General features: G+C 45.1%; 1 long non-coding RNA gene across 4 annotated transcripts; it reads left to right on the top strand.

The window, feature by feature from the left end:
* Window positions 1-16,478: 16,478 nt before the first annotated feature.
* LOC105732125 (uncharacterized) lies at window positions 16,479-70,535 on the top strand. 4 transcript variants are annotated; one of them, XR_001110904.3, is made up of 5 exons: window positions 16,479-18,139; window positions 36,537-36,844; window positions 48,303-48,443; window positions 49,272-49,337; window positions 70,199-70,535. It is a non-coding gene; the product is annotated as an uncharacterized LOC105732125 (long non-coding RNA). The 4 variants fall into 4 exon arrangements; XR_001110905.3 differs by having other exon boundaries at window positions 69,067-70,535; XR_010337129.1 differs by lacking the exons at window positions 48,303-48,443; window positions 49,272-49,337 and having other exon boundaries at window positions 69,067-70,535.
* Window positions 70,536-72,089: the final 1,554 nt, after the last annotated feature.

Raw genomic sequence — 72,089 nt, 5'->3', positions numbered from 1 at the left:
GGGAGCCTGAGGCAGGAGAACCGCTTTAACCCTTGAGGTGGAGGTTGCGGTGAGCTGAGATCGTGCCATTGTACTCCAACCTAGATGACAGAGTGAGACTCTGTCTCAAAAAAAAAATAAAAAAGGTGTCAAGGTCATGAAAGTCAAGGAAAGACTGAGGAAAAAGTCACAGACTACAGGAGACTAAATAGACATGACAGCTGAAGGCAACGTGCAAGTTCCTGAATAGGACCCTGGAACTGAAAAGAGACATCAGTGGAAAGCTGGTGTCTTCAGTTTGGTTGATAGTATCATACTGACATTGATTTCCTGATTATGACAATTGTACTATGGTTATAAAAGTTGTTAATAGTAGGGGAAGCTGGATGAGGGATATATAAACATTTCTTGCACTATTGTTGCAACTTTTCTGCAAGTCTAAAATTAGTTCAAAATAAAAAATGTATTTTTGTAAGTGTGAATGACAGGGGGCTCATGATGTAGAATATGATTCTTATAATGAGCGGTGGTGGAAGATGTTCACAAGCCACCTCCCTTGGGTGTAGAAGGTGTCCGGAGATACCAGCCTGGGCCAGGCGGCAAGGGGAGCTCCTGGAGCTGAGGTTCCTGGAGGGTTTAGGGGTGTAACGGGGCTGAGTGAGAAGCTGCTGGTAACAGATCATGGGGGTGAGTGAGAAGCTGCTGGTAAAAGATCATGGTGGTAGCTGGAATTATCACGGTGCCTCTAGGCATTTCAATCCAAGCCACCTATCTGCTTTTTGACAGCGGCTGTAGATTCCAGAAGGGAGGGGAACTCTGACCGCATGAAGTCTGAGAGGTGGGCATCCCGGATACTGAAGCCGTCACCGTGCTATTCTGTTATAATCTCAAGCAGCTACTTTGCAGGAAGTGATATGCCAGGAAGAGAGACTTTTAGAGAACTGGTGGTGTTTGATAGTCTAGGGTTGTGTTATTGCTTTGATTTTTTTTTTTTTTGTGAAGGAGGAGCTAATTTCAGCCCTAAACCATAATTTCTCTGACTCCCCAAGGCTATTGGCAGATAAATGTCTCTCTTTCACCAGGAATCTTTCGAGCAACTTAGAGAAATAAAGGGTTTGGTGAGGCAGCTGCTTCTAACATCTATACCACTGCCTTGAAAACATATGGAATTAGAACAGCAGTTTTTGACTGGGGGTGACTTTGTCTCCCAGGAGACATTTTCAGTTGTCACACTGGGAGAGGGTGTATGTGTGTGTATGTTACTGGCATCTAGTGGGTAGAGGCCAGGGATGCTGTAAACATCCTGTCATGCACAGGACAGCACCCCCCCCATCCCACCACCATCAGCACAGTGTAAAATCACTCAGCCCAAGATGTCATTAGTACTGAGAATGAAAAACTCTGAGTTAGAGGGGATGAAAAACTGACGTCTGTTTACAGTCCAGAAAGTTGCCTGGGTGCTTTTCACAAAAGAAAGGGTTTTAAGCTTCATTTCTTGGCTTGATTTCAAGTGGATAATTATAAGCTGCCTACCTAAAATTTACACTTTAATTTTCAGTGGGTATCTTTCTTCAGTTCATGCTTAAACAAGCTAAATGTGGCTGTGTTCTTGACAACAGGGCAATACTCCATGGCTGAGTCGGTTACAGGTCAACAGTGGGTGAAACAATTGGTCTGCAAAGTGATTGAAGCCTTTGGGGGCTAAAAAGCATTAAAACAAGAAACCTGGGACATTATCATCATTATTAATTATTAGTGATATTACAGCACTTATTCAGCCACTCTCAGGATTCCCACAGGATTCCCATTAGTGCTAAGGTCAAAATCCGATTTCTGACCTTCAGTCCAACACCGGCTAGAATTAATATGTTAGCTGTTAGAAGCTGGGAGCTGTCACGCTGCACGTCCCTGCTGCTCCAGTGTTTGGGAGAGGCTTTGCACTGGCAACACTGAGCTTCAAAGGAAATCTTCAATCTTCTATCTGTACTCACTGTTCCCATATATAGAACAGAGCAGCACATACTCGTCTATTGCTTCAAGGCAAAAGCAAATTCTGCAGGTATTAAATAGAGTCTTACTTCAAGCAAACAAGAGAGCCCAGAGAAAGTTAAGGGTAAGGTTCTGTCCCTTTCCTTACATGTTAACAATTATAATAACATGTTTACTTTATTTTGTATTTATTTATTTAGAGACAAGAGTTTTGCTCTGTTGCCCAGGCTGAAATGCAGTGGCGTAATCTTGGCTCACTGCAACCTGTGCCTCCTGGATTCAAGCAATTCTCCTGCCTCAGCCTCCCGAGTAGCTGGGATTATAGGTGTGCGCCGTCAAGCCCAGCTAATTTTTGTAATTTTAGTAGAGACGGGGTTTCACCATGTTGGTCAGGCTGGTCTCAAACTCCTGCCTCTCAAAGTCCTGGGATTATAGGCATGAGCCACCACACCTGGCCTAGATTATAATAATTTAGAGTGGCAGAATTTAAGATCAGAATCCAAGCTGCAAACTCGTAGACTGAAGGGTTATCATTTTATAAGCCACACAGATCAGTTTATGAAACCTGATTTGTCCTTTTTTTTTTTTTTTTTTTAACTGCATTTAAATGTTAAATAAGCCTGAACAGCTACAGACAGGCAAAAGGCATAAAAGAAGCAGGCTTAAAAAATTTTTTTTTAAATTAAAAAAAAAATTTTTGGTGTGTTTGTTCATTTTCTCTAGGATTTCTGTCTTTAGAAAGATAGTATCAATTTCATCTTTAGTAACCTGGAATTTTGGCAAAGTGTGACTTCTGGAATTTTGAATGGTGATAGCTGTCGTTTCTCTGCTTGACACAGCTTTATTTAAATAGCTTTAAAATGGAGACTCCTCTGGAATGACTCTTCCTTTAAAATCCATATAATTTCATAGTACAAATGCTACCTTTCATATATGGACAAGGTGCCACTGACTTTCTTGATTTTTTAGTAGTTGATTTGTCTACACCCTCTCACAATGGCCCTTAAAAACATGATTTTCGAAGGTGTTAGCCAAGGTGAGGGGTAGAAAGTTTAGCCAAGGGACAGAGTGTGTCTTTGCAAAGCAAACTGTCACGTTCTAGACAGAGTCTGAAACCCTGGCTCTCCATGGGAATCATCATGACTGAGTTAATATTTATTGGCTATTGAATATGTGCCAATGAGTCCCAAATTTTTTGTGGAATGACTTATTTCGGCCTTGCCACAACTCCTCTATTTTACAGCCAGTGAAACTGAGGCTCTGAGAGGTCAGATATTTTATTTATCTAAGGTCAGGAAGCAGAAAAGACTCTGCGGGAATCTGAAACAAGCCATCTGTCTCTAGAGCCCTTGCTTTTGACCTTTTTCCCAACTAAAAAACCATTAATCATATTAGCATGTGATTATTACATAGTTTGATTTTTAAATGTTTCACACTATTTTCACAACTGTTACCTCTTTTGCTCCAGAGGCATGATGGTAACTAAAATCCTGGAATGTGTCTTTTCATAAAGATTAGATGTGGAAAAGACACAATCGCAAGAAACACCCTTTTCCAATGCAACGTTAACGGAAGCCCTACTCGAACGAATTTGGTGCCCCAGGAGATCACTTCAGTTTATTTTCCTTCTCCCCAAGATAAATGTAGGTGGTGGGGTGTTTTAGGGTTTCTTTCAGTACTGCTTTTCTTTTTCTACACTTTTCTTGAACATGATGCAATTGATATTTTGAAGCTGAATTAGACCTCTGGCATCACATTGCATGAAGCATTTTACTCATGGCTGTGTTTTTGGAAGCTAAGTGCATGGCAGTAACAGCATGTTTATCTTGGAGTTGAGACTTGAGAAGCATGTTCCTCCCTTGAACGTGACCTGAGAGATATCACCTCCCCATCCGAGATTCCAACCTTAGGTACATAAGGGAACCAATGTGTAATTATAAGAGACGATGGGAATGAGAAGCCATTTTCCATTAATTTAGATGAAAGCTGATGAGGTGAAGGGCAGCCATCTATCATTTCTAGGGGGTTTTAGTACTAGTGTCATCCTGTCATCCCCCAACTGCCTCCCTATTCACTATTCTACAAGTATGGGGGTCAAGAATGGTTGGCAAATCACCATTTTCAACAATGTCGATTTAGGCTTAAACGTGGCCATTCAGCATCAAGTTGATAACAAGTTGCTAAACAGACCCATCCGGGTTTAGGAGAGTGGTGGCAACTTGCCGGCATGGCCTAGGGGGCCCTTTGAAATGGGTCCTCAGCCCTCCTTTCTCACCCTAGCACTGGCCACTCCCTACTCCGTGGCTATACCAGGCAGCTCCTGCATCTCTACTCCAGATGGGGTCAAAGGCAAGTCGTGGCCACATTTTGGAATTCCAAGGACTGGTTTCCTACTCCCTCTAGGCTGCAACTTTGAGATTTAGTGGTTCTAGGATGGATGATGTGGTCCTGGGATGATAACCAATTCATGCAGCCAAACCTTCAAGACACAGAGGAAATTCAATGTCATCATTTAAAGCAGGAGACATTTTATTTTTGCTTCACCTCTTCATATGGATCCCTTGTCCTGGGAAGCCTTCTTTCATTTCATGTCCTGAATTACAATATTAATATATTCTTTCTTCAATATTCAATCATCTCCCAGGAGCAGCTTTCCTCGCCCACCTTCTGGACGGGATGTCTGCGCCATACCCCATCACACCCTGGGCTTCCTTCAAATGCAGACGCACCACACGGAGCTCTCCCAGCATGGCTTTGTCTGCCCTTCCCACTAAACTATATTCAGTCATTCTGGCTGATAGTAGGGGATCAATATATTTGTTCAACGAATGAACCATTCTTTCTGGTAGAGGAGCCTATTTGGGAAACACCTCAAGTCAGACTTCTTGGTGAATACTGAGGGCCTGGAACAAGCTGATCTGGGAATGCCTCGAATCCCCAAATCTATGTGTGAAGCCAGCTACCCCGTCCTGTGACCGTTATCGCTTGGCCGGTTTGCTCTACGTTCTTCAGACTCTCCATATTTCGATGCTGTGAGCATCTCCGTCAGCTCTGGTGTGTCAAAAGGGCCCCCAACTAGCTCCTAACTCATCAGTTAAACTTGGCCATGATTGCAGTGGAGAAAGGTGCTAGTCTCTTACGTTGAAGAAGTGGGATCGTGAGTAGGGCTAGGCCAGCTGTGTGGGGTCTTTCATTTGTAGATTCTCTCATGGCTACCTCAGTGCCCCAACAACATGGTAGGCCTGACTTTTTTTTTTTTTTTTTTGAGACAAGGGTCTCACTGTATTGCCCAGGCAGTTCTCAAACTCCTGCAGTCAAGTGATTCTCCTGTCTCAGCCTCTTGCAGGCACCAGCCACTGTGCCTGGCTTGCCTGCTTTTTAAAGGGGTGGAGCAATGCTTTTATGCTAGTAGCTGCATAGGACCCAGCCATGCTGGGGAGAATTTTCCTCTCAGAGACAGCTCTGCATGCAAGCAAAGGAGATGGCCTCCTTCTTATGAGATGAGAACAGAAACTGCTTAAAACAATTCCCTCATCACTCGGTGCATTGAAATTCTACCATCAAATCCAAGTATCTGCCTCGAGGGGCTTTCGGGCCTGCAATCTATTAACCTCTCCTAACACATTAGCATTAATTAGTTTGTTCAAGGACAGGTCTGTTTGCAGTGTGGAGGAAGGCCCCTGAAAGGTCTGTAATTGCAGAGATGAATAGACACCTGGGCAGCGTGGGCAGCGTGCGGACCTGAGCTCAGGCCACGATCCTTCTCTTGCCTGGGTTTTGGCCCGTCTCTTTGAGACTTCGGCCAAGCTCTCCGGCTGTGGAGTTTTATCCTTCAGTTTTGGTTAGAGAGCACTCATTTTCTTTCTGGGCCCAAATGAAGTGCAAATACTTTAAACTGCCATCAAAAGCCAGGTGGGTCAGGTGCTATCAGTGACTAATCATGAAGCTGATCTCCTCCAGTCCCTGCACTCAGCATGAGGGCAGCCCTTCCCATCGCCTCCCCTACCCGTTGCAGGAATTAATCTCTCAGACCATCACACTCCTAGTGCATTTTCTTTTTATACCTCAATGTGTCACTTGGGGCTGTCTGCCTTGAATTAGAGTTGTCTGTGTACCTGTGCCTGGCAGCCTCCCTACGACTTGATGATTTGAGCGTCTGAGTGACAGAGCCATCTCTTTTACCTTTTTCTATTCCTCACAGCACACTGCTCAGTAGTTTACATTTAGCTACTCAATGTGTGTTTTGAATTGAATGGAATGCAACAACTGGGATTTGGAGTTGCTGGATGAACCACTACCCTTGTGTACCCTTAAAAATATAAGAACTTGGGTAAGTTTCACAATTAGGCTAGAGCGATTGTTAACAGTGAGCCCATGAAAAGGGCTACACATAACCTGAAATTTTCTAGACAGTCTTGGATCAAAGTAACCTATCTTGTTCTCTGAGTATATGCACAATTTTTTTTTAAGGTGGAATCTTGCTCTGTCACCCAGGCTAGAGTGCAGTGGCATGATCTTGGCTCACTGCAACCTCCGCCTCCCGGGTTCAAGCGATTCTCCTGCCTCAGACTCCTGAGTAGCTGGGACTACAGGCACCTGCCACCACGCCCGGCTAATTTTTCTGTTTTTAGTAGAGACGGGGTTTCACCATCTTGGCCAGGATGGTCTTGATTTCTTGACCTCGAGATCCGGTGCAGCCTCGGCCTTCCAAGTGTTGGGATTACAGGCGTGAGCTACTGCGCCCAACAAATTTTACACCAGAAGTTCCTAATTTGGGAACTGGAAAGTGTAATGGCTATACTTGTGGCACATCAGTATAATGCTAATGACAATAAGGATGGTAGCCAATAAACACGTGTCAAGTGCCAAGCGCAGAGTTAAGTAAGCACTCTTTCCTGTAGTGTGACGATCACACGAGGCACTAGGTAGAGAAGTTAGGTGGCATCTTTCTTTGTGGCTTTGCCATTCACATGTTTTTCCTAATGACTCTTTGGACTCTGACCTGAGGCTATTCATTGCAGGCTCAGCCCGGGTCTGACTTGGTAAAAGGGGAAGCAGGAGACAGGTTTGCTGGAAAGCTGAAGGCGAACTCTCCCACATCTGATCTGATTTTGGGTTTATGGGTTGATCAGTGTGTTACTCACAGCAACTGTCAGCTGTTAATATAGTCAACAACTTGATGCCATCTGAACCACCAGCTTAAATTCTTCCAAGGAGGCCTGAGGGTTTTATTTTCTAGCAACTCAAAAGACCCTGTTTATTTATTTTATTTTATTTGTTTATATTTTATTTTTACCCTGCATTCAAGCTAACAAGTTATGAACCCTGTACTTAGAGTTATTAAGTATGTACTTTGTATAGTGTGGAATATTCTTGGCTGGGCACAGTGGCTCACACCTGTAATCACAGCACTTTGGGAGGCTGAGGCGGGCAGATCACCTGAGGTCAGGAGTTGGAGACCAGCCTGGCCAACATGGTGAAACCCTGTCTCTACTAAAAATACAAAAAAATTAGCTAGGGGTGGTGATTCGTGCCTGTAATCCCAGCTACTCCGGAGGCTAAGGCAGGAGAATTGCCTAAACCCGGGAGGCAGAGGTTGCAGTGAGCCGAGACCACATCACTGCACTCCAGCCTAGGAACAAGAGCAAAAATTCCATCTCAAAAAAAAAGAAAAAAGTGTGGAATCTTCTTTGTCTTCTTGTAACATGCCCTGTTCTATTGCATGTTGTCATAAAGCCAAGGCAGAGAACATCTGAATCTTGCTGTCTCAATTTCTCCTATCATACTTCCTGGGAACTTCTTCCTTCATATCCCATCAAGCCCAGCTCCTGTGCCAATAGTCATCTAGAATTTCCCATAACCTACTGAGAAATCTGTTTCTTAATAGGTGAGAAGGCCAGGCATGGTGGCTCACGCCTGTAATCCCAACACTTTGGGAGGCCAACGTGGGAGGGTCACTTAAACCCAGGAGTTTGAGACCAGCCTGGGCCACATAGACAGAATCTGTCTCTTTTCCATTGAGGCCATCAATTCCTCTCCTCTAAAGAGAAAGCCTATTCTCCAGCCCAGTACAGAAGATTGCAGTGATGGATTTACTCATTTCACAAACATTGGTTGAATGTCTTCTCCACAGGGCACAATTGCAGATGTCAGGGATGCAAGAGTGAGTAAGAGAGAGGGGGCCCTGCCCTCATGGGGCCTCACTCCAGAGGGGGTAACTAACTTCCAAGAGGCCAAGCCCTGGGGCCTGGTGGGGCTGGGAGAGTGGGGACAGTGGGATTACCCACACAGCTGCAATGACCAAGGGCCCTTCTCTCCTGGCTACTAAGGACTAATTAATTTAGCAGCAGATGCTTCGGGAACAAGAGTTGAACTTTTGCTGGGAGATACAGGTGTGATCTTGTTTCTTAGAGACCTCATAAGTCAGCATGAAGGAGTTCTCCCCCTCCAGCCTTGTTTCTGATCCTGCACCAACAAGAGCCTTTGTGCAGAGGCTACTTCGCTGCTGTCAGCATGACTGAAAACACAGCAGAACTACTCTGGAGTGATCACTCTGTGAACTTTGATCAAAACGGCGCACAGTTCCAGCCTGAGTGCCAACACCTTCCCCTTCCCTGTTTCTCCACAGCCAGCCTCGGAGGACACTCCAGAAACTCTGGCAGGTGCTGCCCAAAAGGCCAGCCTGTCCAAAGTGCCAGAGGGCCAAGGAACAGTTGCAGGCAACCTTCCAAAGGAGAGCATGCCAATACTGCTTGTGTGTCTCGTGAGAGAGAGGTGTGAGGCCTCCCCTGCTTTGACAGGGCCTAACGTGGGTCTGTGAATGAACAGAGAGCAAAAGTGGGCCCTGAAATTGGCAGAGCCTCTGATATCCTGAGTCAGCGCTGGCTAGGAGGTCGGGAAGGGGGAGACTGACAGAAAGGATGCAGTTAGCACATTCTTAGTGAAATCTTGGCTGGATTTTGACAGACGTTCAATGACCCTTCTTCCCTCCAGACCTGTAGCTCACACCGAAGGAAAAGGAAGATGGTGAGCTGAAACAGAAGTCAGAAATGCAGGCAAGATGTGTCTGTTGGCTAAGGATGGTCTTTTATAAAAGCAGCATTGCCTCAGAGAAGGTCCTTGACATTTATGTCTCATGAGCAATGCAGATATCAGATCTTAGCCACCAAAAAGTGGCCCCATGGCCATCTCTAACCCTGACCTATGCATTGGAAGGAGAAGCAGTTCATGCTGGAGGAAGGGACAGCACAGTCTCTGACCCCAACACTTAGGATGAGGGTATACTGTACTTCTTTTTTTTGAGATGGAGTCTCACTCTGTCGCCCAGGCTGGAGTGCAGTGGCACGATCTCGGCTCACTGCAACCTCCGCCTCCCAGGTTCGAGTGATTCTCCTGCCTCAGCTTTCTGAGTAGCTGGGATTACAGGTGTGTGCCACCATGCCCGGTTCTTACTTTATTTATTTATTTTTGTATTTTTAGTAGAGATGTGGTTTCACCATATTAGCCATGCTGGTCTCGAACTCCTGACCTCAGGTGATCCATCCGCCTCAGCCTCCCAAAGTGCTGGGATTACAGGCATGAGCCATGGCACCCGGACATATACCGTATTTTGAATTAAATTTCTCCCAGCCTATCTGAACAACACTTGCCATAGTTCCTTGTTTTCCTGAGAGAGACAGTAACTGTCATCTTTCCTCTGTAGAAGGAGAGCCTAAGGCAGAAATGAGGTACCATGTCCAGCATCAGTAAGTCTTTAGAAAATCAAAGAATAAAATTTATATCTTCTTCGGGGTCACCTCTTACAAAGACCAGAGCCACCAAGAGTGTCAGAATGGCACAGCCTCAGCCAGACATGGTGGCTCAGGCCTATAATCCCAGCACTTTGGGAGGCCAAGGTGGGAAGACTGCCTGAGGTCAAGAGTTTGAGATCAGACTGGCCATCAAGGAGAAATCTCATCTCTACTAAAAATACAAAAAAATTAGCCGAGCGTGGTGGAGTGCGCCTGTAATCCCAGCTACTGGGGAGGCTGAGGCAGGGGAATTGCTTGAACCATGGAGGTGGAGGTTGCAGTGAGCTGAGATCACACCACTGTACTCCAGCCTGGGCGACAGAGCAAGACTCCATCTCTAAATAAATAAATAAATAAACTATTAGTGTTGTAGAAATCTATGGGGAAAAAATCACAAAATGAACATACCATTTACATTTTAAATTTAAACATGTCATTTTTTGTGTAATTCTTTATAGGTAGATAAGAGCATATCTTGAAGACTGTTTCAGGGAGGGAGAAGGGGAAATAGTAAAAGGTAAGGTCAATCCTGAATCTTTATTTGAAAAGGAGTCTGGACTTACTGTTTTGTTCTCTAATTGTGTGCTGAGCAGTAATTCTACCTTACTGTACCAAGAGGACTCACAGGGTTTGGAGAAACTGGGCTTCATCTTTTTCCAGGATCATCAGACATTTTCCAGGGGGCAAATGGACAACATGTTGGAAAATATAAAATCATGTTTGTTTTACCTTAGGAAACAACTTGAGTGTCTGGAAGACGAGGCTCTGTGGCGCGTTGTGTAACCCGCCCGGGGAATCACGTTGCACAGACAAGCCCCACAGGCTTTTACTGCAATAATAATCTTGATCTTCTTATTCAAATACAAGTAACAACCGCAGCCGGCTCCAAGTCACGTGTCCAGGTCACATGGCGCTCAGACGCAGGAGCCGACCGGCAATCGTTAGCGACTGCTTACTCCCAGGGAGAAAATCCTGGCTTTAAAGACACCAACTCAGTTTTTATAAAACAACGAGGACTGCAAGAGAAGGCACTGGAAGTGAGGGTAGGGTGTCATTCTTATTAAGAGCTCTCCAAGGAAAGGAAAAGAGCCAACACACACGCCCTGCTTTCGCTCTTCTCCCAGAACTTTCCAAACTTGCCCAGCGTAGCCGCCTTTTCCAAACCTGGAGGAGCCCTGGGCTGCAGCATCCCCCGCTGGGGTCTGGGAGCCCGAGGGAGGGGCGGGCTGACTTGTCTCTGGGTCCTGGTCCTTGGGAAATGGAGGTCTGAATTCAGATCTGAATTTAGTAGAAAGCCAAGTTTTCTCTTCCTTATGAAATTAATGCTTCTGGGTCGATGGAGTTTGAGGAGGGAGGAGGGGTGAGAAGCACTGTGAGCTTATGGGTTCCGTCTGGACATCTGTTAACATGAAAAACAACATCCAGAATGTGGCTCCTTTAAGGTTTTCTGTGGTAAGAACAGAAACTGCAAGGCCTCTGCCTACCTGAATGTCTCCTTGTTCAGCCTTTTGAATTTAGAAAGATGTTCTTTCACTTTCTCTAACTTGTATGGTGTTACTTTGTGCTTTCAAAAACTGCGGTGATCGAACTGAGTTTAATTTAGTGTGGAAGTGACAATAGTGGGCGTGAATGGAGAGTTTAGAATCTGCTGGAGGGAAGGGGTAGGTAAAGGACAGATAAAAGGCTTTAGCAGAAAGTCGACAGCATTTTTTTTTAACAATCTGAGTGTGTTTTATTTAACATTGTATAGAAAGTATTTTCCCCAAACGCTGCAGTACAGATGCAGCCTTACAAGAAAATCTACTGGCGTAGTCTGGAGACTTAATCCTATTTCATTTAGCTCTTTTCAGAAAGAACAAACATACAAAGAATTTCACTGTGTCACTGAAATATAATTATTTCATGAAATGTAGTTAGGAAGTTTGGTTTTCTCACTCCTCACCTTTTTGTCCATCCCACCCTCTTCAAAAAGCGAAAATACGCCTGTAATCCCAGCACTTTGGGAGGCCAAGGTCAGGAGTTTGAGACCAGCTTGGCCAACATGGTGAACCCCATCTCTACTAAAAATACAAAAAATTTAGCTGGGCCTGGCGGTGGGTGCCTATAATCCCAGCTACTCGGGAGGCTGAGGCAAGAGAATTGCTTGAACTTGGGTGGCAGAGGTCGCAGTGAGCTGAGATCACGCCACTGTTCTCCAGCCTGGGCAACAGAGTGAGACTCTATCTCAAACAAAACAAAACAAAACAAAACAAAAGCTAAAAGTATGTGAGCCACCAAACGGGTAAATCTAGGTTTCGTTGGGCCCGAAGCTTATACAATTTGGAAGGAAGAGAATATAAACTTAGACATACAAAATTACATATTAAAGTATCACTAAATTTAGAAAAACATATAATTAACTGACTAACATACCTCTAAAATCCTTTCTATCCCTCATTTTGGGGCAGATATTCATTGATGGTCTCTTATGTTCCTGAAAGGTGAGAACTTTCATCTTGACAAATGATCCGTTTAAGTGTACCTACAATTGTACAAGTTTGATGATTGGAAAACTGCCCCAGACTAGTGTAGGACCCTATTTCACATCTTGTATTCCCCCTTGCTCTGGGGACATGCTCATATCATATGATGCTTGGGTCTGAGCCTTCACAACTCCATGCCAGCTAAGTTGGCATGTGGGTGGTAGGAATATCCCTGGAAACCTTTTCTAAGCTGTACCTTGGCTATATGTAAGTGACTGCATCAACCCGGTGCAGTGGCTCATGCCTGTAATCCCAGCACTTTGGGAGACTGAGGCAAGCAGATTGCTTGAGCCCAGGAGTTTGAGACCAGCCTGGGCAACATGGCGAAACCCCATCTCTACAAAAAAAAAAAGAGAAAAAAAAATTAAAAAATTAGTTGGGTGTGGTGGTACGTGCCTATAGTCCCAGCTACTTGGGATGCTGAAGCAGGAGGCTTGCTTGAGCCCGGGAGGTGGAGGCTGCAGTGAGCCCTGATCTCATCACTGCACTTCAGCCCGGTGATAAAACGATACCCTGTCTCAAAGAAAAGAAAGAAAGAAATTGACTGAATCAATAAACCATAATCAACCCAAAGCTAAAGATAGCTCTAACTTGGATTCTTTAGCTAGGTCCCCAACATGCCCATGGCCATCCCAAAGCCACCCAAAAGGAGAGAAAATGTGGCCAAATGGAAGTCAAGGTGGAAAGCGGCAGTGATCTGAAGCAACTAAGCATCTTACCATTGCAGAGTTTGTAACAGTGAGTGACCATATGCACAGGCTGCTGGGACCCTGGCATGGGCCTCCCGGGGGCATGGGTGAAGTGAGAGACCTGAGGTTTCATTTTTTTTTTTTTGTAATGCATCTTTATCACTTTATTCCAATCTTCAAAATAGTCTTTATGCTACAGTTTTAGTTTAAAATTTCCACAAGTTAAGTGCACCACAGTGTAGAGAGACATAAGGTGCTGAACTTCCGTAACAGTCAGTGGTACAGTCAAACATCACATGTACAGAACACACAATTTAGATGAACTGAAATTATAAGATAAAATCCAATTTCAGAAACAAAAATCAAAACATTAAGCCTCCCTGAAATATTCTTAACCCTAATGAGGTTTCACTGGACTCAAGTCATTTTTGTAGCGAGGCACTCGCAATATGACCCTATTAACCCAGTCTAGGAATTTTGGGGAGCCAAATGAGTGGCTGCATCAGACTCTCTGGCAACAAATGGTAACCAATTTTTCATTAACTTCATGGTAAATCTGCTTCTAGGGACCCCGGGTTCACAATAAGTATTTCAAAAAGTCATTTTCTGGGCTCTAGAAAAGTTGAATATGTTTGTTTGAGGTGAGCTTGCTCTCTGGACATGTTGTATGGAATAGTTTGTCAGTGTAAATTCTACTTAATAAACAGCCTCTGTTGGGATGGCAGGACTCAGCCCCAGGAACAGTTCCTCTGGCAGCCAGGCACCCGGGAAAACTATGTGCAAGGAAAGGGAGGAGGGGAGCAGGAGGGGCGACTCGGCTTTTGTTCCAGACTGATTTTGTGCACAGCCCCCTATCCAACACTGGATTACACACATCACACCCTTTGCTCCTCAGGACAGCCCTGCGTAGTGACTCTTATTATTACTCCTGCTCTACAGATGAGAAATGAAGTCTGAGAGAGATTGTTTCTTGCCTATACATGGAGGGGGTGTTTCAAAGCTGGAGTTCAAAACCAGGTGTGTCTGCCTCCCCCCAGCTCTGCTGGTGCCTTCGTGGCACAACTCTGACCTTGAACCTTGGGTGAATCAAATGCAGCCCAGGCCTTCTGTTCCTTTCTATACTGGAGCTGACTTCATTTGCAGCCGTATCTGGTTATAGCTCCCAGATCTTTAGCTCTGTTCTTGCATACCATGATCTCATTGCCTGCTAAAATAATTAGGGATTGGAGCCGACAGGATTCCCTGACCAGTTTTAAAGTTCCGCTCCTCCCCATTGGATGGATGGTAATGATATTTCCTGCCCTTCTCTGCCCATGCCCCCTTGCCCTTACTATAATGCCATACTTCACTCTGGGCATGCCACCCCACTGGCTGCCTCTAGAACAGGCCCTATGCCTTTGCCTCACGCACAGCAGAAAGACTCACCTTGCTGAATCACTCCCTTAGCTTGTCAGGACACTATTTTGATTTTGGAAAGGCTTATCAGCGTGCTGTTTGTGGGGGGAAAGGAGGCTGTCAGTTCAGGCAATCTGCAAATGTGCTAATTAGCTGGATGGAAGAGGCCCGAGTACATGCAGCGGCCTCTCCCCTCCCAGAAGAGCTAACCCGTCCGATACAGTTTCCTGCCTAATGTTGCCCTGCTCTGCCCTGGGCCGGGCTGTGAACAAGGGCTAATGAGCGTTACTGATTTTTTTAGCTTAGAGTTTTTCAACCTCAACACTATTGACATTTTGGGCCAGACTGAGAGGTAAGTGAGAGAGCTGCCTGGGCATTATAGGATGTTTAGCAGCCTCCCTGGCTGCTATTCAGTAGCTCCTCTCCCCACTCCCACCTAAGTTGTAATGATCAAAAGCAGCTTCAGACATTGCCAAATGTCCCCTGGGGGCCCAAATCGCCCCTGATTGAGAGCCACTGCTTGAGCTCTATCGACAGATTTTGCCATCATCGGTGTCCAGTTCCGTAGATTCTTAAAGCACAGAGGCGGGAGGTAGCGTGGGTTTTGATATGCTGATAGGAGGCCGATATAAGAGTGGGAGAGTTACAAACTGGACACAGAGCTAATCCTCTTGGACGAGAGTATTGTGAGGAAAAAGATAATAATACCTGTGAGTAGAGATGCATACTCATTTCCGCATGGTCAGAGTGAATGTGAGACAGGTAGTTGCCTGAAAACTTCCGCTTATGGTTGAGGGTTCCGTGGTCAGAGATTGGGTTGGAATCCCTGCTCCCTAATTAGTCTCGTGACCTTGGACAAGTTACTTTAACTATCTATGCCTCAGTCTCCCTATTGTAATATGTAACAATAATATCTATGTAGTAGAGGTATTTTAAGAATTATGACCAGTAGTTCATGCCTGTAATCCCAGCACTTTGGGAGGCTGAGGTGGGCAGATCGCCTGAGGTCAGGAGTTTGAGACCAGCCTGGCCAACATTGCAAAACCCTGTCTCTACTAAAAATACAAAAAATTTAGGTGTGGTGGCACGTGCCTGTAATCCCAGCTACTCGGGAGGCTGAGGCAGGGGACTCGCTTGAACCCCAGAGGCAGAGGTTGCAGTGAGGCAAGATGGTACCACTGCACTCCATCCTGGGCAATAGAGCAAGACTCTGTCTCAAAAAAAAAATTAAATGAGTGCATTCATTGGTTACACAGTGTAAAACATGTTACACTGGTTAAGCACTTGATACATAGTAAGTGCTTAACCAGTTTAACCTATTTTTTTAAATTTCCGAACAAAGCTCTGATTTCTTATTTTTATTTTTATTTTTCTTGAGAGTCTCCCTCTGTCACCCAGGCTGGAGTACAGTGGCGTGATCATGGCTCATTGCAACCTCCACCTCCCGGGTTCAAGTGATCTTCCCTCCTCAGACTCCTGAGTAGCTACGACTGCAGGTGCACATCACCATGCCAGGCTGAGTTTCTGCATTTTTTAGTAGAGATGGGGTTTTGCCATATTGCCCAGTCTGGTCTTGAACTCCTGGGTTCAAATGATCCATCCGCCTTGACCTCCAAAAGTGCTGGGATTACAGGCATGAGTCACAGCACCTGGCTGTTTTTGTTTGTTTTTTAATGATACAGATAAATATGTTTCTCCCCAGATTCTTCAGATAACTTTGCCAGCCTCCTGGTTTGTTGATCTGGAGACAGTGTACTAGTCATCAATTTTAGAATCTCCTTGCTTTTTCTTTTTTCTTTTTTGAGATAGAGTCTTGCTCTGTCACTCAGGCTGGAGTACAGTGGTGTGATCTCGGCTCTCTGCAACTTCTGCCTCCCAGATTCAAGTGATTCTCCTGACTCAGCCTCCAGAGTAGCTGGGACTACAGGTGCGTGCCACCATGCCCGGCTAACTTTTGTATTTTTATTAGAGATGAGTTAGTGAGGCTGGTCTTGAACTCCTGACTTTGTAATCTCCCTGTCTAGGCTTCCCAAAGTGCTAAGATTACAGGCGTGAGCCATCGTGCCTGACCTTTTCTTTTCTTTTTTCTTTTTTTTTTTTTTGAGACAGGGTCTTACTCTGTTGCCCGTGCTGGAGTGCAGTGGCACGATCCTGGCTCACTCCAACCTCTGCCTCCCAGGTTCAAGCAATTCTCCTGCCTCAGCCTCCCGAGTAGCTGGGATTATAGGTGTGCACCACCATGCTCAGCGAATTTTTGTATTTTTAGTAGAGATGGGATTTCACCATGTTGGCCAGGCTGGTCTCGAACTCCTCACCTCAAATGATCCTCCTGCCTCGGACTCCTTAAGTGCTGGGATTATAGGTGTGAGCCACAACACCTGGCCTCCTTGCTTTTTATGGGAAGTACAGACACCATCTCCTTGAGAACCTCCATGGTTGTAACAAAGCTGCACTCTCCCGAGAAAGGTCAGTCACCACCAAGGACTGGGATCAGCGTTCTTGGCTGCAGGTCTCTGCCCTGAAGTGTGCTTGCTTTGCTAGTACAGGTTGCTGAGGTGTTTTACAAACACACTGAACTCCATCATGCCTGTGAAAGGGTTTATTAATGCATTCAGTTACAAATGAGAGATTTTTAAAAAATAGAAAGCAGTGACAAGGTAACGAATGCTGCCCTTGTGTATGGACTGAGTCATTCGACATTAGGAAAGTTCTAAAGGACAAAGGGTAATTGTGTAATACCTAAAAGCTGCCTTACCTCTGTAGTCAACAATAATCAGCGACGGATGGAAAAAGCAGTAGAGAAACCCCAAAGGATTTAAAGTGCCATGGCTTGAAGGCAAGGCATCCACAGAGTCTACCAGCCCTGTCCAGGAGAATGCCAGCTGTTTGCCTGAAGACTTCGAGCCCAGGAGTGATGAAATGTTTGCCTCAAGCCATGGATATTTCCTCTGTATAAGGCCCCTTTGAATTTGCCTGACTTCCAAATGCAGTGGAGTGGTGGACTGGAAGCTAAGGAGATTCTTAATACTTGCAGATTTTATCTATCCCAATGGAATTTTCAATGTAGGAAAAAATGCATTTGTTGGGGAAAAACGTACCTGAGGGTGCATTCTCCAGTTCAGAGGAGGAGCTTGTGGGTAAATTTAAAACACGCCTGTTTGCTGGAAAGAAGTCTGAGGGCTGCAAGCTTACACTCTTCCTAGGCAACTGAACTGACAAACAGTGCACTTAAGAACGATCTTTCAGGACTTAACCTGCTTCTACGTGGAGGAGCTTCTCAACATGAAGAATCTTGCTGCGCCTGGCAGCTACTTCGTTATTTCTCCACAAATGTGACATGTCAGCTCACATTTGTAAATGTGGGGCTCGTTTTTAAAATTCTGAGGGCATAAACAGATGGTGTAGTTCCAGCCTAGACTATATCATTCTGTAATCTTTTGGAGATGATAAAAGAGTGACTTCCTTAGAGATTTTAGCTCTGTGGAGCAGGAGCCAGGAGCGGCTCAGAAGAGCACAGGAAAGCAGGTTTGACCCCCATGGTGATTTGCTTCCCTTTCCTTTTTCCTTTTCAAGTCCAGCAAAGTCCAAGGCCTTGGAATTCCAGCCAAACCTACTGGCTGAGGCAGAGAAATGAGCAAGAAGCACCAGGCAGCCTGCTGGCCCAGGCACCAACTCTCGGTTGCTCACTAGGATCGAGCTCTGGAGCTGCTTACAAGTCCACATCATAACTGTATAAACCGTAGAATAAGGATATGCTATGACTTATTTTAGTATGGTATGTGTCTTCGAAAAACTTTTTATTTTGAAATAACTTTAGACTTACGGAAAAGTAAAAATACTACGGAGGATGTTGATGTATCCCTCACTCGGCTTCCCCTGTGGTTTACATCTTACAGAACGTAAGCACTGTAGCACAATGATCAAAGCCAAGAAAGTCACTGTGGTACAGTAAGACTAACTAGACTGCAGGCTTACTTGGAGTTCACCAGGTTTCCCACTAAGTCCTTTTTCTGTTTCAAGATCCAAGCGAGGGTCCCGTAGTGCATTGAGTCTCTTTGAATCTGCAGTAGTTCCTCAGTCTTTCTTTGTCATTCATGATTTTGTTACTATTGAAGAAAACCAGTTTGTTATGTTGTAGAATATTCCTCCATTTGAGTTTCCCTGTTGATTTCTTTCCCTCCTTCCTTTCCTTCCTCCTTCGCTCCTTCCCTCCTTTTCTTTCTTTTCTTTCTTTTTCATTCTTTCTTTCTCTCTCTTTCTTTTTCTTTCTTTCTCTCTCTTTCTTTCTCTCTTTCTCTCTCTCTCTTTCTTTCTTTCTTCTTCTTTCTTTCTTGACAGAATCTTGCTATTGTCACCCAAGATGGAGAGCAGTGCCATAATCTCACCTCACTGCAACCTCCACCTCCTGGGTTCAAGCAATACTTGTGTCTCAGCCTCCCAAATAGCTGGGATTACAGGGGTCTCCCACCACACCCAGCTAATTTTTGTATTTTTAGTAGAGATGGGGTTTCGCAGTGTTGGCCAGGCTGGTCTCAAACTCCTGACCTCAGGAGGTGATGTGCCCTTCCGCAGTGCACTGTATCAAGGAATTCACTATGTCTGTGATTCTTGTTAATCGTGACGTTTGCCGTGACCACTTGGTTAAGGGGCTGATTATGCTGATGTAGAGTTGCCATCTTTCCTTTTGTAGTTAATAGATATTTTGAGGGAGATACTGTTACACTACACAAATATCCTATTTCTTCTCAAACTCTTGCCCACTAATGGTAACCTCCATTGGTGAATCTTGCCGGCAACAGTTTTAACTGTGGTGTTCTAATGAAGATTCTCCTCATTTCTCCCACATTTGGTAATTGGAATTCTTCTTTAAGGAAGAACTCTCTCTTCTTCCTCATTTCTTTATTTATTTTTGAATTATTTATTCATATCAGTATGGACTCACGGGTGTTTATTTTATCCTAGGTGCTGTGATCTAATTATATTATCATTTATCCTGTATAGAAAAATGGTTCCAGCTTTGACCATTGGGAGCTCTTTCAGGATGGTTCCTGTGTCTTTTCTTTTTATTTTTCTTTTTGTGAGACAGTGTCTCACTCTCGCCCAGGCTGGAGTGCCGTGGTGCAATCATGGCTTACTGCAGCCTCTACCTCCTGGGCTCGAGCAAACCTCCTGCCTCAGCCCCCTGACCACATGGGACTGTAGGCACGTGCTACCACGCCTGGCTAAGGTTTTTCTTAGTTTTTAAGGTTTTTAAAATAGAGATTGGGTCTCACTATGTTGCCCAGGCTAGTCTCAAACTCCTGGGCTCAAATGATCCTCCTGCATTGGCCTCCCAAAGTGTTGGGATTGCAGGTGTCAGTTACCACACCCAGCCTCGTGTGTCCTTTTAATCATTGCCTTTTTGAAGCATTTTGTTTTCTATTTTATGGCACTACAAGATATTCCAGGCTTATCGTATATTTTCCCTGACTCACCTGGACCAACTGTTTCTCTAAGGAGCCCTGGTTCCTTTTAATAGAGAATAGCATTTTTCTTTCTTTTCTTTTCTTTTTTGCAATGGAGTCTCACTCTGTCACCCAGGCTGGAGTGCAGTGGCATGATCTCAGCTCACTGCAACCTCTGCCTCCCGGGTTCAAGCAGTTCTTCTGTCTTAGCCTCATGAGTAGCTGGGACTCCAGTCACTCGCCACCATGCTCATAATTTTTGTATTTTTATTAGAGACTGGGTTTCACCATATTGGCCAGGCTGGTCTCGAACTCCTGACCTCATGATCTGCCCACCTAGGCCTCCCAAAGTGCTGGGATTACAGGTGTGAGCACTGGGTATAGTCATTGCTATTGCTATTGTACTGTCATTGCTTCTAGGCCCTCTCATTAGAAAAAGCTAGGAAGCATATGTACAGGTGTACCTCAGAGACATTGCGGATTTAGTTACAGACCGCTGCAATAAAGCAAATATCATAATAAAGCAAGCCACACACATTTCTCAGTTTCCTGGATGCACATAAAAGTTATGTTTACATTTTATTGTGGTCTATTAGGTATGCGATAGCATTGTGTCTAAAAAACCTATATACCTTATTTAAAAAATACTTGATTGCTAAAAAATGCTAACAATCATCTGAGCCTTCAACAAGTCTTAATCTTTTTGCTGGTGGAGAATCTAGCCTCGATGTTGATGGCTGCTGACTGATTAAGGTGGTGGTTGCTGAAGGTTGGGGTAGCTGTGGTAATTTCTTAAAATAAGAGAATAATGACGTTTGCTGCATCAATTGCTATTTGATAGCATTTTATCCAAAATGAAACTTCTTTCAAAATTGGAGTCAGTCTTCTTATACCTTACCGTTGTTTTATCAACTAAGTTTACTACATTTATATATATATATGAATACATATTGTGACAGAGTCTTCCTCTGTGGCCAGGCTGGAGTGCAGTGGCCTGATCTCGGCTCAGTGCAATCTCTGCCTCCCAGGTTCAAGTGATTCCCCTGCCTCAGCCTCCCGAGTAGCTGGGACTACAGGTGCACACCACCATGCCCAGCTAATTTTTTGTATTTTCATAAGACAGGGGTTCAGCATGTTGGCCAGAATTGTCTCAATATCCTGACCTCATGATTCGCCCACCTTGGCCTCCCAAAGTGCTGGGATTGCAGGCGCGAGCCACTGTGCCTGGCCAGTTTATGGAATATTCTAAGTCCTTTGTTGTCACTTCAGCAATATTCTCAGTGTCTTCAAGTATAGATTCCATCACAAGAAACCACTTTTTTTGCTCATGCGTAAGAAACAACTCCTCATCCATTCAAATTTGATTGTGAGATTGCAGCAATTCAGTCACATCTTAGGATCCACGTGTGTGTGTGTGTGTGTGTGTGTGTGTGTGAGTGAGTGACAAGATCTCACCTGTTGCTCAGGCTAGACTGCAGTGGCATGAGAAGTGAGCTCACTGTAGCTTTGAACTCCTGAACTGAAGAGATCCTCCTGCCTCAGCCTCCTGAGTAGCTGGGACCACAGGTGTATGCTACTATGCTCAGCTAATTTTTCTATTTTATATAGACATGCAGTCTCACTATGTCACCCAGGCTGGTCTTGAACTCCTGGCCTCAAGCACTCCACCCATGTCGGCCTCCCAAAGTGCTGGAATTACAGGCATGAACCACTGTGCCTCGCCTCAGGCTCCAGTTTTAGTTCTCTTGCTGTTTCCACCACATCTGTGGTGACTTCCTCCACTGAAATCTTGAATACTTCAAAGTCATCTATGAGAATTGGAATCAACTTCTTCTAAACTCCTGTTAATGTTGATATTTTGGCCTTCTCCCATGAATTATGAATATTCTTAATGGCATCTAAAATGGCGAATCCTTTCCGGAAGGTTTTCAATTTACTTTGCCCAGATGATCCACCAGAGAAATCCCTATCTACAGCAGCTATAGCCTTAGGAATTTCTCATATTTCTTAAATAATAAGACTTGGAAGTTGAAATGACTCTCTGATCCACGGGCTGCAGAATCGATATGTAAACAGGCATGAAAACAACTTTTATCACCTGTACATCGCCGTCAGAGCTCTGGGTGACCAGGTGCATTGTCAATGAGCAGTAATATTTTGAAAGGAATCTTTTTTTCTGAGCAATTGTTCTCAATATTGGGCTTAAAATAGTCAGTAAACTGTGCTCTAAACAGATGTGCTGTCATCCAGGCTTTGTTCAGTGTGTAGAGCACAGGCAGAATAGATTGGCACAATCTCAGCTCGCCGAAACCTCTGCCTCCCGGGTTCAAGTGATTCTCCCGCCTCAGCCTCCTGAATAGCTGGAATTACAAGCATGTGCCACTGAGCCCGGCTAATTTTTGTATTTTCAGTAGAGATTGGGGTTTCACCATGTTGGACAGGCTGGTCTCGAACACCTGACCTCAAGTGAGGTCACCTTGTCCTTTGCCCACCTCGTCCTTCCAAAGTGCTGGGATTGATTATAGGTATGAGCTACTGTGCTCGACTGATTTGCCATAATTTTTGTTTCATTTTGTTTTTTGTTTTTGAGATGGAATCTCATTCTGTCACCCAGGCTGGAGTGCAGTGGCATGATCTCAGCTCACAGCAACCTCTGCTGCCTGGGTTCAAGCAATTCTCCTGCTTCAGCCTCCCAAGTAGCTGGGATTATAGGTGCCTGCCAGCCCACCCAGCTAATTTTTGTAGTTTTAGTAGACACAGGGTTTCGCTATCTTGGCCAGCCTGATCTTAAACTCCTGATCTCTTGATCCACCTGCCTCAGCCTCCCAAAGTGATGGGATTACAGGCATGAGCCACTGTGCCCGGCCTGATGTGCCAATTCTTAAGAGCCCTAGGATTTTCAGAATGGTAAATAAGCATTGTCTTTATCACCAGCTGCATTAGCCCCTCAAAAGAGAGTTAGCCTGTTCTTTAAAACTTAAAAGCTAGATAGGCTTTGACTCCTCTATAGCCGTGAAAGTCTTAGATGACATCTTCTTCCAGTAGAAGGCTGTTTCATCTACACTGAAAATCTGTCATTTAGTGTAGCCTCCTTCATCAATGCTCTTAGCTTGGTCTTCTGGAGAACTTGCTGCAGTTTCTACATCAGCACTTTTGCTTCATTTTCCACTTCTATATTATGGAGATAGCTTCTTTCCTTAAATGTGAACCAGCTTCTGATGCCTTCTGTATTAGTCTTTTCATGCTGTTATAAACAACTATCTGAGACTGGGTAATTTATTAAGAAAAACAGTTTTGCATGACTGGGGAGGCCTCAGGAAACTTACAATCATGGCAGAAGGTGAAGAGGAAGCAAGGCACGTCTTACATGGAGGCAGGAGTGGGGAAGTGCCACACACTCTTAAACCATCAAATCTCGTGAGAACTCACTTATTTACAGGAACAGCATGGGAAAAACTGCCCCTATGATCCAGTCTCCTACCACCAAGTCCCTCCCCCAGTACATGTGAATTACAATTCGACATGAGATTTGGGTGGGGACACACAGCCAAACCATATCACCTTCACGCTTTTCTTCTGCAGCTTCCTCAGGTTTCTCGGCCTTTCATGGAATTGAAGGCAGTTAGGGCCTTGTTCTGGATTAGGCTTTGTCTTACAGGAATGTTGTGACTGGTTTCATCTGCTATGCAGGCCACTCAAACTTTCTCCATATCAACAATAAAGCTATTTTGCTTTCTTATCATTTGTGTGTTCACTGGAGTGGCACTTTGAATTTCCTTCAAGAACTTTTCCTTCTATAAAAAAACTAAAAATTAGCCAGATGAAGGGAGGTGTGCCTGTAGTCCCAGCTACTTGGGAAGTCAGGTGAGAGCATTGTTTGAGCCCAGGAGTCTGAGACTGCAGTGAGCTATGATCGTGCCGTTGCATTGCAGACTGGGTGACAGAGCAAGACCTTCTCTCAAAAAAGAAAAAAAAAAAAGATTAAAGTGAAAAAAAACCTTTATCTTTGCATTTACAACTTGGCTATTCGGTATAAGGGACCTACCTTTCAGCCTGTCTCAGCTTTCAACATACCTTTCTCTCTAAACTGGAGCATTTCTAACTTTTGATTTTGTGACTTTTCCTTTCACTTGAACACTAAGAGGCCATCATAGAATTCTTAATTGGCCTAATTTCAATATTATTGTGTCTCAGGAAATAGGGAGGCTTAAGGACAGGGAGAGATGGGGGAACAACTGGTCACTGGAGCACTATGTTTACTGTTTTGTTCAATCCTACAAACACTCTCTCACAAATATTTCCTCGTGCTGTCTCTTCATAGTCAATCCTATTCCTTGGCAATCACGGATATGTTTTCTGTTCCTATCATGTGGCCTTTTCCAGAATGTTATTTGAGTGGAATTATACAATATTCTTTTGCATCTGGCTTATTTTGCTTAGCAAAATGGATCGAAAAGTCATCCATTCCGTTTTGTGAGTCAATATTTTTTCCTTTTCTTTTTTGAGGGTGGTGGGGGACAGACTCTTGCTCTGTCGCCCAGGCTGGAGTGCAGTGGTGTGATTTTGGCTCATTGCAATCTCTGCCTCCCAGATTCAAGCGATTCTCCTGCCTCAGCTTCCTGAGTAGCTGGGACTACAGGCATGTACTACCACACCCAGCTAATTATTTTGTATTTTTAGTAGAGATTGAGTTTTGTCATGTTGGCCAGCCTGTTCTTGAACGTCTGACTTCAAGTGATCTGCCTGCCTCGGCCTCCCAAAATGTTGGGATTACAGGCACGAGTCACTGCGGTTGGCCAATTCGTTCCTTTTTATTGCTGAATGATATTCAGGTTATTGCCGCCATTCTGTCATAGTGCCTTGAGTTTGGCCTACAGTATTTCAGAGGAAAAAGTGATGCACACATGCTGCTTTGGTGGCACTTTGGATTCTTCTCTTCCTCAATCTGCCTGCTACTATTTACTTCTCAGAAATACTGTTTACTGGCTGGGCACGTTGGCAGAAATAAATAAATTAATTAATAAATAAATTAATTAATTTATTTATTTACTTTACTTTTTTTCTTAATTCAAAAATTTAAAAAATGTTTATAGAGACACAATCTTGCTATGTTGCCCAGGCTGCTGTTAAACTCCTGACCTCAAGTGATCCTTTGCCTTTGCGTCTCAAGATGCTGGGATTACATTCTGTCCAGGTTTTATAAGTGCAATTGGGAGAGTCCCCGTGAAGTTTGTGTTTGCCCTCCTACCCAGAATCAGAACTTCTATCCATTCTCTGTGTGCTTTCCTTTTTCTCCCTCTTTCTTTCTTCCTCTCTCTCTTTCTTTCTTTTTCCTTCCTTCCTTCCCTCCTTCCTTCCCTCCTTCCTTCCTTCCTTCCCTCCCTCCTTCCTTCTTTCTCTCTCTCTTTCTCTCTTGAGATAGGGCCTCCCTCTGTCATCCAGGCTGGAGTGCAATAGTGCTATCATAGCTCACTGCAGCCTTGACCTGGGCTCAAGTGATCCTCCCACCTCAGCCTCCTGAGTAGCCAGAACAGGCATGCAACACCACACTCAAGCTTTTTTTTTTTTTTTTTTTGAGATAGGGTCTCACTATGTTACCCAAGCTGATCTTGAACTCCTAGGCTCAAGAGGTCCTCCACCTCGGCCTCCCAAAGTGTTAGGAGTAAAGGTGTGAGCCACTGCACCCAGCCTCTGTTTGCTTTGAAATGTTTGAAGTCAATGTGTTTCCTGATCCTTTTAATTCACTTATTTTCTCTTTATAAAAACCTGTAGGATTTTTTTTTCACTAGTATTTAGAAATTTCTCAGTGATGTTCCTTGGTGTGGTTCTATTTTCATCTATTGTATTAGGCACCTGATGGCTTTTCGTTCTGGAAATTCACGTTCTGGACTAATTTTGTTGATGGGTTTCCCTTGATTTCTCTTTTCTCTCTTCCTGAGGCTCCTTGTATTATTTAAATGTCAGGCCTCCTGGACTCATCCTCTCCTTTTCTCTTTCATTTTATAGCTTTGTCTTTTTACTCTAGCTTCTGGAATACTTCCCATCAACTTGATTTTCCAGGCTCTCTATTTAATTTGTCATCTGTATGCTCCTGTTTTTAATTCTCAAGAGCTCTTCCAGCTGTTGCTGTTCTCTATGTGGGATTTTTTTCCCTGTCCTTTTTGCGTGGATCTTTTGTCATCTCTCTGAGGATAATTATTTTGGGGAAGTTTTCTTCTCCCTGCATACACTCCAGTTTGTTTTCTTCTTCTGTTCGTTTTGTCTGTATCTTCATGAAAAAGAATTAAGAACCAAAAAGCTAACTGGAAACTTGGAGTGCCAGGCAGGGCTTGTTGCCTGGGAGCTTCGCTGCAGGGTCAGCTGGCTGGCTGGACCATTTGTTGAATGAAACTAATTTCAGTATCTTCTGATGATTTCTCTTGAGTGGTCAGATTCTCTCCAACAGAATTTTTTTTTTTTTTTTTTTTTTTTTTTTCTGTGACGGAGTCTCTCTTGCTCTGTTGCCCAGGCTGGAGTGCAATGGCGCAGTCTCAGGTCACTGCAACATTCACCTCCCTAGTTCAAGTGATTATGCCTTAGGCTCCTGTGTAGCTGGGATTATAGGCACCCACCACCATGCCTGGCTGATTTTTGTATTTTTAGTAGAGACAGGGTTTCATCATGTTGGTCAGGCTGGTCTTGAACTCCTGACCTTGTGATCTGCCTGCCTTGGCCTCCCAAAGTGCTGGGATTACAGGCATGCACCACCACACCCGGCCCTCTCTGGAGCAGAATTTTCATCTCCTGCCTGGATGCTTAAGATCTGGCCATCAGCGCTCTGGGAGCTAAGCCAGAGAAAGAGGGTCTGGGGGTCTCATCATTCAGCATCCATTGTGCATACAGTCATTTAATCTTCTTGGTTTTGACAGGGTGCTTTCAGCTTCTCAAGTCCAGAGACTTCTGTTTTGCACTCTTAAGAGAGTGAGATGTGGGTGTGTGTTTCCTGATCCTTTTAATTCACTTATTTTCACTTATGATGGGATGGAGGCAAAGCAGCTTCCAGGTGACAAAGAACCAGGGAAGGAATCTCGAGATGTGTATCTCTGGGGTCCTTACCCAGGCCTTATTTCCACCACCTTCTTTGAACCTCCATTTCCAGAGGTACCTGGTGCTGTTAGGTACCAGATACCTGAGCTTTGTGAAGATTCTGTAGTGAACAAGGTTACCCTTAGCTTTATCAGCCACCAGCTCCAGGCCTGTTGATTTGTCTTTTCCTCATTCATCACTTACAGAAGCTTCCTAGCTTCTATTACTTTGTTGCCACTGCCTCCTGTCTGCCTATTTTTATAGGGGTACGTCTTTTAGAAAATCTCCCTACTGTAACTTTAGTGTGTTTTGGAAGAACTACATTAGGTATGTAGATTCATTCTTGCATCCTAAAGTGGAAGTCTAAAATGTATTTTTTTGAAACTACAGAAATCATAACTCGACTCTACAATGGAACGTGGATACCACCTTGACTTTACTAAGCCTCAGGTGGACAAGTGACTTGTACAAAGCCACACAGCTGGTTATTGGCAGAGCAGCCATAGAACCCAGGACTCGAGTTGCCTAACTCTGGTGGTTCTGTATTACCACAGTGCTCCTTATTATCATCATCAAATACTGTTTTAAAAAATACTTCGACCGGACACGGTGGCTCATGCCTGTTATCCCAGCACTTTGGGAGGCTGAGGCGGTCGTATCCTGAGGTCAGGAGCTTGAGACCAGCCTGGCTAACATGGTAAAACCCCGTCTCTACTAAAAATACAAAAATTAGCCTGGCATGGTGGCACACACCTATAGTCCCAGCTACTCAGGAGGCTGAAGCAGGAGAATTCCTTGAACCCAGGAGGTGGAGGTTGCAGTGAACTGAGATCGTTGCACTGCACTCCAGCCTGGGCGACAGAGCAAGACTCCATCTCCAAAAAACAAAACAAAACAAAAGAAAAAAACAAAAAAAAAAACACTTTTATTTATAAATAGTTTAGAATGCACAAGAAGTTGCAAAAATAAGTTGTGGAGAGTCCTTCCCACGTGCCCTTTCTCCAGCTTCCCCCATGATGTCATCTTATGTAACAATATTATATGTCAAAACCAGGAGCTTGATGCTATTACTTAAGACTATTGTCTTAAGTCAGGTGCACACTTTCAAGTAACATTTTTTATGTAAAAATTTGTGTATTCTGATAAGAAAAAGCCAGAAAAAGATCCAATCTTGGCTGGGTGCAGTGGCTCACGCCTGTAATCTTAGCACTTTGGGAGGCCAAGGCAGGTGGATCATCTGAGGTCAGGAGTTCGACCTGAACAGTGATTGGCACATAGTAGATATTTAATAAATGGCCAATATAATGATTACTAAAATAATAATCCCTAACGTCATAATTCTCTGGTTCGTGTAAGTTCGAGTCCTGCCAAAAGGAAATGTTTGTCTCACTGCTGTATCAGTTCACAAACTGCTCAGCTCCAGCCCAGGTGAAGAGACCTGCTTCTTCCCCAAACTCCCCAGTTTCACATACAAGTCGAAAGGTCTCGCCCCAAAGAGGCCACTTTCATCACAGGCACAGTAGGAGTGCTCTGAAATTTAAAAGCACATACCAATTCTACATTGAGCCTTAGCAGAGTATCTGAATAAACACACATTACTGTTTGAAGTAGCATCTTGGGACTTGCAAAAGCCTCCACCGGTCCTCACGCAGGCGGTTGTCAGATAAGCCCTACTTCCCACCACACCTGCTGCCCCGCCTGCCTGACTCTGGCTTAAACTTCCTGCCCTTGGCACTAACCGCTAGCACTCACAAAGGCAGCAGCTGCTGGTGTGGTCCTGTGGCCAGGAAGGCGCTCTGCCCGAAACCTGCCCTCTGTTTAAGTCGCAAAGCAATGATTGTCCTGTGGGGGTTGGAGGTCTCTGTCAGTGGGAACCAACAGATGGCCCTCGATCAGGCTGGACAATGTCCTCATCTGGGTCCACCCAAGCAGCCTGATGGTAAAACCGAACCAGAGGATAAAGAAAAAAGCTACTTTTTGATATGTAGCTCTTTTCCATTCCTATGGCCTATGACAAAAGAATAACTTCCAGTCCTTTCTTTATGCCTCCAGCCCCATTCCTTCCTCCACTCCCCGCCAAAATCATGTGGCCTTCTACCTGTTTAATTTCTTGTCTGTTTTTTTTAAAAAAAAATTTATTTATTTTTTGAGACAGAGTCTCACTGTCACCCAGGCTGGAGTGCAGAGGTACGATCTCAGCTCACTACAACCTCCGCCTCCCAGGTTCAAGCGATTCTCCTGCCTCAGCCTCTAGGATTATAGGTGCACACCACCATACCAAGCTAATTTGTTTTTTGTATTTTTAGTAGAGACAAGATTTCACCATGTTGGTCAGGCTTGTCTCGAACTCCTGACCTCAGGTGATCCTCCCACCTCGGCCTCCCAAAGTACTGGCGTTATAGGCGTGAGCCACTGTGCCCAGGCTATGTGTGTGTTTTTAAAGGTGTTCAACTATAGCTTTTGGTAGCTTAATAGAATTGCTAATTAAAGAGAATCTCTCTTCTATTAGTCATGTAATTCACATAACCAGAATATCCTGAGGAAATTTGGCTACATCTCAATTAACTGTGATAAACGGAAAACACAGCTTTTTATGGGTGGAATTGTTTCCCTTCAAAATTCATACGTTGAAGTCCTAATCCCTAATACCTCAGCATGTAACTACTATATATTTGGAGACAGAATCTTTAAAAAGGTGATTAAGTTAAAATTAGATTATGAAGGTGGGCCTTAATCCAATCTGACTTGTGTCCTCCTAAGAAGAGGAGATTAGGACACACGCATGGCCAAAGGCAAGACCATGTGAAGACACAGGGCCATCTACAACTTCAGGAGAGAGGCCGCAGGAGAAACCAACCCTGCCCAAACCTTGGTCTCAGACTTCAGCCTGCGGAATTGTGGGGTGATAAGTGTCTGTTGTAGGCCAGGCATGGTGGCTCACACCTGTAATCTCAGCACCTTGGGAGGCTGAGGTGGGTGGATCACTTGAGGTCAGGAGACCAGCTTGGCCAACATGGTGAAACCCTGTCTCTACTAAATATATGAAAATTAATCATCCATGGTGGTGGTGCCTATGGTCCCAGCTACTTGGGAGGCTAAGGCAGGATAATCACTTGAACCCAGGAGACAGAGGTTGCAGTGAGGTGAGATCACACTACTGCACTCCAGCCTGGTCGACAGAGTGAGACTGTCTCAAGTGTCTGTTGTGTGACCCACCCAGTCTTCGGTACAATTAGATCAATTTCGACGTATATCTGTGCTATGAAACCATAGCTGTTTATCATCTCCAAAAGTTTCCTCGTACACTTTTGTAATTCCTCTGTCCCTTCTCCTATTTCCCAGGCCATCACAGAATCTGCTTTTGGTCCCTGTAGATTAATTTGCCATTTCTAGAGTCTTTTGTAGATGAAACCATACAATATGCACTCCTTTCACCTGGTAATTCTCTGGAGATTCATCCAGGTGGGTTGTGTGTTTCAGTAGTTCATTCCTTTTCAGTGCTGAGTACTACTCCACGGCATAGATACACCCAGTTTATCCCTCTGAGGTAGGAGACCAGCAGGATTTATATCCCAGTCTCAGGCAGGAAAAAGTGAAGAAACCAGCAGGAACCAGCAAATGACAACAAAAGCCATCCCTAGCTGTCATCATTGCTCATTAGCATAAGACACGCCCACCAATGCCATGACAGTTTACACATGCCATGACAATGACCCAGAAGTTACTGCCCCTTTCGTAGAATGTTATAAATAACTCGCCTCTCAATTTGCTTTAACTGCCCCTTAATTTGCATGTAATTGAAAGTTGGTATAAGTGGGTAGAAATACAGTTGCCAACAGCTCATTTGTTGCCAACTTTAGGTGCCCTGTCTATGAGTTGGCCCTGCTCTGCAAGCAGCAGTACCGTTCAGTACAAGATTGCTGTCTAATATCACCAGCTAACCCTTGGATTCTTTCCTAGGCAAAGCCCGGGCTAAGCCCCAGTTTTGGGGTTCACCTGTCCTTCATCACATGTACTTATGAAGGAATCCCTTAAGGGCTTCTTACGGCTTTGTGAGATTATGAATCTGTTACTATAAGCATTCATGTACAAAGCATTCATTGTATGGACATACGGTTTTTTTTTTTTCCTTTTGAGAAAATACCTAGAAGCGAAATGGCTGGATCATGTGGTAGGTGTATGTTTAACTTTTTATTTTCTTTTAGATGGGGTCTTGCTCATTAGCCCAGGCCTCAGTGCAATGGCTCGATCTCAGCTCACTGCAACCTCTGCCTCTTGGGTTCAAGTGATTCTCCTGCCTCAGCCTCCTGAGGAGCTGGGACTACAGGTGTGCACCACCATGCCTGGCTAATTTTTGTATATTTTTTAGTAAAGATGGGGGTTTGCCATGTTGACCAGGCTGGTCTCAAACTCCTGACCTCAGGTGATCCTCCTGCCTCAGCCTCCTAAAGTACTGAGATTACAGGTGTGAGCCACTGCACCTGGCCAGGTGTATGTTTAACTTTTTAAGAATCAAACTTTTCCAAAATGGCTATACCATTTTGTATGACCCCCAGCTGTGTAGGAACGTTCCAGCTCTTCCCCATCTTTGCCAATACTTGGAATAACTGATCTTCTTGACTTTAGTCATTCATATAGATGTGCAGTGGCACGTTCTTGCGATGCTAATTTGCATTTCCCTAATGATGCTGAGCATCATTGCCATCCATGCATCTTTTTTTAATGAAGTGTCTGCACAAAGCTTTACTTACTGTTTTCATTGGATTATTTATTGTCTTATCATAGAGTTTTGAGAGGTCAGTATGTATTCTGGATACAAGACCTGTATCACATACACACTTTGCAAATATTTTCTCCCGGTCTATGGCTTGTGTTTTCATTCTCTTAATAGTGTCTTTCAAAAGGCAGAAGTTTTCAATTTCAGTGAAGTCTAAGTTATCAGTCTTTCTTGATTGATAGCTATAAGCTATAAGCTTGTGCTTTTGGGGTCCTATCTAAGAAATCCTGGTCTCACCCAACCACACCAAGATTTTCTCCTATGTTTTCTATAAAAATGTTACAGTTTTAAGTTTTACATTTAGGTCTGTGGTCTATTCTGAGTTAATTTTTGTATATAGTACAAGGTATGAATCAAAGTTCCTTTTTTTTTTTTTTTTTTTGCATATGGATGTTCAATGGTTTCAGTACCATTTATTGAAAATGACCATTTCAAAAAAAAAAAAAAGAAAGAAAGAAAACGACCATTTCTTTGCGGATGAATTGCTTTTATATCCTTGTCATATATCGGTTGTCCATATGTGTATGAGTTTATTTCTGGACTTTTAATTCTGTTCTGTCGGTACTTGTGTCTGTCTTTATGTCAATACTGTGCCACACAGTCTTGATTACTGTAGCTTTATACTAAGCCTTGAAATTAAGCAGTGTTAAGTCTCTAACTTTGCTCTTCTGAGTGTGCTTTGTAGGCAGCATATTGATTAATGCTGGGTTGCTACTTGGAGGTCCTTTTGGGTGAACTTGATTTATTTCCTGTCTTAATCCCCAGTGTGGTTCTTAAGAGTTTGTGCCCTTCTCCTCAAGCCCCTACCCTGCCTCTGCTCCTCTCATTCTTAGTTCTTGACTTTGCCCCTGACTTGGCCCAAAAGTTAAAGTCAGCTAATGATTCTTTTGAGCTCTTATGCTCCCTTGCTATAAGGTCACTGCCATTTGCACTGATCCTTACCTGCTTTGTTCCTAGCTCAGAGAACAATACCAGTTATAATGACGGTTAGCTACTTGTAGTTAACAAATATTGAGTTGTTTCTATGGGCTAAACACAGATATGCACTTTACACCATTTCTCATTTAATCAGCATACCATTTCTATCAGATGGAGATATATTACTGTTCTCATTTTACAGAAGAGGAAACAGAGGCAGTGAGGTTCATTACTTCATTACCATGTTTCTGTAGCTAGAAAAAGATGGAGCTGGCATTCCAGCCCAGGGCTGTGTGATTTCTGTCCCTCCTCCTGACCAAAGCTAACAATCCCAGCAGTGCTCACACTCTTGTCCCCACCTAGCTGGTGGAGAAGCTGGCTCCATTCATTATCCACTGTCCCCCCGCACCCCACCCCCACCCCACTGTCTCTTCTGCTTTCCCTCTCCACTTGCTCCTTTCTTTCTTTTTATTTTTTTCTCACTGCAACCTCAGCCTCTCGGGTTCAAGGGATTCTTTCTGCCTCAGTCGTCTGAAGAGCTAGGATTATAGGTGCCCGCTACCACGCCTGGCTATTTTTTTTAATTTTTAAAATTATATTTATTTATTTATTTATTTATTTATTTATTTTAAGACAGAGTCTCACTGTCGCCAGGCTGGAATGCAGTGGCAAGATCTCGGCTCACTGCAACCTCTGTCTCCCAGGTTCAATTCATTCTCCTGTCTCAGCCTCCTGGGTAGCTGGGACTACAGGCGCGTGCCACCACAGCCAGCTAATTTTTTCTATTTTTAGTAGAGATGGGGTTTTACCATGTTGACCAGGATGGTCTCAATCTCTTGAACTGGTGATCCTCCCACCTCAGCCTCCCAAAGTGCTGGGATTACAAGTGTGAGCCACCGCACCTGGTCTAATTTTTAAATTTTTTTTAGTAGAGATGGGGTTTCGCTATGTTGGCCAGGCTGGTCTCGAACTCTTGACCTAAGGTGATTCTCCTGCTTCGGCCTCCCAAAGTGCTGGGATTACAGGCATGAGTCACTGCACCTGGCTTCTTTTCTTCTTTTTAAAAAATTTTAGAATTATTTATTTATTTTGAGACAGGGTCTGGTCTGTTGCCCAGGCTTACTAAGTTTATCTGGGTTCTTTGTAATTAATCTCTGCATTCATCATAATTGGAAGAAAAGTTCAAAGTAGTGGAGTGTAGTGGCACAATCGTAGCTCACTGCAGCCTCGAACTCCTGGGCTCAGGCAATCCTTCTGCCTCAGCCTCCCAAAGCTCTGAGGTTACAGGCATGAGTCACTGCACCCGGCCCTTGCTCCTATTCATCATGGTGCTCGCAACAAAGTAAGTATTTTCAGCTTCCACTAAGAAGTTAAAGTTTTCCGACCCTTTTTCCGGAGCCAGACTTGGGTTCTGCAGCTTCATATATTAAGTTGTGTATTGGACAGCTTCACCAGAATACATCACGGGCACCTCAAACACCGAAACAGAACTTACCATCTTCTCTCCAAACTGCTCTTCTTCCTGGTTCTCTGTCTCAGTAGATGGCTTTTCCAGCTATACAGTAGCCCAAACCCAAAACTGGCAATGGAAGGACTGAGTTTGGTTTCAAAACCCTGCTCTGCCACTTACCAGATAGGAGACTTTTGAGCCTCAGTTTCCCAATCTGAAAAGTGGGGATAATAGTTCTACCTCACATGGTTGCTTTTAAGGCTAAGTGATCATGTTAGTTGCTCAAAAATGAGTATTATTATTGTCATTGTCATCATCATTATTGTCATTGTCACCTCCTGATGCTCCCTTGCCTAAGTTCCATAAAAATATGGTGCCCCCTCCTTTTAATTCCTCAGATTCTGCTGTTACTTTTGCCAAAGGTTATCCTGACATTCTAGACCAGTGCTCACTAAAGTGCCAAATCAATCCTTAGAGATTCAGGAAGAAAGTATTAGAACGTTAATTTATATTCACTTAAAAAAAAACCTATCTTTTAGGTTTCTATTTATATATAATTTAAAAATATTTAATAAAGTATATATAAAATTTAGAAATAAATGTAACTATTGAGGGTGCATGTTCAAAGTGTTACAAAGTCTAGATTATATAGTTGGGAGGTCCCCATTCTTGGCTGGGTAAGGTGACCCTGTTCTTTTCGTCCCCCAGAATGACATGTTGCTTTGTCATTATTTATCGACTTCCTGATGGACAACAATAGAGCAGCGACTGTGATTCAGTCAGAATAAAGCTGCAGACAGCAGGATCCACGCTAGTTAAAGTAGAAATGGATTTATTGTAGGCAGTTGGCTTTCAGCAGAGGTCCATCAGAATCACCTAGAAGGCTTGTTAAAGTCAAGCCTACCGAGTCCCACCCCCAGAGTTTCTGGTTCAGCGGGTCTGGGGTGGGGCCTAAGAATGTGCATTGCTAATAAGTTCCCAGATGCTGCTGCTCCAGAGCCCAGCCTTGGAGAACCACTGGCTACAGAATGATGGAAAGGGCTGGTGGAGGCTACAGAGTGGGTCCAGGTCCAGGTCCCGTCTCAGAACCACACTGTAAAACTGGCCTGGCCAGGTCGCCCCTGTACATGCTGCTTTCCCTGTGAACTCAAAAACCACACTGCCTGTGCTGCAGGCCAGAAAGCTGCTGAACCAGGAAGCTGTGCTGATGCTGCTGACTGTGCCCGAGATTAGAGATTGACTGGACGTAGTGCCGCTGTCACCCCTGCTGGAGAAGGTCCAAAGCATCTCCACCTCTGTGCTTCCAGAGAGGCAGTGTGGTGGCCACTTAAGATGCTCAGGCTCTGCCAGGCACTAGAGCATCTGCCCGGCTAAGATGTTATTATTATTTCAGTCAACCTGGAAGAATACTCAGGGGAAACCCTAGCGCAAGGGACTTTGGAGGAAGAGATCTTCAGTGTTTCAGGCTTTGGTGCACAGGAAATCTTGCTAGAGGAGGTTGGAGTGGTTTTGCATGAGGCGACAGCAACGTCTGCTGCAGACTATATTTTTCGTGTTGGCTCCTGGTATGGTGCCTGAGCGCTAGGACTTGGCACAGAGAAGGTCCTCTTCCTTTTCCTTCCCCACCCTGCTAGTCTCAGCCACTCCCCTGAGTACATACAGTAGGCTGAAGTGTTTTGGCTAAGGGTTTGCCCTGCTGGTATAATCCGCCTGACTCCTGCTAGGGCCTCTCTGCCTTTTTCATCAATGAGGTGGGCTCTTGAGCATGCTAGGTATCCAAGGAGACCAGAATTCTTGCAGTGACAAGTCTGCCAGGGCTATTTCCATCTAGGAGTCAGTTCCACTTAACTACTGAGGATCTAGGTTACATGTGTTTTCCCAGGGTGACATCCCCCTACCCCTTTCCCTCCACATCCTCGTCTCCAGAGCCTGGAACCCTGGGAGTGCCACCTTGGTCCTGAGTGTCTCTGAGACTGAATCCATTTCTAGGAGGGAGACCTGAGATCCTTCCACAAATGAGGTGGGAGGGGTTGGAGGGAACTGTCTCCCTCAGGGGCTAGCAGATCCCTTAATTGTTTCTAATACATCCTTCAGGCAACAGGTGCAAGCCTAGAGAGTTCCAACTTCAACTTCAGGATCGTATGATAGTGACAAGCATTTAGTGGAAAGTACACTTTAGGACCCGGCACGGTGGCTCACGCCTGTAACCCCAACACTTTGGGAGGCCAAGGCAGGTGGATCATGAAGTCAGGAGATCGAGACCATCCTGGCCAACAGGGTGAAACCCCGTCTCTACTACAAGTACAAAAAATTAGCCAGGCATTGTGGCACATGCCTGTAGTCCCAGCTACTCAGGAAACTGGGGCAGGAGAATCACTTGAACCTGGGAGCGGAGGGTAAGTGAGCCGAGATTGCACCACTGTACTGCACTCCAGCCTGGGGGACAGAGCACGACTCTGTCTCAAAAAAGAAAAACAAAGTGCACTTCAGATTCTGAAGTCTGGGCTTTATCCCACAGGCAGGGGATGTGCTGTATGACACTTGACGCTGGGCGGTGGCTGCGAGCCGAAGCGTCCAGGCAGCCCTGCCGTCAGAAGGATAAACCATGGACACTTGATGCCTTCCTGAAGGAAGAGCACTAGGCCTGCCAAACCATTGAGCGCTGATGCTCTAGCGCCTTCTACCCACGATTCTCCAGCCTCAGCAGAAATGGGAGAAATTGATGACCCTGTTGTCATGCCATCCCCGTCACCCAGCAATTAATTTTAGTTCGATGCCTTCAAGTACTCTTCAGGGGCAGCGTGCGTTCAGCTGTGTCAGCTAATGGTGAGTACCTGGACGACCATTCTGTTTCACATTCAGTACGGTATTCAATAAATCACATGAGATACTCACCACTTTATTATAACGTAGATAGGCCTGTGTTAGATGATGTTGCCCACTGTAGGCAACATCGCTACAGTTAACACTCTCTTAAGTGTTCTGAGCACATTTAAGGGAGGCGAGGCTGAGCTGTGAAGTTCGATAGGTTAGGTGTATTCAAGGCATTTTAGACTTTGATATTTTCAGTCGACGATGGCTTTATGGGGACGTCGCTCCACCATAGCTTGAGGAGAGCATGTAATCAAGTTGCCTGTTCATGAGCACATTATAGGTCAAGGTATGTTTTACGCAGCTTCGAGGGTTTGCTCCTTCCTTTTGAGTTTGAGCCTGAGGGTGTGGGTCGAGGATAAAGAGCAGGTGTGCGCCAGGAGTGGTGGCTCACACCTGTAATCCCAGCATTTTGGGAGGCTGAGATGGGAAGATCTCTTGAGTCTAGGAGTTCGAGATCAGCCTTGATGAGACCTCGTCTCTACAAAAATAAAATAAAAATAAAGAGATTAGCCAGGCATGGTGGTGCACGCCTGTAGTCCCAGCTACTTGGCAAACTGAAGCAGGAAGATCACTTGAGCCCAGGAATTTGAGGCTGCAGTAAGCCATGATCATGCCTCTGCACTCTAGCCCGAGGAACAGAGTGAGACCCTGTTTATATTAAAAAAAAAAAAAAAAAAAAAAAAAAAAAAAAAAACAAAAGGGAGAGAGAGAAAAAAAGAACAAACAGCAGGTGTGATCACTGCTCAGGAAATGCTCCCTCTGGTAAGCAGCCCCAGCCTTCTATTGAGGCTGCCACCCGTGCCATCCACAGCTTTTGCAGACCATGACATACGCAAACTGTTGTGAAATGTTGGCAGTGCTCATAGTGTCAGAGCCAAGCTTTGAAACAGAGAGGCAGCAGGAGACGGTGGGAGGAGGGTGGGATTTGGAGACAGAAGGTATCTGGGTTTGAATTTTTTCTGTTTTGGCTGTTGTGTGACTCTTGTCTCCGCTTCTTGGGCTATACAAAGAGAAAACTAACACCTGCCTTAGAGACTTGTGATGATTTAATGTAGAGTGTTTGACACATTATTGAATATTAGCAATTGCTGATATTTGTAATGAAGAGCACTGGAAGCTGTCACAGTTCACGTAGTTTATTCTGCATCTGCTTATAAGCATCCTGTGGTCATCTCAGCGTCTGTGTGGTCTTAGTGGGGTGCTGACTCTATTCATACTTGTAAACTTTACTCATTTGCCATCTCAGACAGGGCAGGGGATAAGAATTATTTTTTATATTGTATTGTATATTTATTTTATATTGTTTAGTAAGTGAGCACTTTCATTTTAGGCAATTTCATTTAGGAAATGAAAGAGACAGCGTGCTCTCAAGGATCTCACAATGTACGAGTGAGGTGGACACACACGTATCTAAGCACATGATGGTGAGAGGTGCATGATCACGAGGATGTGACGTGACAAGGATGTGATGTGGAACTGAGAGCCCAGAAGATGGGCTCTGGGTCAGGTGTGGTCAGACCACACTTGGTCGTGAAGGTCTTTGAAGGTGGCGAAGGGGTGAAGATGGTGAGTGGATTCCAGGGCTGGGATAGGTACACTCCCTACACGTTCTAACCAAGGGCCGTGGGAAGGAAGCTGGAGGGCAGGAAGCGGGTAGTGCCTGGGTTTTTGGCTCATGTGACTGGGTAGATGGTCATACTTTGGCCATGCTCTCTTTAAACTCAACACCACCACAGTCATAGGATATTCTTAGTAATACTGATTTCCCCTGGATTACTTTTGGTACCAGAGTTTTAAGTGCAGAAGTCTTTGTCTCCTTTTTTCCCTAACAGGAAGCCATTCTGGGCCATTTATCTGCTGTAACTTATACAGCCCACTAGAACATGGAGGGGTGTGAGTGCGGAAGCCTGGGTAAGGCTGCACCAGGCTGTCCCCAGGACAGTCCTCAATGTCGCCCGGCTTAGCCACATTGACAAAAACATGTACCCCTAGGTCATGAAATATTCAATACTGTATTGTATGGGAGAAATACAAAGAGGAGAAAGAACTGGGTTGTAATGTGGTCTGACCAGGTATCTCAGCCCACTGGCTTATACACTAGGAACCATTCTAGCCAGTGCATCTAAGGATCAGTAATGGAGAACAAAAATGTGTAAATTGTATTTTTCTCTGATTGCAGTAAACTTGGAGGAAAGCTATTTTCTTACTTTGAGCTTTTCTTTCAATTATGATGAATATAGAGATTAATTACAAAGGACCCGGAGAAACTAAACATCATCTACAGCATGTTTTAAAAGGCAAAAAGGTATTTTAAAATTCATGTTGGAAGAGGTAGGCTCTAGGTGGGGCTGAGACAGATGATTCAAGTGCCTTTTTCATTTTGTTGCGCACTGAGGGCTGAAGCTGCAGAGCATGCGTGCTTACCATTGTGTGTGCGCATGTGTGTGCATGTGTCTTACACCAAAGACTGAAATCTAAAAGAAGCCCCAGTGAGCAGGTGTAACTATCACGCTACAAATGAACAGGTGTATTGTGAACTGCTATTATGTAGTTCTTTTCTTCAAACATACCTTCCTGCTATAATGTTTTCTTCCTGAAAGCAAACGATTTCTGCTATTGGATTCTTGAGTGTACCATTAAGCTTCTCCAAACACAAATAACATCACTATACTTTAAAAGTAATGGCCCACACAGCTATTTATCTGTGTGACTGTTATCTGTTTATACCTTTGACTGTTTTTATCTTCAAGCAAATGGGGGAAATCTCAGAAGTGTTAATGAAGCGACTATCCCTGAACACTCAATAGTCAGAATCCAGCCTTCAAATCAACACCTAGGTATGTACCAGGGAAAGGAAGGTTTTAGGTGAACTCCTAGCTGCAAATCTGGTTAATCTGCAACCACACAGAGCGGCTGGGGCAAAGGTGTGTCCCGGTGCTTTGCGGTGTACTTGGAACTCCGCAGCCAAAAGATTGATTCGACATTGTTTGCTCACTGTGTTCAAAACAAGAGGTATAAAGGAAGTTCAGCAACAACCGAAAGATGACTCGTAATTTCTAACTGGCTGGCTCTGCCTGGCGAGCCTGGTGTATTTATAATCTTTCAGAGTCAAGTGCAAAGGCTCCTGAGCCTCATGCGTCACCCAGCTGCAGCGTTCCTGCTGATCACGCTGGTTGTCACCATAAAACCTGAGCAAAAGTAAACTTTTCTTTCCCCAGGGTTTCCTTGTATTGAAGGAGCCACTGCTTGAGGCTTTTTAAAGGATCACAACCAATGTCTGTTTCACGCGGCAGGTCCCCGGGGGCTGTAATTGCAGAAGTATAACCTGGCGGTTATGCCACATGGCCCGAGAAACTGCCCCGGGACCAATGTGCTTCCGCCAGATGACCTTTTGCAGCTGAAGGCACGAGTGCCCCATCTGCGGTCGCTGTCTCTGTGTGAACAATTCTCTGATATTCCCTGGGCAAAAAGGAAATGCTCGTTGACAACATCAAGTCAAAACTTGGAACCCTGAGCCCTTGCTCTGCCACCATATCATTTTTCTGTTAGTGGAGTGGCTTGGTCAGGTGCTAATTAACAAGGGCTTTTGTTTCTGTTGTTATGAAACGAACTGTTTTTAAGTATGAGGCATTTCCTACCCTTGAATCAACTCAGAGCATGTTTCCTACTAAAATGATAAGTGATCTCAATATATGAATGAGGAAGGTTTGCCCAGTTCAAGCCTTGGGAATTGAGGCCTAGCTGCATAACTGAGGGGATTTGGGCCATGCACGGCCTCACTGGTTGAGGACATGGATGCTGGAGATGCTCAGGTCTGGGCTGGTTTGTCTCTCTAGCCTCAGTATTCTCATCTGTAAAATGGGGTGGTTGTGAGAAGTCAGTGAGCTAATGAGCCACTGCACGTGAATAATGACAGCTAATACTTGTGTGGCTCCCACTACATCCCAGCCACTGTTTTCCTGTTAACTCATTTATTCCTCAGAGCAATCCTATGAGGGAGGTACTATTGTTGTCAGTCATATTCTACAGATGGAAAGCTGAGGCACAGAAAGGTTAGTATCTTGCTCAAGGTCACACAACTACTAAGTGTCAGATCTGGAAGTTGAACCTATGCCTGACTGTGAAGCCCATGTCCTTATGATGCCAAGCTGCCTTTTATAAGACAGTCAGCAGGTGGTGTGCACTTGGTAAGTACTCAGTAAATATCGGAATGGGGTACACAGCGGATCACCTGGAACAGAAGCCATGCTTCTCACCTCTGTTGGCTGTGCTGCAAGCCATGGGTAACCTTAAGGGCCTAAGAGTGCTGTTTACTTATCAGAGGCTCAGCTTCTTAGCTGTGGCCACAGGAGACTGGGCAACCAGAAGTCTGGTAGGGTGTCAAGCCAATAGTCATCCTGGGGATAGTGAGATGCCACCAGATTGCTGCTGACTTGGGCCAAGCTGGTGGTAGGCACGTCAGGCCATGGGGGTGAACCAGGCATGAGAGCAGGGTTTGGCAGGGAAGAGACACTTGGTCTGTGTGTGTGTGTTTAGGGAGGTAGATGGGAGCCTCAGGTGATTTCTGGTCCCGGGAAAGATAGCTTGGGATGGGGAGTTGGGTCTCTACCCACGTCTCAGGTCTATTCCTATCTGGAGAGACTGAGAAGGAGAATCAGAACTGAATGCAAGAAGGCGACGTGAGCTATCCCATCCCCACACTTGCGTGTTAGGGAACATGGGGGATGTTTTAATAGTAAAGAGATGCCCATAGGATGTTTGGGGGTGGTGGCGACTTCTGTTATTTCCTCTCAATAGGCTGGAAATACTGAGAGTCTTGTGCTAAACTGGCTTTAGATTTTCACCCTGTTTGTCATTCTGCTCTATGACTGGCCAGGCACTATTCTAGGGGCTGGCGATTCAAAGACAGCCATTCATCCCTGTCCTCAAGATATGACATATGAACATATAATAGAAATCAATGGGGTCATCCAGAAGTAAGCACTGGGATCGTGGGAGCTTTGGGAGGGAAGAGGTGGGGCCAGAGATGGTGGGGGATAACAGCTGAAGGTCAGCCTTTGAGGCAGCGGGAGGTGGAAGCATGTCAGGTTTAGGACAGGAAGGCAAGGGATGAAGAGTTACATTTTGATGGGGCTTAAAATGTCAGACTAGGTGAGGTAGAAGATAAAGGCGGGGAGGTGGGGCCAGGTGTAATATAAATTTTATTAATTTTTATTAATTTTTTTTTGAGACGAGTCTCACACTGTTGCCCACGCTGGAGTGCAGTGGCACCATCTCGGCTCACTGTAACCTCTCTTATCTGGGCTCAAGCGATTCTCCTGCCTCAGCGTCCTGAATAGCTGGGATTACAGGCTCCCGCCACAATGCCTGGCTAATTATTTGTGTTTTTAGTAGAGACCGGGATTCCCCCACCATCTCTGACCCCTCCTCTTCCCTCCCAAAGCATCCGTGACCCTAGTGCTTACTTCTGGATGACCCTATTGATGTTGGCCAGGCTGGTCTCAAATTCCTGACCTCAGGTGATCTGCTGCCTCGGCTTCCCAGAGTGCTGGGATTACAGGCGTGTGCCACCACGCCCCACCTACGTGGAATATATACAGGAGTTGTGCTTTATTGGCTGCTCAGAAATGTTGGTGCCATTAGATGTCTGAGTTGCTTATTTATTATAATTATTTTATTTTTTAGAGACGGGATCTCATTCTGTCACCAGGCTGGAGTACAGTGGTGTAATTATGGCTCACTGCAGCCTTGAACTCCTGGGCTCAAACCATCCTCCTGTCTCAGCCTCCCAAAGCACTGGGATTACAGGGGCGAGCCACCACACCTGGCTCTGAGCTGCTTTGTAAACGGATCCCCCAGCAGCAGTATGGAGGATGAAATTCATGAGGGAAAAGGCTAAGCCAGGGATATCCGTTACAGAAAATCCACATGAGATGACGAGGGCAAAGCCAGGTTAAAAAAGTAAGTAGGACTTCAAGTTTGATTGGGCATTGAATGAGGGGCTGGGAGACAGAGAATGAGAATTCAAGGACGGCTTCCAGGTTTCCAGCTCAAATGGCCAAGTAGGCGGTGGTAACACCCAATAGTTCACAGTCACAGGGAGTGGGTAGCTGGGTTGGAGCAGGAAATGATGGGGTCAGCGGGGAACATGCTGAGTTTGAGGTGCCTGATGAGTATTTAGGGGGAAGGTCCAGAGGCAGTTCCAGAGGCCCCGGCTAACAGCATCAGTATCTAGTGTGCTGCTGAATCCTCAGAGAAGAGATGGGGTCAGCTGGGGAAAGAGTGAGTAGGGGGCAGACCAGTGCTCTAAGGAGGGGACTCAGCAGTGCTGGCAGCCTGAGGCTGGGGTGCGTCAGCTCCAGGCATCTGGTGTGGCCCCGGCTCTGGTGGGCAAAGACACTGAGGCCTATACTGACTTTGCAGGAGAATGGGGCACAGCGGGCCTCTTTCAGGGGTTGGGGCATTGAGTCTCAGTTCCAGGTACAGGGCTGGAGAGAAGGGTGGGATTGAGGAGGAGAAAAAAGTCACAGCCCTCTCTGGACACAGGGACTCTTTAAAAGGAGAGCATTGCCGGGCATGGTGACTCATGCCTATAATACAAGCACTTTGGAGGCCAAGGCGGGCGGATCACCTGAGGTCAGGAGTTCAAAACCAGCCTGACCAACATGGTGAAACCCCGTCTTAAAAACAAAACAAAACAAAACAAAACAAAAAACGGGGGAGCATTTAAATGTCAGTGAAACATCATTGGCAGGGTGTAGCTCACGTCTGTAATCCCAGCACTTTGGGAGGCCGAGACAGATGGATCACGAGGTCAAAAGATCGGGACCATCCTGGCCAACACGGTAAAACCTCATCTCTACTAAAAATACAAAAATTAGCTGGGCATGGTGGCGTGCACCTGTAATCCCAGCTACTCAGGAGGCTGAGGCAGGAGAATTGCTTGAACCCGGGAGGCAGAAGTTGCAGTGAGCTGAGATTGCACCACAGCACTCAAGCCTGGTGACAGAGCGAGACTCTGTCTCAAAAAAAAAAAAAAAAGAAACATTGTTAAAGGTCCTGTTCATTGGAGTCCAGGTAGCAGGTCCTGTTCATTGGAGTCCAGGAGGTAGTGGTTCTTTTTTTCTTTTTTGAGATGGAGTCTGGCTCTGCCACCCAGGCTGGAGTGCAGTGGTGAGATCCCAGCTCACTGCAACCTCTGCCTCCCAGGTTCCAGTAATTCTCCTGCCTTAGCAATTCTCCTTCCAAGTAGCTGGATTATAGGCACCTGCCACCACGTCTGGCTAATTTTTGTGTTCTTAGTAGAGATGGGGGTTTCACTGTGTTAGTCACGCTGGTCTCGAACTCCTGACCTCAGGTGATCTGCCCATCTCGGCCTCCCAAAGTGCTGGGGTTATAGGCGGGAGTCACCATCCCGCCCCAGGTAGCGGTACTTAAGCAGATGAAGGGGTAGAAACCATCTGTTTTGCTTTTTCCAATTGTGCATGTGCTCCTCCTCCCAGGGGGCCTCTGAGAGTCTCACAAGCCACAGGTGTGTGACAGGTGTGGGTGTTGTCCTTGGGGAGCTGGCATCGGGAGTTCTATTTTGTGGACCAGAGTCTCCCTGGGGTGATTCTGATACATCCCCACCCGATGGAGAATGCACCATTTGCGGTGAGGGAAGCAGTGCTCATGGGAGAGAAGGTTTGGGACCCTCCTTTGTATTTTGCACCCCTAGGTTGAACCATTTTCCACCAGCACTTAAAGTGCCCCTCGCTGGCCTAGTAACAGCATGATCCCACCATTTAGAATCTCCACAAGTTCATTCACACTGCAGATCAATAACCACATAGTCATCACTCAGCCACACCACGTGTGAGGAAGGTGAAGGCTGGTAGGCGAAGCCATGGGGCTCTTTGTAGAATACCATGAAACACTGATGCAATTTTTTTTGAGATGGAGTTTTGCTCTTGTAGCCCAGGCTCGAGTACAATGGTGCTATCTTGGCTCACTGTAACCTCCGCCTCCCGGGTTCAAGTGATTCTCCTGCCTCAGCCCCCCAAGTAGCTGGGATTACAGGCATGCACCACCGTGCCTGGCTAATTTTGTGTTTTTAATAGAGTTGGGGTTTCACCATGTTGGCCAGGCAGGACTCAAACTCCTGAACTCAGGTGATCCACCTGCCTCAGCCTCCCAAAGTGTGGGGATTACAGGCGTGAGCCACCACGCCCGGCCTTGATATACTTTTTCTATTAAATGATCTAAGAACAATTTTATGGGCAGAAAGTATGACTGTAATAAATGTGTAGAATCCAAAACTACCATCTACTGTCCATGAAAAACAAAAATCAAGCTGTCATGCCAAATCTAATAGGTTACTTCTGTTTCTCTGCTAATATTTGTTAGTCGCACTCACTCATTTATTTGTTTTTTTTTTGTATCAGTGTCCACTGGCAGACACAGTAAAAGCAGGTGCTGACATTTTAAGAAACATTTAAGGGAACGTTTTCAGTGGAATGTATTAAGGTTGAGGTGCCGTTAGTACACTAGCACAACTGCATCACCCCTGAGCACTGGCGATAAGTGCAATGATTGAATTTTACTGTGAAATTCCCAAGTCCAGCTTATGGAATAAATTCAGGAGCATAGTTTGAGAACTACTGGCTTAAAGGGTTCCATGTCTTGCTTCTTTAACTGTCAAACCGTGACTGTGATATATATATTCAAAGCCCACGTGATGGGTGAGCTTTGAAGCAGATGAGGACTCCAGTCAAAACTAGCCGTGCCCCCTGTGTGTTCTAGCTCCGGGGATTTTGTCCCTGGCTTCTTTCTACCCCCACATCTCCTTCCTTCTATCTGCACCATTAAGAAGCATTCTTGACCAGGTGTGGTAGCTCACGCCTGTCATCCCAGCACTTTGGGAGGCCGAGGTGGGCAGATCACTTGAGGCCAGGAGTTCCAGACCAGCCTGGCCAACATGGTGAAACCTCGTCTCTAACGAAAAATACCAAAATTAGCTGGGAGTGGTGGCTCATGCCTGTAATCCCAGCTGCTCAGAAGGTTAAGGCACAAGAACCGCTTGAACCTGGTAAGAGGAGATCGCAGTGAGCCAAGATCGCAGCACTGCACTCCAGCCTGGGCAACTGAACAAGACTCTGTCTCAGAAACAAAAAAAAAAACATTCCTTCTAGGCTCTGCAAACAGGCCACATGCTAAAATCAACATTCTAAGGGCCGGAAGGACTTCTACAGGCATCTTTCAGATGCTGGCACTAGTTCAGAGCCTCACAGAGAGCTCCAGTTTCTGCCAGAGTATCCTCAGGGCCGGGGAACTCACACTACTTCCCCAAGAAAGATTCTCATGAAACATCATCTCCCATCTCCACCCTCTAAAACCACCCAGCTCTTCCGCTTTGTTTTTGCTACCAGCACGCTCTGCCTTGTATTATTGTTATCTGGATACTTAACTGTCACACAGTGGTAAAGGCTTAGGTTTTGGAACCATTTGCGTTAGCATCCCAGCTCTGTATTTATCTTCACCATTTACCAGCCATGTGACCTTGGCAAGTTATTTAACCTCTCTGAGCCTCAGTTATCACCCATGTGGAATGGGAGTAACCTTAGGGTCTATTTCAAGGATTATTCGGAGGCCTAAGGTAATGGGAGGAATCTGCTTGACATGTAGACAGCTCTCAGTACAGCGGAGATGTTATTATTATCCCTCTGCTAGACTACAAAATCTCTGAGGGCAGGGACCTCTTCTTGGGTATCTTTGGACACCTCCATAACAGTGGGCAAAGTGTCTGTCAGAGGGATTTAATGAAAGCATCACAGGAAAGAGATTGTACTGATCAAGAAAGACAGGAAGCTTGGATAACTGAAAATCTACCGTCATCAGAAGGCTTATACACGTAAAGCCAAAGCTCCTGCGAAAGAAATGCGTGGAGCAGAAAACAAAACCCAGAGCAGAATGTCAAGAGCAAGGATGGGTTGGGACAGGAAATGGAGACGAGATTGGGAGAGGTCTCGCAGAATCAGGTCACATTCTGGAGGGAAGAAGGAACAAAGGCACAAGATGAGTGAGTGCTAATTAAAGTGGCCAAAGAGAACAGCGTGGTGCTGTAAATGCCAGCAGAGCAAGGAGCCCTGCTGCCGGCCTGACCCAACGCAGGCACGTTGATGAAAATGGAAAAGGACGGCTGGAGTTCATGATAATGTATTATAGATTGCAAAATCGCTAGAAGAGAGGGTTTTGAATGTTCTTATCCCAAAGAAAGAATAAATGTTTAAGATGCCGGATGTGTTAATTACCTTGATTTGATCATTACACAATGTATACTTGTACTGAAACTTCACGCTGTACCCCATAAGTATGTGCAATTATGTCAATCAGAAATTTAAAGATTAAATTTTTTTAAAAAGGAAAAACAAGCTTTCCACCACACAAATCATTTTCTGAGCCTGCACACTGGCATTCATCTTTCCTCCTACGCTTGTGGCCTGAAAGAGGAGGAGTATGATTGGCAGTGCGGCAGCCTCTCCATATTTACCAACCCTAGCGCTCACTCCTGGCTTCAATGGTGTTTTCAGCTGGAGCCTCTTCCTGCCATTCCTTTCCTCTCTGCATGGCTGCTGATGCTCATCCGGGAGCAGGAAATGAGTGCATTCTTGGGCTTTTCTGCAATTAGTCTTCTAAAGAGAAAAACAAAACCAAACAAGAAAGAAAACGGAATGTTTAGGGATATTCTAAAAACTTTTACAGGCTGACTATTTATGGAGGCCAGGAAAGAAAGGTGCAGGCTGGCACTCAGCCCCTCTGGATTGGGGGTTTGTGGGAATTTATCTCGGGCTCACGTATGTTTATTCTACACTTCCTAATAACTTTGGAGGTTTATTTGGAGATTCCAACGTGGGAAAGGAATGCCCTTGCAAACTCTTTGACTGTGCAGCGACACATCTTTTGCGGGGAGAAAATGGCTTTGGGAGAGCACGTAGAGGGGACAGGGCCACTGTCAAATCTCCACCCCTTAGATCACTGTGTCACCTCTGGGATAGGGGTGTGATGAATCAATTAAAGGCATTATTGTAAGTTGAAAGTGTGCTAGAGCCAGGTTGGAGAGGCACACTCTCAAATCCGCCTTCAGCAACATCACGGAAATCTACAGCTGCTACACACTGGGGCTTTTTCTCCCTTCCCTGATAATCAGCTGATAATTTACTGACTTGCCACTGCATATAAACGAAATCCAAGAGGAATCAGTTAACCTGATGGACCGAGCAAGGAGGTTAGCATAAAACTGGCCAGGTACACAGATAAAGCTGATTGTGTTATGTCTCCCTTTCCTAATGGAAGCCCTTTACTGCGTAGCCTTGGAAGTAATGGAGTGGGCGTTTATGATTTCCCTTCTTTCTTCTTTTCTACTGAAATGGAGGCCTCCAGTTGCAAAGCTCCCCATTGTCGGATTACGCCGCCTCTTGGGCATGAAAAGTGCACAAAAGATAATTTTCTGATGTAAGAATGGAGGATGTTGCCTGCAACTGGTGGCCCCAGATCCCTGCGGTGGCAGTTTAAGGTAGATGGGAAGGCTCTAGATGCGTGGGACTGGAGTCTTGTGTTCTTTGCCTCAAAGCTGAATTCTGCCTCCTCTTTCAACCTTATACCAATTTCCCTTCAGTGACCATCTGCACGTAGAAGTGCTATTGAGGCTAGACAGTGGTGAGTTTAACTTCACAGTGCACTCTAGAGATAGGGCCTTGTGCATTTTTGGAATTGCTTTCCATATATTCCAAAAACTGAAAGCCTCGAGGTCCACTCCACGAGCTAACCTAGTTTTTCAGCTAAAAGACCATGGCCTGGCTTCCTAAAGTCCTATGTCTGTAGATTCTAGCTAGGTGGGACCCATGGTGCCCATTTTGTTATTTCCAAAGACACAGCATGGTGTAGGAGAAAAAGGAACAGAATTTGGAATACAAAAGTTTGGAGTCAGAAGACTTAAATGAATCTTTCCAGTTGAAGTCAGAAGGGGGTGGAGTGTTTGCTGAGAAAGGGCACAAGGAATCTTTCTCAGTGATGGAAACATCTTTCTCCTTTTTGGGTGGTAGTCACACAAAGTGGGTCCCTTTGTCAAAATTGATCAGACTGAATACTGAAGGTCTGTGTCTTATTGAATGTAAATTATATAGCAGTTTTTAAAAGGACAGGTTTGAGTCTTGGCCCTGCCTCTTAGTTACCATCTAGAGAAGTTCCTCGCCTCTTTGAGACTCAGTTCCTTTTTCTATTAAATGGTAGTAGTGCTTATACCCATGCTTATATTCCATAAGACCATGCAAGCAAAAGTGCTTTGTAAATGACAAAAAGCCTCGATGAGCGGATCACTCCTATCATTATTCTTTCCATCCAGCCGCCTCCTGGAGCAGATTGTTAAGCTGATGCGAGTCTGGGCTCTGCCTCGCCACTTGCCTTGGAGGTTAGTGTTTATCTATTTTAAGGAGACTCTGGAGATATCAAAATGCTGCAGAAAAGCAAATGGAATATGGATTTGCCAGGGAGAGGAGGACGGGCTGGAAGGGAACAGCTGGGGAGAAAGCTATCAATCCAGCTCAGCAGCAGGGCCGGGCGGGTGCCGAGAGGGAGTTGCTAAATGCCTGAGAGAGAATCGTGACCAGTAAAAGCAGCATGAGTTAAAAAAAAAAAATCACATCTTGCTGAACAAATTGGGTCACATTCGTGATGGAGTTAGTCTACTGAGAGCAGAGATGGGAAAGCGATTTCAGGGCAAAATGCAAAAGATTTGGGGACCCTGGTTGACTCAGCTGAACATGGCAAAGGTCACTTGGGCATCCTGGCTCAGATAGGGGGTTAAGTAAAGGCTCTTCATGTGACTTCTGCCGTGAGTCTTATCATAGTTTTGATTTTAACTTGAACTTGATCTTTACTCCTAATGGCAATCACAAACTTTTTTTTTTTTTTTTTTTTTGAGACAGGGTCTTGCTCTGTTGCTCTGATATTGCCCAAACTCACTGCTGCAACCTCGATCTCTGGGCTCAAGCAATCCTCCAACCTTAGCCTCTCAAACAGCTGGGACTACAGGCATGTGCCACCATATCCGGCTAATTAAAATTTTTTTTTTTTTTGAGATCTGTCACCAGGCTGGAGTGCAGTGGTGTGATCTCAGCTCACTGCAGCCTCCACCTCCAGGTTCTAGCGATTCTCCTGCCTCAGCATCCTGAGCAGCTGAGACTACAGGCATGCACTCACCATGCCCAGCTAATTTTTTGCATTTTTAGCAGAGATGGGGTTTCATCATGTTGGCCAGGATGGTCTCGATCTCCTGACCTCATGATCTGCCCACCTCGGCCTTTCAGAGTGCTGGGATTACAGGCGTGAGCCACCGCGCCTGGCCTAAAATATTTTTTGTAGAGATGGGGGTCTCACTATATTGCCCAAGCTGGTCTTGAGGATCACCTCAGCCTCGCAAAGAGCTGGGATTGCAGGCTTGAGACACTGAGCCCGGCCTACAAACTACCTTTATGTCAGAATCAAGAGCACAGTGTACAGTTTTAAAAAGGAAAATCTTAGCGAGAAGCCAAGTTAAGTGGAGACTGAGAAGCAGGAAGGCCATTCTGGAGTTCACCGCCGGAATTCAACTGGGAGAGGACAAGTGCCTTCCCCCAGCGGAGCTCCTGCGTAATTATTCCGGCGAAGCCCTTTCAGTTTAGAAACTTTTAACCCTGGGGCCAATGTCCTTTGATAATAAAATCCTGTGCAATAATTGAACAGTGTCAAAATCAGTGTAAAACTGTTAGCCACTAAAATTAAGTTAAAATAGGGAAAGATTTAACAGGAAGAAATAATCTAAAAGAGAAATCTGATGTGCAAAATTTTGATTTTATCCTCATTATAAACATTTTGGTGCTTTCTGCTAGATATTTCTGCCAAGGAATGTGATATGTTGAAAAAGGAGAGGAAATGTACTCTCTCTAGATGCTGTGACTATAAAAGGCTGTTTAAAATGATACGAATCAGTCGAGGCTCTCCCAGTGACCAAGGTTATAAAATTAGAATCTTAAACTACCAAATTAGGGTGAGAAAAAAATCTTCAACAAAAGTAGCGTCTAAATTTATTTTATTAGAATTTCCATTATCCCACAATGTTTGTGTTTTCTGGGGACACGTCAAATTTTTCTTTCTTTCCTTCCTTCCTTCTTTCTTTCTTTCTTTCTTTTCTTTCTTTTTTGACATGGAGTCTTGCTCTGTTGCCCAGGCTGGAGTGCAGTGATGCAATCTTGGCTCACTGCAACATCCCCCTCCAAGTTCAAATGATTCTCCTGCCTCAGCCTCCTGAGTAGCTGGGATTACAGTCACCCGTCACCACACCTAGCTAATTATTGTATTTTTAGTAGAGATGAGGTTTCACCACGTTGGCCAGGATGGTCTCCATCTCTTGATGTTGTGATCCGCCTGTCTCGGCCTCCCAGAGTGCTGGGATTACGGGCGTGAGCCACTGTGCCTGGCCGACACATTGAATTTCTAATGTTGTTAATTCCCTACCCTAAAATACATCCTTATTGGAGCAAATCAGGATATTGAGGAGACATCAGGTGTGGTGAGGGGCACCTGAGGAGGTGGGGCGTCTTCCCTGCGACTTCTGAATCTAAGAGATGCTAATGGTGCATCAATATGTCAATGTTAATTCCCAGGATGCTGAATGAATCCTAGGTTGGTGGATCCATCCAAACCCAGGTCTTTGTCTTGCTGGAAATCTTGTGCCTCTTCGCCCCTGCCATCCTGTCTCTCACCTCAGCACTTCAGCTCTACAGCTCTGTTAATTAGCACATGGAGTCTGAGGCTGGGCCTTTTGCACCTGGCACTGGCTTCATATGGTTCCTCAAGCCCCTGTGTTCCCAGGTCTTCAGGAACCGTGTAAGACATGACCTTTCCTCGAGGTCTCTTGTGGGCAGGGACCCCTCAGAGGATTCCTCCTTGTACTGCCCTGGCTTTGGGGCTGACAGACTTGGGTTTGACTTGGCTCCATCCCTATTGGCCAGTTAGATACGCTCTGTGAACACTGACTTCCTTGCCTTGGAGGGTGGCACACTGATGAAGCACTCGTTACACATGAGCTGTAATTAGCTACTCAACACTTTTGCCGGTGGCTTAATTGGAGAGCTTGATGGCAAGTTGTCCAACAGGTGACAGGAAATCAATGGATGTGAACTAAGAAGAGGAACCCGCGATCCCGTCGTGAATTTGGGACATCCCCAAACAAAGGCTGTGTTCTTGTCCCAGATCAGCTTTCTAAGTGCAGGACTGGGACGTGTGGTCCAATGGCAGCACACGTGACATAGATTTAGGAGTGTCTGGCCCACAGTGACCTCCTGGTGGGGACAGAGGCAGGACAGGGTAATCTGGGTCAGAGTGCATCAGTTGCAGTCTACTGAAATAGACTCTAAATCTGAAAAAGGATTTTCTGGAAAGACATGGAATAGTTATTGGATGCTAAAAAACCAAATCTCAGGAAAAAGAGGACCTCCCCCCTACAACTCCCCCTGAAATGAGGTCATCAGAGCTTCTCTGTTCCACTGTTTTTCATTACATTTTTCTCCCAAATGCTCAAAACTCTGGGAGCCAAAGTCTGATGGCCTAACCTGGGTTCTGTGTGCTACCGTCCTCTAAGTAGGAGGGGAACAGAGAACCAAGACTCCTCAGAATAAGGAAGAACAGCTCTCTAAAGAGAAATCACAGTGCTTTTACCCAGAAAAGTGGGAGTGTGTGGTTGATAGGCCAAAGCAAGAGATCTCTGGGTGCTGATTTTAGAAAGGCGCACAGAAAACCAGGGAGATGATTCCACCCTACTCCTTCCTGGCCAAGATAGGGCCGAGTTCTGGGCAGCACACTTTCAGAGACTTTTGACAGCTTGGCATGAGAAGGGATAGGTTCAAAAATAGCAATTAAGATGGCAAATATCCGAAAAACATGACACACAAGCAAGGTTGAAAGAATTGAAGAGATCGAACCCAAAGGAGAGAAGACCAAGTTGGCATCTAATTGCAGCCCTCGGACACGGGAAGGCCTAGAATGTAGATGCAGGACAATTTTGTATTCAGTGGTTGTGAAAGGAAGATCTAAAATCAAGAACCAGGAACAGATGAAAGGGGAACAGATTTTTTTTTTTGAGACAGAGTCTCACTCTGTCACCAGGCGCCAGGCTGGAGTGCAGTGGCGCGACCTTGGCTCACTGCAACCTCCACCTCCTGGGTTCAAGCAATTCTCCTGCCTCAGCCTCCCGAGTAGCTGGGATTACAGGCGTGCGCCACCATGCCCAGCTGATTTTTTTGTATTGTTAGTAGAGACGGGGTTTCACCATGTTGGCCAGGATGGTCTCAATCTCTTGACCTTGTGATCCGCCCACCTCGGCCTACCAAAGTGCTGGGATTACAGGCGTGAGCCACCGTGCCCAGCCGGGAACAGATTTTATCCCATTATATGTAAGATCTTTTCAAGGAATGAAATGAACTGAGTTGTAAGGTAGGGAACCTCCCATTTCTGGGAAACCTTGGATGCTCAGTTGCCTTTAGCAATAAGCGCACTCCTCATAATGGATCACAACGTGGCCCTGCTGCTGAAGACGCTGACCTAATAATGATTCAGGGCCGGAAACTGCACTCCCTCTTTGGCCGCATCTGCCAAAGAGCACTTTTCTAAACGTGGAGTTCTAGACATGGGCAATGCGAGTGATGATGGGGAGAACAGGAAAGGACTCCTCCCCATCCCTAACCACCTGCCCAAGCCCTATGTGGTGCAAGCCGCCAGGCGGAGTGCCTTTCCATGACAGCGCTGCTTCACCAGAGGACCTCTTTTGGGATGTGTCGTAATGACCCACTTCCTTCTATACATCTTCCAATGGGAATGACGTGACAACATCTTGCTGTACTCTGAACAATATTCAATAAATGCATATCGAGTCTCTAGGATGATACCTCTTATTAGGAAGCTAGAGTATACATATTTCAAAACACTGTGTTGTAAATGATAAATATATACAATTTTTTTGTCTCTTAAATAATAAATAAAAAGGAAGCTAGGGCATCAGAGTTGGAAGGGACTTTTGTGACCCTTGTGTTTACAGTGCTTGAATACACCCAGTGGCATTTCTCACAAGTTGATTTGTGGCCTGGTCTTGATTCCTTTTTGAACCTCCAACCTCCTAAAGTAGTCCACATACCACTTGAGTGGTTTCGGCTGCTGAAATTCTTTCTTACTGTAGGCTAAAATCTACTCACGATTTGGCTATATCTATCAAAATTTAAAATGCACATACCCTCTGACCAGCATTCTACCTCTAACAATTTATCCCACAGATATAGTCCCCATGGGCTCAAAGACATGTGTGCAAAGATATTCACTGCAGCAAAGGGCTAGAAATAATTTAAACGTTTGACCAGGGGACTGATGAAATAAATTATGGAATATCTGTACTATGAAAAACCAAGATGCTGTTTAAAAAATTAAACCATTCTCATGCACTGACAGGGAAAAATCTTGAATTCATGTTGATTTGTGAGAAAGAGAGACTAGCTCAATAATATGTAGAGAATAATTCCATTTATGTGATAGAAGAAAAGGAGATACATGAACATATGCTTAGGTTGTATCTGGAAAGATACTAGTAACTGTTTGCCTCTGGTGAGGGCATCTATGGTAACTGGTTTCAGGGGTAGAAGGAAGAATTTTGGGTTTATACATGTATGTATATATGTATGTGTGTTTATGTGCATGTAAATATATATGTGTGTATGCATATATACATATATATATATATTTTTAAGACAGAGTCTTGCTCTGTCATCTAGGCTGGAGTGAAGTGGTGAGATCACAGTTCACTGCAGCCTCGACCTCCCCATGCTCAAGTGATCCTCCCACCTCAGCCTCCTGAGTAATTGGGATCACAGGTACACATCACCACACTCTGCTAATTTTTGTATCTTTTGTAGAGACGAGGCTTTGCCATGTTGTCCAGGCTAGTCTCGAACTCCTGGGCTCAAGTGATCTGCCCACTTCAGCCTCCTGAAGTGCTGCGATTATAGGAATGAGCCACCACACCTGGCCGCTTGTATATATCTTAATTTTTTTTTTACCCTGTGCATATATCACTTTAAAAACTTCTTTAAAAATCTACCCTCTTAAAGCCTAGCACAGGGTCCACCTGGTTCTACCTCATAAAGCTGTGCAGAACACCTCTAATCTTTCTTCTATAACAGCATGCATTCGTAAGCTTCTACCATGAGCCCTTTATACCGTGTCTTCTACAGGTTAAACAAACACAGTTCTTTACATCAATGCTTTTGTTCTTGGCCATCTGGTCTCCTGTCCCCCGCAGACCCAAGACCATGGGCTGTGCTGCAGCAAAATGAGGGTGTCCTCAGTGCACTGAGACCCACATACCATGAGAGATGGCGAGTGATGTCAGGGAGAGGAATGTCTCCAGAGGCAGGGCTGCCCTGGGAGGCCCTGTCCCAAACAGTAGTGGGAGCATCTGGAAGGGGTGAATAGGAGTGTGGGTTGGGCTGGGATGGAAGGGAGGCTGAGCATGCAGAGACCAGCTTTGCTAAGCTGTGTAGTGCATAAGGGTCCCCTAAAGGGACTAGTTTGCTAGAATAAAAAAGAAAAACCAGAATCTCCTGTATTTACATGGCTACTTTATAATTTTTAAGGCATTTTACAAACTGTATTAAATTTGTTACTTACCACTGCTTTAATGTAGGTATTCAGGAATTATTTTTCTCATTTCAGGAGAAAGTCTTGGACAGAGAGATTAAGGATTTGGGGCTGGGCACAGTGGCTCATGCCTGTAATCCTAGCATTTTGGGAGGTCAAAGCAGGAGGATCACTTGTTGACCATCCTGGTCAACATAGTGAGACTTTGTCACCACAACAAATTTTTATTGATTTTTATCTATTTATTTGTTTGAGACAGGTTCTTACTCTGTCACTTAGGCTGGAGTGGAATGTGTGATCACAGTTCACTGTAGCCTCGATCTCCTGGGTTCAAGCCATCCTCCCACCTCAGCCTCCCAAGTAGCTGGGAGTACAAGCACACACCACCACGTCTGGCTGAATTTTTGTACTTTTTGTAGAGACAGGGTTGCGCCATGTTGCCCACGCTGGTCCCTAGCTCCTGGACTCAATCAATCTGCCTGCCTCAGCCTCCCAGAGGCCTGGAACTACAGGAATGAACCACTGCTCTTGGCCATTTTTAATTGAAGAGACAGGGTCTCACTTTGTTACCCAAGCTGGAGCTCAGTACCCTTACTGCAGCCTTGAATGCCTAGGCTCAAGCCATCCCCCACCTCAGCCTCTCAAGTAGCTGGGACTACAGGTGTGCGTTACCATGCCCAGCTAACCGAGCCACCACCACGCCACTGCATGCCAGCTATGACAGAGTGAGAGACCCTGTCTCTAAAAAATAATTCAATAAATAAAATGTTTTTAAAAAGGATTTACCCTGGTCTTCTGAGTCCTAGCTTCATGGACACTTTCCACTATGCAGCCTGCCACTGATTTCATATTAAAAACAAAACCGAAAAAAGATCCTTTGCTAAATTATCCCAAATCTTACAATATGGAAAGATTAGAAAATGTTCTCTATAGAGATGGAGGAAACTGACTGATTTCTCCAGATCATCATGCACCTCGCTGAGTTCCAAAGCCCCGCCTCCACCGCGTAAGACCCTAGGTTACCCAGGAGCACTAGGGGATACCTTTGTCTCCATGGGCCACACCGGGGCCTGCCCCCACCAAAGAGTAAGAGACCAGTTAAACTTCCCATGTTGGGGAAGGACAGTTCCCTCCCTATGGCTGCAAAGGAGGAGCTCAGTGTATCCTTAGGGCAAGGGGCATCTGTGGCCTGGGCCTTATACCTTGGGGATCTCTGTCATGCAGGATCTAGATACTCAGAATGGCAGCTGAGAGGAGGGAAGGAAGAGGTGAAGAGAGCCACTGGCAGCCCCGCTTCTAGAATTTGGGATCAGTTGCCGCCAGCCAGCCTAGGATATGCATGTCACCCAGGCCTGGCTCTTCCTGCAGTGGGCACAGGTCCAGGAGGCTGCTTGTCAGCCTCTAGTAACTTCATTTTTCCCTTTTAGGATGCGCTCCCTGGCCATTTTAACCTAATGGATCAGGATAAACAAGTTAGGGAAGCAGAAGGAAGAGCACATAGGCTGGAGCACCAGGGCTCCCCAGGGAATAAGAAAAGGGCTTCTCTTCTTGCTTATAGGAAAAGACATGTTACTAGGAGAGACACTCTCTGGTGTTCTGAACCGGCAAACACTAGGCCAGGGCCAGGGAGAACGGAGGCGGGAGAGGAAGGTGGAGGGGTTTCTGCAGGAAGATGGGCCTTCCAGCCTCTTGCTGATCTGGTTGCAGGGAGGGATATTTAAAATATTTAACAGGCGGGCCTGACCAATCAGATCTGTCACCATGGGGCCTCCAGAGTCAGCTCTAGGAGGCCTCTTGCTTGGCCATATCTGTTCCCCCCAACTTGGTTGCAGGACAGTAAGGAGGTGTGAGGACCCCGGGGGAGGGGCCTGGGCCAGGGCTGCTTACCACCCAGTGTGGAAGCATTTCCATATGAGCACAAGGTGTGGCTGCAGCTGACCATCAGCCCTGGTGGTGGTAGCAGCCAGTGGTCCTTCTGGCCTCTCAGGGTGCTGGGCACTCCCTAAATGCTTATTCCAAATCTTGCTAGCCTTGTGCAGATCCCCGGCAGAATTGCAAACAAAAGATTTGTTTGCAGAATTGCAAAATTCTTCCATCCAGAGCTAGGCAGTGCAGAAATGTCCCGGTGTACGGCGGGGTGGCTTCTTCGCCTGCAGTAACTCATGTGCAGTTCTGACATGAGAAGCAAGCAGTTCTTGCTTTATCAGGAGGAATCTTCCTCTCCCTTCATCCCCCTCTGGTTCCAGGATGCCTTGTACATTTCCGCCCCCACCGCGGCGCAGCTGGAACACACTGTCAGAATGGATGCCTCATTGCATCAGGAATCCAGAGCTCTTCGTCTGTAAAACAGGAGGGGCCTGGGCTTCCAGAACAACTAACAGATGTCTAAGTGAAAAAAACTCCACACCTGCCCAACTGCCAGCTTCCTTTCTCATTCTTGAGGGCTCCCAGTAACAAGAGCATTAGAAAAATGTGCTGTGTGAGCTGCGGTTTCCACTTTCCCTGAAGCCCAGCTATCTAATCTCCTGGGAGTGAGAAATCAGGTAGTGAGCTGTCTAAGATGGGAGGCAAGAGGTGCCATAGGAGGCCATGTACATGTTGCCCAGGAGGCCTCGTTGCCCAGGACGCCTGCTTCTGCAAACACAGCCGAAGATGACAGCATGGGCGCACTAAGGCCGGTCTTGACAGAGAAGCCCATGAAAATCTGCTGGTTATCTCAGTCTGAAAACTTCTTTCTGATGATGCTTGAAATGGCAGACATTGTTTCATTATTTTTATGTTTATACATATTATTGCTTACACTTTTTTTTCCTTTTTGAGACACAGTCTCCCTCTGTCACCCAGGTTGGAGTGCAGTGGCACAATCTCCGCTCACTGCAACCTCTGCCTCCCAGGTTCAAGCGATTCTTGTGCCTCAGCCTCTTGAGTAGCTGGCGTTACAGGCACACACCACTACACCCAGCTAATTTTTTTTGTATTTTTAGTAGAGTTGAGGTTTCACCATGTTGACCAGGCTGGTCTGGAACTCCTGGACTCAAGTGATCAGCCCGCCTCGGCCTCCCAAAATGCTGGGATTAGAGGTGTGAGCCACCATGCCCAGCATGTTTATACATATTATTTTTACTTCTAATCCATATATATAGTTTTAAAATTCAGATATTTACAAGCTTTAGTAAAAATTCATAGCCTTATAGCCTCTTGCTTATCCATCCCGGCCTTCAGGTACTGCTGCCCAGAATCAGCCACTGTCTGTGACTTTGTACACCTGGTATTTGCAGCAGTCATTCCAAATGATACGCTTATAGAGTTGTAGGTTTCTAAATTTTAGAAACGATCTCCTGACTTACTGGAAGATGAAAAGGTAGCTTTTTCCTCCTCCCCCCAGGACATATTCTTCCTCGTTAAGGAACAGAGTTCCTATATTTCTTCCTATTTTAGATGCATGCGTTTGATGATGAGAATTGCCATTATTTTCTGAGGCACTACAAAAGAACAGAAGTTCAAGTAAAGTAACCATGATGTAAATAAATTATGATGCAACACTTCCTTATCACATTGACCAAAAAGTGTGTTCTCATTTCCAAAATGTTAAAATGGGAAAGATATGTGCATTTTATTATGAGTTACAGGACAGCACATCGTCTGATAAAATCCCTGGTCAGTATTTGTATTATTTTGCCTATGTAAATATTGTCCACAGTGTACTGCGATGACATTTCTGCTCATGTAAATCTTTTCCCCCCTGGAGTTAATAATTGCCAATTGCCTTGTCTTTTTAATTCATAGGGTTTTTTTTTTTTTTTTTTTTTTTTGGCATTTATGAGTAATGCATCTTCAAGCTCTCTTCAGTGTGGTGAACACACTAGTAATCTTGCCACTGCATTTCTCTCCCTGTGGGAACATCCTCCGGGAGCTATCCTTCTGCTTCAAACTCAGGCTCGTTTCTCCTCAGGCCCGTTTCTCCTCAGGCCCACTGTAGTTACCAGCCCAGAGCCCCATTTTTCCTTCTCTCCTGTGTTGGATTCCCTATTTCCTGGAGCCTGTATCTTCTTTCTTGGTTAACTCTTTGTTTTGTTGGAGCACATCCTCCATAAGCTTCCTGAGAAAAGGTTCATGGCAGGTAAATATTTGGAGACCTTGTAAATGTCCCTTGCACTTGTCTGGGCATAGAACTCAAATTCAGGAATAATTCTTTTTCATGTTAGAGGCTTTCTTCAAATGTATGGTGATTTACTGTTGGCACTCAAGTGACGTGTGCATGAGTGAAGCTTGTCAACCAGTGGGCTCATTGTCAGGTGATTCAGTGGTGACCTGGATGTTTCATTAAGAATCCCACTAGGTCATTATCTATAAGTTTTTTTATCTCCGACTGGTCAGCTTCCCTAATGATGAATCCTTGAATCTTCTGCCCATGGGGTAGAAGCCTCACTGCCAGCATTCTAGGCACTAAGAGGGGGAAGGAGGCTGAGGGGTCCTACAATCCAGAGTGCAGCTGGGTGCAGTGGCTCACTCGGGAGTCCCAGCCACTTGGGAGGCTGAGGCAGGAGATCTGCTTGAGATCAGGAGTTCAAGACAAGCCTGGGCAACATAGTGAGACTCTGTCTCTACAAAATACAAAAATTAGCTGGATGTGTTGACATGTTCCTGTGGTCCCAGCTACTCAGGAATTTGAGGCTGCAGGGAGCCATGATCATGCCACTGCACTTTAGCCTGGGTGACAGCAAGATAAGAGAACAATAATAGCAATAAATCGCAGACCGTCTTTTAATTCCGTTTCTATGGCGTGTCACGTGCCAGGTCTCAGTTGTGCCTGGTGTCCTTGAGTCCAGCTCCTCTCCGATTCAACCTTTCCTCCTGAGGCTGGGCAGGCACGGTGGCATGACAGTGCAGCTGTGCACAGGTGTACATAGGGATGGGAAGAAATGTGGAGAGCCTTATAGCTCCACGTACAAATTCTCAGCACATTTGTTTTCAGCACATCTGCACCTGTGTTCTGCACAGCGGGAACTCATTTCTGCTTTTTCTAAGAGTCTGTGGTATAGCTGATTTGCTTCTTACAGATTTTCCTCCCTTTGAGCTTAGGTTGCAGCTTTATCTTCTCTGCTAAATTAGTTGCTTCTCGTTCATCTGCTTTTTTTTATTTTTGGTTTTCATAATATTGTTAACATTTGTATCTGCTGTTGTCTCTGTGCCTATTCTCTCTTTATACTTATGGGTCTAGGCAGTGGTGTGCTGGTAAGTGCTTGACAAAACAGCTCTTGTGGGGAAGGGAGGAACCCTGAGTGTGGCAGTCCAATTTCTGTGGTGTAAATATTCCTAATGTGGCTAATTTCAAGCCACCAAAAGGACATCCCTGAACATACAGTTGGAAAGAAAAGCAAAGCAGCACACCATTATGCAGATGGTTTCCGGCTTAAAATGGTTCCACTGAACGATTTTTTGACTTTACGATGGTGTGAAAGTGATGCACATTCAGTAGAAATGGTGCTTCAGAACAGTGTTCAGGAAATCACATGAGATATTCAACACTTTATTATAAAATAAGCTGTACGTTAGATGATTTTGCCCAACTGTAGGCTAATGTAAGTGTTCTGAGCTCATTTAAGGCAGGTTAGGGTAAGCTCTGATGTTCAGTAGGTTAGGTGTATTAAACGACTTTCTGGAGTATGATATTTTCTTTCTTTCTTTCTTTTTCTTTGTTTTGAGACGAAGTCTTGGAGTGCAGTGTCACAATCTTGGCTCACTGCAATCTCTGCCTCCTGGGTTCAAACAATTCTCCTGTCTCAGCCTCCTGAGTAACTGGGATTACAGGCACCTGCCACCACGCCCAGCTAATTTGTGTATTTTTACTAGAGGTGGGGTTTCACCATAATGATCAGGCTGGTCTCCAACTCCTGACCTCAGGTGATCCACCCACCTTGGCCTCTCAAAGTGCTGGGATTAGCCTACCGTACCTGGCCTGGTTTATGATATTTTCAACTTAAAATGGGTTTGTCATAACATAAGTCAAGAAGCAGCTGTGTAATATTTCCACTAGACACATGCAATAGACATGAGCATAGAAGCAAGTAACTTCAAGAGAATACATAATTATAAAAGTACTCTGAAGTGACAAGTATCGAGATTTTATTAGTTTTATTTATTTATTTATTATTCGAGATGGAGTTTTGCTCTGTTGCCCAGGCTGGAATGCAGTGGTGCGATCTCAGCTCACTGCAACTTCCGCCTCCTGGGTTCAAGTGATTCTCCTTCCTCAGCCTCCCAAACTCTTGACCTCAGGTGATCCACCTGTCTCAGCCTCCCAAAGTGCTGGGATTCCAGGCATGAGCCACCCCACCTGGCCTTTATTAGCTTTATTTTTAACATAATTTTAAAAATTGTAAGCCCATATAGTTTAGTTTTTTAAATAGCTATCTGTAACAACCAGCTAGCAAAATTCCCAACAATTTAAAACCATCAGTTCTCAAAAGTCAATGTCACCTGGCCCTAAAGTAGCATTAGGTTTATGCCTTTGTAATAGTTTTCTTATCTTTTCAGTATATTAGTCAATTGTTTTTTTCCCCGCCTAGAGACACAGTCTTGCTCTGTAGCCCAGGCTGGAGTGCAATGGCACAATCTCGACTCACTGTCACCTCCGCCTCCCAGGTTCAAGTAATTCTCCTGCCTCAGCCTCCTGAGTAGCTGGGATTACAGGCATGTACCACCACACCTGGCTAATTTTTGTATTTCTAATAGAGTTGGGGTTTCACCATGTTGGTCAGGTTGGTCTCAAATTCCTGACCTCGTGATCTGCCCGCCTCGGCCTCCCAAAGTGCTGGATTACAGACCTGAGACACTGCGCCTGGCCTAGTAAATTGTTTTTAAATTTATTTCTCTACAGCATACAGTCACCTCTCCTCACATATCGAGAACACATTGATAATCCATCCAAAATTTACATTGTCTAATTATAGTTCTCAAACTGTGGTGAAGAAAAGATGACGCCTCAGTAGAATGAGATAATGCTTGACTTGAGGGATAGATAGAAGGGTTAAAATAAAATGAGGTGAGAGGAAGTCATCAGTATCCAGAGGTGGTCAAAGGAAAGTAGTGTCAACACAATTGGGCAGGAGGAGATTGATATACGTGCTGCCTTGTCCCAGCAACACAATTGCTAGCAACACAGTCGCTAGGACAAGGTAGTAACTGTACCAACCTTTTGGTTCCCATTTAATCTCAGCTTTTTTTTTTTTTTGAGACAGAGTTTTACTCTGTCGCCCAGGCTGGGCACGATCTTGGCTCACTGCAACCTCTGATTCCTGAGTTCAAGTGATTTTCCTGCCTCAGCCTCCCAAGTAGCTGGGATTACAGGCGCTCACCACCACACCCCGCCAGTTTTTGTATTTTTAATAGAGACAGGGTTTCACCATGTTGGCCAGGCTGGTCTCAAACTCTTGACGTCAGGTAACCCACCCACCTCAGCTTCCCAAAGTGATGGGATTACAAGCGTGACCCACCATGCCTGGCTAATCTCAGTTTTTAAGAAGATATCATTTAATGTATCTGTGTCTCTTAGCAATTCTCTGAAGTGGTTCCAAGCAACATTTTACCCTAAACATATATGACTGTGAAGTGTGTGTCTGTATAATAAGACCAAGTACCTGCATAGAGAGAGCCTTTCATGAGATAAGCTCAAAGCATTTTACCAACAGTGCTTTGTTAAGTCTCACCAAACCTCAGTGTGGGAATTGAGGGGGAGCATCATTATTTCTGGTTTACAGATGGCTAAAGCAGAGGCCTTAAAGCAAATCAACAGTAGCTGAGACTAACTTGTTTGTCTGCAAATCCAATGTTCTATCTTTTCATGACAGCAAAATCTTGAGCACCAACTTATATTTTCTGCCTCTGTATAGCTAGGGGAAGGGTACGGTTTTAACTGAAATATCAATGACTTCTTTGAAATCCTAAATTGTCTGATTCTGGTTTTTACCTTTGTTGACCCCTTCATACCTATTTGCATCTTGTGATATTAATACCAAAGACCTACCTAGTTACTTTTAATTTCAATTAAAGTGATTAAAAACAATTGCATGGTTGGGCATGGCTCGTGCCTATAATCCCAGCACTTTGGGAGGCTGAGGCGGGTGGATCACCTGAGGTCAGGAGTTTGAGACCAGTCTGGCCAACATGGTGAAACCCCATCTCTACTAAAAATACAAAAAATTAGCCTGGTATGGTGGCAGGTGCCTGTAATCCCAGGTACTCAGGAGGCGGAGGCAGGAGAATCACTTGAACCTGGGAGATGAAGGTTACAGTGAACTGAGATTACACCACTGCATGGCAGCCTGGGCAACAGAGCAAGACTCCATCTCAAATAAATAAATACATGTAATTGCATAAACCACAATTACTTTTGCACTAACCTAATACCTTATCCAGCATAATCCAATCTGGCTGTAGAAATAGGGGAGTGTTGAAAACAGAAGGCTGCACCATTTGGGTATAAAGGAAGATCAGGGCTGTTGTTTGGTCTCTGTGTTGAGCAGATAACAAAGCATTAATAATTGCCCTAATAGACAATGGACTTTTTGAGCATTTATTATGTGCAAGATATGGAATTTAGTATCTTACACATATTGTCACATTTAAATGATTTTTTGTGGTTGGTATTAGTATTATCCCTGTTTTGCAGATAAAGAAAGTAAAGCTTAGAGGGTCTAAATAAGTTTCACAAGGGCACACAGCTAGTGAGTGGTTTGAACCAAAGGCTGTCCAGCTCTAGGTACACGTGCTTATAGGGGCTATTGTCTTGCATTTCTGCTCCATATTTTGGTAACACAGCTGGGAATTGGTGTAGGGATGGACCTGGCACCCAGCAGAGTCTGAAACCAGGGTTCTCCTAACTGGACCTAGCAGAAGAACCCTTTCTTCCTTGGTCACAGAGTCATTCGACTGTTTCCCCAGTGAGGTGTGCTGCCACGTCTCCTGCCCTGTGAAGAAAGCCCTCTGTAGGAGGAAAGAATGAAATCCACATGCAAAGAGAAAAGCAGAGATTATGATGGGAAGGCCGGGTGTGGTGGTTCATGCCTGTAATCTCAGCACTTTTGAAGGCCGAGGCGGGTGGATCACTTGAGGCCAGGAGTTTGAGAACAGCCTGGCCAACATGGTGAAACCCTGTCTGTACTAAAAATACAAAAAAATTAGCCATGTATGGTGGCGCGTGCCTATAATCCCAGGTATTCAGGAGGCTAAGGCATGAGAATTGCTTGAACCGGGAGGCAAAGGTTGCAGTGAGCTGAGACCGTGACACTGCACTCCAGGCTGGGGGACAGAGTGAGACTGTATCTCAAAAAAAAATAATAATAATAATGGGGAGAAGAATTCCGATGGCATTCAAATCCCTGACTTCAATCCCTGACCCTGTTCTCTAAACTAGTGTGAGTTCGGCTTTTGCCACTAGGCTACTGGGTGTGTCCTGACCAACACAGGGTTTATATACACCACTATCCAGCTGCCACCTGTACCAAGTTGACCAGGATAGGAGTTCACTACTGGGTCCCTTGGACTTACCCCAGTCTGTGTCAAAGCTTTAGGTAGGTAAACTTTCCCCACAATACAACCCTTCTTCCACTGTTTTTTTTTTTTTTTTAGTTAGGGGGCCTTGCTCTGTCACCCAGGCTGGAATGCAATGGCACAATCATAGCTCACTGCAGCCTTGAACTCCTGGGCTCACGTGATCCCCCCACTTCAGTCTCCTGAGTAGCTGGGACAACCGGTGCACACCACCATGCCCCGCCCCTTCTTCCACTTCCAAATACATTCTCTGTCGCACCCATAAGATTCTTCTTCATCTTTTGTTACTTGGCTCAAGCCTCCTGATACAAATACCTCACAGTATGTAGTAACAACACAGACATCTTAGTGTTGACAGGCATTACTTTGTATTCCAACCTCAAGAGGCAGGAGAGCAGTCATGGAACTAACAAATATGAACAATACAATGGCATTACTGACTTCAGCTGGGGGTCTCCAAACTGTATGATTTCACAGGCCAGATTATTATGAATTTTTTTTATGGGATGGGGGTGGAGAGAACATCGCAGAGCTGCCAACTTTTTATTTTGTCAAACAGGGCTAGTAGACTTAAATTTATCCTTCCCCAACTCTTCATTCATTTACTTAACAAGTCTAGAAAATATACTCTTCTGTAATCCCTGAGATTAGGCAGCCTCACCAAGTCACTGGAATAATATAAAAGGTCACATGAAGTCTTGCAGTCCGCTTCACCTGATACCTTTGCTTACTGTCTTAGTCCATTTGTGTTGCTGTAAAGAAATACCTGAGGCTGGGTAATTTATGAAGAAAAGAGATTTGTTTGGCTCACAGTTCTGCAGGCTGTACAAGAAGCATAGCACCAGCGTCTGTCTCTGGGGAGGGCCTCGGGCTGCTTCTACTCATGGCAAGAGGCAAAGGGAAGCTTGTTTTTAGGGATCACGTGGGGAGAGAGACAGCAAGAGAGGGGAGAGGTACTGGACTTTTTACTTTACAACCAGTCCCTCTGGGGACTAAGAGAACGAGATCTCACTCGTTACCAAGAAGTCAGCACCAAGCCGTTCGCGAAGGGTCTGCCTCCATGACCCAAAATACTTCCTATTAAGCCCCACCTCCTCACATCACCACATTGGGGATCAAATTTCAATATGAGATTTAGAGGGGTCAAAACACCATATCCAAACTATAGCAATTACTTTCCAAAATTTAAAGGGAAGCCTATGGAGACCGTCAGTTGACCTTGTTGGTAATAATTTTTTTAATTAGTTGGAAGCTAGAAAGGGCAAAAAGGGGTGAAGAGGAAGCTGTGGCCATGGAGTTAAGTTAATGTAGTCTGGGCTTGGGGTAGGTGTGGGGAGTGGAGGCTGACAACAGGTACAGCTTGTATTGTAAGGGCTGGTAGCCCAGGAGCTAAGGGAGGTGGGGGGACCTGCAGAGCCCAGTTCCTATGTTGGCTTCTCTGATGAGCTCTGGAATGAAGTAGGCATGGGCAGTTGTTAAAGCTTTAAATCCCTCGATGTCAGGCCTTGAGGGACTGTGATTTCTCCCCACATCATTTCCCTTTAACCAAGTAGTAAACTACATTTGGCCAAAATTATGCCTTTAGGACAATAGCCAGAGCACGACTCGGAGCAAATCTATGACAGTCATGCTAACATTGCGCATAGGACCAGATACGGAGATAAAGCCTCTTCAGAGTGCATAGTACCTGCATCTAAGCAAAATCAGTTTGTAAGAATCTCCTTGAAACTACCTCCAAGGAAATTGAAAGTTTCTAGTAAGCAAAGCACAGTGAAATGGAAATTAATTGTACAGTACCCATTACCTCTAGTTTAATGTGCAATTGATAAGCTCTTTACTTACTGTACCACCTGTTTTATTTTAATGAAAGTAAAAATTAGCTATTAGAGCTTTTGTGGATTAATTTACAGTCATGGGCTCCCAACCATATTTCTTTGAGATGGCTTTAAGTTCCTGAGTCCCCAGTTATCTGGCTGAGGTAGTGGTGGTGGGCTGTGTCAGTGAGGCAGCCCTTTGATTGGGGAATGTGGTCAGTGACCTTCAAGATGGCCTGTGATGGTCCCCTCCTCCTGGTGTTCATCCCTTGGTGAGGTCCCCTCCCACATTGTGGCAGGGTTGATCTATGTGAACGGTAGGACACAGCAGAACCGAGTGGAGTTTATTTTTAAGATTAGCGCTCATGTTCTCCCTCCCTCTCTCTTTCCCCTCATCTATCAGATCACTAATTCTCAAGCCAGCTGTCACAAGGATAAGCAGACAGTCTGTGGAGAGGCCATGGGGACTCTAGCCAACAGCCAGTGAGGGCCTGGAGCCATGAACAACACTGTGAGCACACTGGGGAGTAGCCCCTCCAGCCCCAGTCAAGCCTTCAGGTGACTGCAACCCTGACTTGACTGCGACCTTGTGAGAGCCCCTGAGTCAGCACCATCTTGCTAGCTCACTCTGTTTCCAGACCCTCAGATGCTGTGAGAGATCACATGTTTGCTGTTACAAGCTACTGTGTTTGGGGGTAATTTGTTACACAGCAATAGAAAACCTAATACACAGAGGAAAGATAGTATCTTCCTGTCTCTTTCAAAAGAGGCCCTCATTACTTCTGCAGGGAGAACTACCCATGTCCCTGATGAGAGTGTTTGGGGAATTCCCACTTCCTTTGCTAGACTGGGGGTACTGGTATTCTGAATTAGTTATAGAAAGAAATTTTGCCCCACATTCATTGCTGCACGCTTGTAACCCTTGTTACTTGGAGGCACAGATCATGAACCATACACAGAATCTAGAGGGTGAATGCAGATCAGTTCTTCTTGTCCTTGTTCCATCTTGGAGGGGACGGCGGGAAACATACTTGTGCACTTGTAAGCTTTTGAAACTGGTATAAATGAGGAAATGTGTGACAAGGACTTGCCCCTCACTTCCTCAGTTACAGCACATGTTTGCTGTTATGTGAAGCTGGCGGCTTTCAGTGTCATGCTGAAAATTTTCTTTTAGGTCATTGTTGTGTAACTACCATGAAAAGTAATAATTTTGGAAAAGGTAGGAAAAGGTTCATGTCAGGAGGCGAATTAATGTGCTCCAGGGACAGTCATGGAAAATGCTTGGCCACACTGGGCGTGTTCCGTAGCCAGGCATTGCTGAACAGTGCAAAGAGAAAGGGGCTGGAGGCACATAGAGCTGGGCTGGGAGCCAGGCTCCACTTCATACCAGAAGTATGAGCCGAGGCAAGTTATTGAACTTCCTACAGCTTAGTTTACATAGCTGTGAAAATGGATGAATAATGCCTGCTTGTGCCGTTGTTAGGGAGAGGGACGCCCTGCTTGGAGGCGAGTATGCAGTAGGTGCTCAGTGAGTGGTGGTGATGATAAAAAGCAATGCTGCTTATTTTCTATATTCCTCTTTTCATAATTATTGAGATTACAATGGCAAGAAGGGAATCCAGCTTAAAAGAAAACATTTGCAAATCTGTTTCTGGTAAATGGAAATGAGAGCAACTGTAAACCACATGAGTCTGTCCAGGAAAGAAGAGAGTGAGTGAAGGAAGACTTTCTCAGCTGGGTGGTTATGTGAGCAGCGTCTCTACTGTCTCTCTGTTAAGTAATTTATTTGGACATCTTGACTGATTCATAACAACGTGGCACTAAAAAGGAGCACTAAAGTGCAAACCTTCTGCGTGCACTGCAGAAATAAAATTGGCCACGAAAAGGTGATGGCCAGAAAAATTTGGGGAAGGCGTACGGAATAGAAAATCTTACATAATATCTATTCCTATTATTTTTTAAATCAGTTTATACAGTCTAATTTTTAAAAACAAAAGCTAGATTTTAGCTCTTCTCAATCCAGTGATTGAAATCAGCCTGAAGAGAACAAGGTGCATTGAATTTGCTCTCTATAACATCAATGAAATTTGTCAATTTCATTTGGATTTCCAGAATCTCCAGTGCTAGGAGACTCACAAGGTGGAGAGAAATGGCCTTATAGAAACTGAGCAGAGACTCTGGAGCCACCCGATGCAAAGAAACCTGTGACCTGGAAAAGTCTATTTGTGTTTCCCCTGGGAGTCTGGGCCAAGACGACAGGAACAAGCTCTCAACTCTGACTACCCCTTTTACAGGGAACATATCCTGTGCCTTCTTTGCGCCAAGTGACAAATTCCTTGTCATATCGAGATGGCTTTTCCTCTTCCTCTTCAAACATCTTTTAGCAACAACAACAGCTCAAGTAACTGGAGCTATTTCAGTGTTAAAATGCAGGCTTTGTAGACCTCTTATGCAGACAGATGCAGTTTCAAAGGAAACGTCTTTGGCTGGGTACTCAAGTGTTACACGGGGATTTGGGGAGTTAATCTTCACTGTTTCTGTTGTGGGAGAAAAGGAAAGCAGAGCTGCTCTTTCTCATTACTCTCCCCAGCGTGCATCTGTTTCCTTTCATACCTGGGAATTAGGAAGACGGAGGAGACTTGAGCAGTGACCCACCTAGCCTCTTGATGCATGCTGGGCTCACCTTAAAACCCCCAAAACAGATGGCAGTTGATCATGGTTGTAAAGACCCCAGCATAGACTTCCTGCAGCCTCCCTTGTTAGCCACTATCAGTGCTTAACCTTCTGTCATCTGAATAACTGCTTCTTAAAAATGATGTTCGAGACCAGCCTGGTCAGCATGGTGAAACCCCATCTCCACTAAAAACACACACACAAAATTAGCTGGGCCTGGTGGCGGGCACCTGTAATTCCAACTACTCGGGAGGTTGAGGCAGGAAGAATTGCTTGAACCTGGGAGACGGAGGTTGCAGTGAGCCGAGATTGCGTCACTGTACTCCAGCCTGGGCGACAGAGCAAGATTCCGTCTAAAAAAAAAAAAAAAAAAAAAAAAAAAAAGATACCAAAGATAGTAGAAACTGAAAAGGAACCTCCCAAAAAAACCATGCAAAATCCCAGTAAATCTCCTGCAACAATGTTGCAACAGTTTAAATTTACTGTAGAAAGAGCTGAAGTTTAGGAGACACGACTTGATAGTATTTTTGAGCAATATTACGAGTGCAAATGAGTCCTGTTCCTCTTGCAGCAGGGCCTGCTCCACTGAGTCATCCTGCCTTCAGAAGCCTCCAGCTAAGCAGCAGGCCCAGCCACAGGCTCCCTGTGTCCCCAGCCTCTGGAGGACAGGCTCCCACACGACGTTCTCATTGCCTCTAGCTCCACTCCAGGAGGGGCCTGCAGTTCTGCAGCATATCGGGGTCTACTGGGAAGTGAGGTGTCGCTGTCCCCTTCCGGCAGCCCCTGCAGTGTCTGTGAATGGCTCTCCTGGATTAACAGTTTGCAAAGAATGGCCGGCGGCCAGGACTGGCCTGCTGCCTGTTTTTGTTTAACCCATGAGCTAAGAATAGTTTTTACCTTTTTTAAGTAGTGGGGAAAAAAAATCAAGAGAAGAATACTATTTCGTGATATGTGAAAAATCACATGAAATTCAAATGTAAGTGTCCATAAATAAAGTCTTACTGGAAGAGAGCCTTGCTCATTTATTTCTGTCTCATTCGTTACTGTCTGTGGCTGCCTTCACGCCACAGTGGCAGTACTGAGTAGTTGTGGTGGCACGGTATGACAGCAGATCCTAAAGTATTTGCCATCTGGCCCTTCACCGAAAAAGTTTGCTGACCCTGGCTTTCGAGCCTCTCATCACTTTGAGATCCATCTCCTCACTTTCCCCAGAGAGAGGGAGGCAGTAACGTTCCTCGGGAGTGCTTAGTTCTTGCTCCCAAGGCGATAAACCCCAAAAGCCCCCTCTCTTTCTGCAGTCTTCTTGTTGGCTTGATAGTGGTAGGGCTGGTTCAGCCAAGATCAGTTGGAGGGTGGGAAGGCGGGGCGGCATTGGAGGAAGCGCGGTGTCTGCTCTAGTCCTGTCTGCAGCAATCTTTAGAGTACAATATAACTAAGAAGAAAATGCTGGGTTTTGGCTGTGGGATGTAATTCGAATTCTGGAAAATTAGAAGCAACAGAACATGGGATGTGGGCGTCCAGGACAACTCCTCTGTTTGGCCGCGTTTGGTGCCATGGGTGGAGGAGTTGGGAGAAGGAAGACGTTTGTGCAGCGAGAGGGAAGAATCAAGATTCTGTCTTGGATGGACCAAGCTTGTGGTTTGTCAAGAGGACGACTAGACAACTGGCCACCTGAAGATGGGATGGACGTCTGAATCCACGAGGCGTCACAGGTGAATGGTATGGAAGGCCATGGTAGTGGATGAGGTCGTAAAGCAGCGGGTACCGATGGAAAAAAGAAGCCGTCTAAGGACTCACAATGGGCTCTTCAACGCTTAGAAGTTAGGTAGGGGAAAAAGACTGCGTGAGGGCGGGATCCTGAATGTCCCACGCACTGCTATATCCCTAGCTCTGGAAACGGTGCTTTGCACACAGTACATGCTCAATAAATTATGTGTTGCCCACATAAGTGAACTCGAATTCCAATGGACTAGCACCTTCCACAGCAACACCACACTTGCCTATCTTCCCTCCCCCGATCTCTGGGTCGTCCTGTCTCTCCTTCGCTTCTCTTCTGCCTTGTTGCCTTCACCAATATGTGTTAAACTCATCAGGAGTGCCCAGGCACCCGGCCATTCTTGAGCATTCCTTATCTGGCTACAGCTCTAGGTGACACTGGTTGCTAGTTTAGTGAAGGAGCCAACATATATTCTTCTTTTTGTCTACATAGTTTTTTTTAACGTTACACTTGTTCCTATTGCACCTCTCTCTTTATGAGCTATCAGTTTATGCTATTTTGGCTCTATTCCTATCAGAGATGAATGCTTCACAACTTGGTGTCATCTGACCTCAATTAGGAAGTTCTTGGTTATGACATTGTTGGGGTAAAGTGAGAGATGTTCAGTACAGGTCCTCCCTGGCATGAGTGAGGTCATGCAGGATGTCCCCAGGTGGAGGCTGAGTCATCGATAGGCTGCCTTTCG

This window comes from Aotus nancymaae, unplaced genomic scaffold, assembly GCF_030222135.1.
Source record: "Aotus nancymaae isolate 86718 unplaced genomic scaffold, 86718_ANA_hifiasm-v0.15.2.pri h1tg000043l, whole genome shotgun sequence".
Classification (NCBI taxonomy): Eukaryota; Metazoa; Chordata; class Mammalia; order Primates; family Aotidae; genus Aotus; species Aotus nancymaae.
Note: the sequence above shows the minus strand (reverse complement) of the source record. Positions and strands in the feature narration are given on the sequence as shown.